We start from the raw sequence: 61,031 nt of genomic DNA, 5'->3' as shown, positions 1-61,031 counted from the left end.
GGGGGACAAGGGAGAGGAGTCAACGAAAATCTTGGGGTTTTTGAGCCAGTGTGACTGGAAGTTGGCTGGTGCCATCAGTGGAAAGTGGGAAGTCAGGAGGAGCAGCACCTTAAAACAAAGATAGTGCCCGTTTAGCAAGAATTCAACTTGAGGAGCTGACAGGATAGCCTCTTGGAGACACTGTGCAAGTGGCTGGGAACAAGACTCGCTGGGATTGGAGAGCTGGAGTCACAGACCGGAACTATCCGCACTGGAGTAACCGCACAAAACACTGCAGGAGATGCCGCGGGCTAACGGAAAAGGGGAAACCTGGGCGGAAGGAGAGAACATATTGGAGAAGTGGAAGAGGGACCACCTAGGGCAGTGGTTCTCAACCTTCCTAACGCCGCGACCCTTTAATACAGTTTCTCGTGTTGTGGTGACCCCCAACCATAAAATTATTTTCGTCACTACTTCATAACTGTAATTTTGCTACTGTTATGAATCGTAATGTAGATATCTGATATGCAGGATGCATTTTCATTGTTACAAATTGAACATAATTAAAGCATAGTGATTAATCACAAAAACAATATGTAATTATATATGTGTTTTCTGATGGTCTTAGGCGACCCCTGTGAAAGGGTCGTTTGACCCCAAAAGGGGTCGCGACTCACAGGTTGAGAACCGCTGACCTAGAGAATTAGTGGGACCCAGAGAAGCCAAGAGGGGAAAGTTTTAAGAGTTAATGGTCAATCTTATCGGATGGGGATGGGGAGGGGGCAGATTAGATAAACAGATTATTGATAGATAAATAGATAAATAGATAGGTAATCAGGACAAAATTATTACGTTTTGGAGAATAAGAAGTCCTTGGTGGATGAGAGTTGGCCAGAGGTGGAGAAAAGTGGGAAAACAAGGGGCTAAATGAATGAATGAGTTAGTTGTGAGAAAATAAAGACAAGAGTTTTTTGTAAGATGGGAAAGAGCATGATGCGGGGGATGGAATTGGACAGTGATGTTCATTTTAGGATGGGGTTTGACGGCAGGGCCGGGGTGGATCCTGGGTACTGTGCAGACGGGGAAGGGAAAGTAGTGACAGGGAAGGATGACGAACAAAGTGGGGAGATCAGGGCACAAAGGAAGAACATCAACCAAGCTCACACTGTTTGGCTTCATTCTGTAGGATGGACACAGCAGTGCGTGACTTTGAGGCCCTCCCCTCTCAAGTGACTTGGAAACTACCACATGAAAGCCAGGGCAGGATTATGGTTTCCAGTCCCACTTCCAGATCCAGTCCCCCACATGGCCTACTATTCTTGCATACAACCAGAAAAGCACTATTTATCATTCCAAATATCGCTGTCATCCATGCTACTTGGCTCATTCCAAATTACACTCAGGACGAAATAGAGCTGTTTTCTTAGAACTGACTCTGTGTACCATATCTGAATACCCTTGACACTGGAATTAGCCTTTATTCACTCTTCATATAACCAAAGCATAGGCATACACATACATTTATGATTCTTCCTATCTAGATGTCTTTGCTCAGTAGTCTCTATGTATCTACATACTTCTTACCCTTCCAGACTCCTTCTTGGGGCCTCCCCCAGCCCCCAGAGAGCTCTTATCTTTGGGGGTTCTCCTTGCAGCCCAGTAGGCCAGGAAGCATGTTTTACACCTGCTGGAGCCACTTTTTCTTTCCCCAGATGTGACCTGCCCAGTGTTGGGCTTAGAGTGCCCATTTAAAAAACAGACCACCAAACATAAACCAATCTCATTAAAAATAGTGGAACTTCTCTCCAGGTCCATCCATGCTGTTGCAGATGGTATGAGTTCTTCCTTTTTTATAGCTGCATACTATTCCGTTGTGTAAATGTACCACAGCTTTTTTAATACATTCATCTGCTGATGGGCACTTGCATATGCATATATGCATAACCCATGGACACAGACAATAAGGGGTGAAGGCCTGGGGGGGGTGTGGAAGTGGGCTAGAAAAGGGGGTGGGGGGGAAGTGGACATATGTAATACTTTCAACAATAAAGATTTTAAGAAATAATAAAATAGAACTTCTTTCTAGAAGGGCAGCTCTGCTTTGTATGCTAAAACAGAAAGAGGAATCCCCTACCCTCCTTCACAGGCCACCAGGACAATGACACACTACAGGCTTCTACCACAGCCTCCTAACGCCCTGCCTCCCTCTCTCTCCCTACATCCCAGTCTCCGCATACTATCTAAAATACAAATCAAGCCCTGCATTTTGGTACCCCAAACCTTCCTAAGCCCCCAAAGGAAATTCAGTGGAAACCCTTAACATGGGAGTACCAGCCCTTCGAAGTTTGGCCCCTGGAGCTTCTCAAAATTCATCTCCCCGAATTTTAGCCTCTGGCTTCTGTCATTTGGAAGAGCTCTCATCCAATACTGATCCCTTCCCTCATAACACTTTCTCCCCTACCCCACCCCCTCCATATTTTCACCAAAGCCAACTCCTACCCATCCTTTCTTTCTGAGATTTAGTTGTCCCTAGAAAGTCCTCCGTAAGCCACACAGAGATGTGATCCTCCTATATGCTTCCATTGTGCCCAGGATTTACCCTCCACTAAAAGGAATCATTTTGTATGGATGGTTATTGCCTGTTCACTGCTGAAATGAATGTGTGTTTATGAGGAAAGGAACTATTCTATTTTCTTTGCCTCTGTACCCAGCAAATGCCTGGCAGGGTAGGTTGTTGTTGAATATTTATTGAATAACTAACTGATTGAATAAGTAAATGAATGCTTTTTCTTTTGGAGTCCAATGTATTTCTGAACCTCACCCAATATTTGAACCTCTAGACGAGTGATGGCGAACCTTTTGAGCTCGGGGTGTCAGCATTTTGAAAAACCCTAACTTAACTCTGGTGCCGTGTCACATAGAGAAATTGTTTGATCTTTGAAACCATAGTAAAACAAAGACATATTTTAATATTTATTTTATATATTTAAATGCCATTTAACAAAGAAAAATCAACCAAAAAAAATGAGTCCACGTGTCACCTCTGACACGCGTGTCATAGGTTCGCCATCACTGCTCTAGACAAAGCAACCAGACTTAAGCGAAAAGGGAGTTATCTTCCCTTCTTATCTGACCTTGGTAGCGTGAAGAGAAGCCAAGATGTGTGACACATTCCCCCAAGTCCAGATTGTGGGCAATTCAGACCACAGAACAATGCCCACAGTGACCATCCATGGACAATACCAGCAACTGTGCCCAGAGACCGTATAAGGAACCGCCTTGCACAAAGACAGGGCAGGATGAGGGTAAGAGGACACTGCCTGGCTTCAGGGTCTCAGCCCAAGGAGAAGCCTGGGGGAAGGGAATGTTTTTACGGGGAATCTGGCCCAAAGAAGGCCTGGCAGGCTTCCTGGAGGAAGTAACCAATGGAGTAAGAGCTGAGGGGTGAACAGGAGGACATGAGACACCCAGGGGGGTTGGAGTGCAGGAGAAGAAACAGCCTTCCCATCTTCACTCAGTTCAAGAACCACTTCAACCAAGTTCAGTTCCATAGGTCCCATCGGCCACTCCTCAACTCACATCTATATTCTATTTAAAGAAAAATGAGGCTGTCCTGTGGACTTTTGTGGGGGGACTGCCCATAGGGAGTGTAGATTGCAGTGAGGGGCTGGGGGACCCGCCCCACGCCTAGTCAGCCAAGCTCTGACCACCCACCATCCTCATTTGAAGAGCTGCAAGGCATGAAGGGACAAGTTCCTCTCCAACTGGGATCCAGTGCGTCAGGCAGAAGGAAGGGCCAGCGAGAGGCCAAGTGCCCAGACCGAGTGAACTGACCCCTATTTCAGGAAGAGCATGGCGCAGCAACTATATTTGAAAATCGAGGTAAACAAGAGCTCGGATCAAGTGGATGGGGCACAACAGCTGTGGGAGATTAATCACATGGGGCTGTAAGTCACCAGGTCGCCAGAGGCCCCAGGCTTCCCTCTCGGTGCCCCAGCAGTAGGCCAGCTGAGCTCCTCTCACCCACCCCCAACTCCCTCCTCTTGGGTGTTTCCTGACCACCCAGGAGCCCCACGCCTTGCTCCCAGCTGCGGCCTGCGTTTCTGGAAGAAAAGAACAAAAAAAACGGTCACTAATTTCAATCCTTCTGCCCAGGAGACAGACCACCAAACCTTCTGGGTTTGCTTTTTAATCGCCAGAGGGGAGAGAAATAGGGGGAGGGAGGAACCAGGCGGGTAGCGAACGGTAAATTTATGGCACTGCATTAAAGGCGTCTGTTCTACTTAACCACACTCAAGCCCTCCACAGTTAAAAATAAAACACGGTGAATAAAGACGAAAAGCTTCTTTTCCCCCCTGGATTAAATGGCTTTCTTTATGTCCTCCAATGGCTCCGGTACTCAAGGCAGGTCAGGCAGGGTCTGCAGGAGCAGCTCTAGCTTCTGAATGACGGCCTGTGGCTGTGTGTGCGTGTGTGTGTGTGTGTGTGTGTGTGTGTGTGTGTAATGTAGGGAGGGGGTGTTGGAGGGGTAGTTACATACTTCGCTTCTCTCCACCTGGCCCGGGACCGGCCCGACCACCGCTGCCTGGAGAGCACAGAACCGGAGACCCTCCTTCTCCCCGCCCCTAGGCCGCCGCGGGCGGGTGCGCTGGGGTTGCAGTTCCCGACCCGCTGCCGTGGAGTCCGGACGTTGGGGTGCGCGCGTGCCGGGGTGCACGCGAGCGCGCGCCGAGTGGATCAACGCGCTCCCCTCCAAGCCCCCACGCCCGTGGGCACTCGGAGCCCCGGGAGCACCGCGCGCCTGGCACAGCCCGCACACACGCATCCAGCACGCAGCACAGCAGTCTGCCTCCCAATGCGCACCCGCCACCAGCCCGCCTGCACACACATGGCCAGGCATCTCTTGCTCCGCCGCCCCCCACCCCCCTCACCCCTGCTAGACACTCTGCCAGACGCCCCCCCCCCCCAGCACCGCATAACAACGTACACTTTCCGGGGCACCCTCCCCCCACCTCTTCAGGCACTAAGGCCTCAGGAAGGCAGCTCATATGAATGCTCTTGAGAAATAACTTAATTAACACCATTCTTCACAAGCTGGAATCCTCTCGGGGACACCCTCAAGCCCCCCAACCTCTGCCTCCCCTGCCTCGGCCGCCCGCTGCGGGGGAAGGGCAAGAGGCTCACCCATTACTCACCGTTTCTTCCCGGTCTCCCGAGCGGAGTGGACAAACGCAGGGGCGAGGAAGGCGTGCGAAGCCCCCTCCGCCGGGCTCCTCACCGGCCGCCGCCGCTCATCGCCCCCGCGGGCTGCCCGCCGGCCGCAGCCGCGTCCGGGGCATGTCAGTCCGCCGCCCGCTGGCCGCGGCTCGTGGGCTCGCAGCTTTCAGGGGGCTGCGGGGCAGCGCATCTGGAGCGCGAGGGCCGGGGCCGGGGCGGGGTCCGTGGGGAGGGGGCCCTCGGCGCCGATTTCAGGAGCAGGGGAAACCGCCCAGGACCCCCGGGAACCCCCGACCCCGGGCTCCGGATTCAGCCCGGGAGAGGCCCGGAGTCCCGGCCGCCGGCTGCGGGGGATCCCTGCCGGGAGGGGCAGGAAGGCGGGCAGCCGGCGCGGACCGGTGGCTCCGAGGGACCCCGGCTTGCAGTCGCGTCGCCGGGGTTTCCCGGGGCTGGGAGAGCGCCGGCTCCCCTCCTCGCACGCCGTCACCGCGAGCGACGTCTCGGCCTCGCCGCGCACGGAGGGGACGCGCGGAGGGGCTGGTTTCTGGGAGAGCCGAGAGCTTTGCCCACTGAGCTGCAGCAAGAAGCCAAATCAAAAAGCCAATCTCTGCGCCTCCACGCCGAACGTCACCCTATCAGCTGGGAGAGGGCGCGCTGCGCCGAATGACAAGCCGCGCGTATTTATCCTCGCCCGCCCGTGGGGGGAATTTTCAGATCGCTTCCCGGCCGGCAGTGTGCAAGTCGAGCCCGCACCTCGTTGAGTCCGGAGAGACCCGAGGACGAATGCAGACACAACCCCTCGCCCGCGGCCACCCACCCCACCGTCGGAGCCTGGCGCCCCGCTCCTCCGGGCCAGCGGTACCTCCAAGACGGCGGCGCGTCCTGACCTGGATTCCGCCGAGTCCGGAGCTCCGGGCAGCAGGCAGGGCGGGCGGGCCACGGGCGCGCGGCACCGGCTTTCCCCTTGTCCTTAGGAGACGCCGTCTGCAATTCCGAAATTGAGTTTCCACCAAACATTTGTGGTTTTTAAATATAGCAGGGGGACGACTACCCAGGCAGGGTCCACCCAGGCCTAGGGGAGGAGTTGAGGACGATGGAGGTTGGCAGTGGAGGGAAAATAAAACTCCTTCTCAACCACCCCCCTTTTTTTCCTGCTGCTCTTGGTGCAGAACTCAGTCTGTCATTTTCTCAACCCAAATCAAACAACAGCTTGTGAGAGACGCTTGGGTGAGCGCTGGTATGTTTTGGTTTTGGGTTTTTAAGGCTAAAAATAAGAGGGGGCTGTCTCCCAAATTGCTGCTTACTCTGAGCCTGGAGCCTGGAAGAGACATGGTCCTTTGATGCAGCAGCAGAACTAGGGTTTGGGGCTTGGCTCGGGCGAAGTGTACACATGTAGCCTTAAATCAGATGCCTGTAATTTCTGCTATATTTGTCAGGCTTGGTCCTGGAGGCATGAGGGGCGGGCAGGCCTCTCCTAAGAATGGGGTTTCACATCCCTAGTGTATCTGACGGCGTTGCACAGATCTAAAATGGTCATGGTGGCTGGCCTTTTGTAGAAACATCAATGCAGAATCTGGGACAGAATATAAGAGTGGGATGTTGTTTCTCTCAGGCCTCTGCTACCCAAAGCCAAGTGTGCGGGGCCAACAAATAACCAATTATCAGCACCTCTTTAGGGCCAGGTGCTTTGCTACTGAATTTATTCAACTACGGCTAAAGGCAGAGTGACTTGTGCGTGTTCTTTGAGTTCTAGGTAGACTGAAATAACAAAACCCAGCTCAACATTCTGAGCCTCTGTGTCCTCACCAGTAAAATGCAAGTAATAATATCCACCTCGAGGAGTTGTGAAGATTCGGTGAGATTACAGTCTGGTATAGAGTAATTCCCAAATATGTTAATTCTCTTTCTCCTCCCAACCCTGCTTCTCTCCCACTGGAAGTTCTACAGCCGACTTTCTCCTGTGAACACTACGTGGAGGTTCGCATTTATTTCCTCCTCCCTACGACATGCATGCAGGGTTGATCACAGTTGGCCTTCAATTTCTGCCATTATTCATTCCCTTATTTCTGGTTGTGCTAGAACTCAAGAGGATTTTCACGGAAAGGCAGCAAGCAAAGTATTGATGGTCAGCATTCGAAGCAAGAGCCACAAACTTCATTTTAAGCTGGGAGGACACTGACGCGCAAAGAAGGGAGGGGATTCGATCCAATCACAGAACCCTACAAGGGATAGAATCTGTTATGGGCTGAACTGTGCTGCCCATCCCCACCCCCCACCCCAAATGTGTATGTTGAAGTGGTAACCTCCAGTACCTCAAGAAAGTGACTGCAAAGAGGTAATTAAGTTAAAGTGGGGTAGTTATGGTGAGCCCTAACTGAATGACTGGTGTCCACACAGACGGACGACCATGTGAAAATAAAGCAGGAAGTCAGCATCTGCAAGCTGAGGAGAGAGGCTTCAGAAGAAACCAAACCTGCTGGTTCCTTGAGCTCAGACTTCTAGACTCCAGAGTGTGAGAGAATAAGTTTCTGTTTTTAAGCCACCCAGTCAGTGGTAATTTCTTATGGCAGCCCTAGCAGGCTAATACAGAATCCAAGTATTCTGGCTGAGTCTATGAGTCCTTATTAGATTCCGACTTCAAGGAGTTACCTAGGGTTATTTGGAATCTTGAAACATGCTGGATTTTATAATTTGACAAAAAGGAAGCAAGGAAACCAGCTTTTGTAAATGCCTTCTGACCCTGTACTATGTGTTGTTGTTGTTTTAATACATTTTTATTGATTTCAAAGAGGAATGGAAAGGCAGAGAGAGACAGAAACATCAATGATGAGAGAGAATCATTGATCGGCTGCCTCCTGCATGCCCCTTACTGGGGATCGAGCCCACAATCAGGCATATGCCCTTGCCTGGAATCAAACCTGGGACCCTTCAGTCTGCAGGCCAGCACTCTATCCACTGAGCCAAATCAGCTAGGGCTGTACTATGTTTTTATGTGTGTTATTTCACTCAACAAATACATATTTGTGGAACACTTTCTATGTGCCAAATACTATTCTAGTGTGGGGATAAAACTGAATAATGAAGATAAAAATCCCTGCCCTCATGGAACCTATATTTTTAAATCTTTTTAAAATTCTAGGGCTCTTACCATTTGCAACAGCATAAATGGACCTGAAGAGTATTATGCAAAGCAATATAAGCCAGTCAGAGAAAGATAAGTATCACATGATCTCACTCATATGTGAAATCTAATGAACAAAACAAACTGATGAACAAAATAGATCCAAAGACATAGAAGCATGGAACAGACTGACGAATTTCAGAGGGAAGGTGGGGGTGGGGCAGTGGGTTGGGAGTGATTAACAGGAAACTTATCCTATATAATAAAAGCCTAATATGCTAAGTGTCCAGTCATCTGTTCAACCAATCAAAGCATAATATGCTAATGATATGCTAAGGCCACTCAACCTCTCACTGTGACTGTGCACTGACCACCAGGGGACAGACAGTTGACCGGTCACTATGATGTGCACTGACCACTCTCCGACCAGTAGGTTAGCTTGCTGCTGAGGTCAGGCCAGTTAGGACTGAGCGAGAAGGGCCAGACACGCCCTGGAGTCCTCCTAAGGCCCCTCCCCCCAGCCGGCCCCGCCCCCTATGTGCCCCCATCAGGGTGGGCCAGTCAGACCCCACCCATGCACGAATTCATGCACCGGGCCTCTAGTATGCATATATGAACACAGATAATAGAGGCCTGAGAGGGGCAGGTGTCAGGCAGAGGGGGGAGGTCAATGGGGGGAAAAAAAGGGGGACATCTGCAATACTTTCAATAATAAAGAAAAAAATAAATGCAAAAAATATATGTATTTTTAAAATTCTATTTATTAAAATGAATTTTTTTAAAAAGTATTTTACTTTTGTATCCAGTTACCTTATTCATCTATTTAAATAATAGCCTAACATTTATGGAAAACTAACAAAGGGCTAGACATTGTCCTAAGTATTTTATGTGTATAGCTCATTTAATTCTCATAATATCCCTATAAAATAGATACTATTATATAAGTTCTATAGATGAGAAAAGTGAAACAAAGTAGAATTTCTTAGATTCTTTTGCTAGAAAAACAATCTTCTAATCTGAAAATAAAAATTTTACTATTTACCAATATTTATAGTAATTTTTCATTTTATTTTTTATATTGGCTAAAACTTATAAACCAATATTGAATAACAGAAAAAATTGGCATCTTTGTCTATAAAATATAAAAGGACTTAATGTGCAAGTACATTCCATTTGTGCAAGTATCTTCCATCCTTAAAGAAATCCTTACTCCATACCCTAACCAGTTTGGCTCAGTGGATAGAGCGTCAGCCTGCGGGCTGAAGGGTCCCAGGTTCGATTCCGGTCAAGAGCATGTACCTTGGTTGCGGGCACATTCCCAGTAGAGGGTGTGCAGGAGGCAGCTGATCGATGTTTCTCTCTCATTGATGTTTCTAACTCTCTCTCTCCCTTCCTCTCTGTAAAAAATCAATTAAAAAAATATTTTTTTAAAAGAAATCCTTACTCTAGCCCACAACCCCGTCAGGATTTCTTCCCTCTATAAGTAATGGGGTATTCAACAACAGTAGTTTAAAACCGTAAGAAGTCCAAAGGAAAGTGATCTCAGGGTAATTCAGCAATTCAGTAGAGTCATCCAGGATGTACGATATTTCTATTCAACTGTTCCTGGCATGTTGACGTTTCCCCTCATGCTTGTACTAGTAAGCTCGAGTTGGTAAGAGGTTATAATGCAGGACGGACTACCTGTTCCATTTTGTTGAGGGAGAAAAACTTTTCACACACCTGAATTAAGTATCGTGGGTGAATTAGGCCCCACAGGAGGTTCTGCCATTGTGGGCTTCTCCGGGTCACTGACCTTGGACACTAGTTATAGTCTCTGAGGTTCAGAGGTGAGGTCCAAATGGGAAGAGCGGGTTTCAGTTATGATGAAGTACACAAAGGAAGAAACCCCTGCCACCTGCAACAACATGGATGAACCTGGAGGCCATGCTAAATGAAATAAGCCACACACAGAAAGACAAATACTGTATCTTATATAGAGAATCTAAAAAAGTCAAACTCATAGGACCAGAAAGTAGAATAGTGGTTGCCAGGGGGTGTGGGGTGGAGGAAATGGGGAGATGTTGGTCAAGGGGTGCTTTCAGTTGTAAGATTACTAAGTTCTGGGAGTCCAATGCATGGAATGATGACTACAGTTAATATTGTATACTTAAAATTTGCTCAGAGAGTAGATATTAAGTGTTCTCACCGCAAAAATATATACATATATTAAGTCATCACATTGTACACCTTAAAAGAATAATGCTCTACAACCTAAATATATGCAAATTTTATTTGTCAATCAAACCTCAGTAAAGCTGGCAAAAAAAGAACACGGGGAAACACCCGGGAAAGGCTGAGGCTCTACGGGGATTCCCCAGGGGGAGGCTGAAGGAAATAAAGTAGACACGAATACAATTAAGTCTGGCAGTGATCACGATGAGGGAGGGGCACAAAAGGGAAAAACGGATTCAACATCAGATTCAGAGTTACTGCAACTTAGTGATGGGAGGTAAAGCGGCCGCGAACTCGCCTTCTCAAGTGAGTTGAGGGCGACGATTTGTTCCTTCATTGATGACACAATTATTCACTGAAAGGCGACTACACACGCCAGTGTCCGGGTGTGGAGATTCAGCAGTGAACACGACAAAGTTCCTGCTCTCGTGCTTCTGTGTCCAAGGGAGATAATCAACAAGTAAACTTAGGTGTATTTTTATAAAACTTGTGATGAGAATAAGTGACACAAAGAAAACTCAAGCCAGATGGAAGGCTGTGGTGGGCATGTTTTAGCAATCTAGATTGAATTCTCTGAGAAGGGCTCTCAGAAGAGGTTAACATTCGACATCAGTGGAGTGGAGTGAGCCATGTGCAGATGTGGGGGCAGAGGAGCAGTTGGAGGAATGAGAAGAGCCTAGAGAATGATGGGGGAGCGGAAGGAGACGAGGGAGAACCTGCTGCGCCGGCAGCTGGAGAAGCCAGGCCGCCTGGAGTCCTGGAGGCTTTTAGCTCCATTTCATCTTCTTTAAGTACCTTCTACCTCAGATACTGTATCATTCTTCCTCTTGGTGAAAGCAGTCCTCTTCCTAATGAAGGGCTGTTTCCTTGGGTAGGTGGATGGGTGGGTGGGGGGTGTTCTCTGTTGCCCACCAGCAAAGTACTTTGTATATTGTATATTTGTTTGCCTATAGTTTAGAAGTCAACAGAGCTATAAATAACAAGTCTGACCCTGGTCAGCTGGCTCAGTTGGAGCATCCTCCCATACGCCAAAAGGTTGCGGGTTCGATTCCCCATCAGGGCACATACCTAGATTGTGGGTTCGATGTCTGGTAGGGGCACATACAGGAACAACCAATCAATCTTTCTCTCTCACGTCGATGTTTTTTTCTCTCTCTCATCCTCCCCCTCTTTCTGAAAAATCAATAAAAACATAGCCTTGGTGAGAATGAAAAAATAAAAATAACAAAATCTCAGTGGAGCACCAAGATTAATCTGCAAAGTTCTACATTGAGCCAGGAGCAGCAGGGAGCCAGACAGAACAGCCCCAAACACCCTGGGCAGTCTCTTCCCTGAGAAGTCATCACAAAACTTATGATCTTGATCTATTGATTAATCTCTGTTTCACCAGTAGAAATGCACTTCTTGATGAAAAGAAGACAGCACTTGAAAGGTCTGCTCCTCTCAGGATGGTGAACAGTATGTGCCAGCTGTTGTAACTGCATCTTCTTCTGTGTCACTGATTTTTAAAAAAAAGAGGGGGAAAAGAACATTCACATAATTATGAAAGCAATATTTATTGTTGGGAAATTAGACATTCAGAAAAGTATAAAGAAAAATTATCCAAATATCATCACCTGGAAGTAACTATTATTAAGGTTCTAATTTTAAATAATTACACACCTAATATATATTTGTGTATACCTGGGGTCATTTTGTATCCTAATTTTAAATTAGCATTATTTAGTAATCACTTTCCCACTGACACTACCTTTTAATTCCACAAGCTGGACTGTAGGCTCTAATGACACCAAGGGAAACAGTGCAGAGAGGTATGGCTCGCGAAGTCCAAGCTTACCTCCCATGTGGTTGCTTTCTGAGGTAAACACCACCATGCTACAAGCTTGGCAGCTTCTTGGCTCTCCTCTCCAATTTATAAGAGGGTATCATACAAAGAGGATAGGGGAGACTCAGAGACCTAAAAAGAGCAGATTATTTTATGTGTTGTGTAGCAGTTGATCAGACTTGTTTCAATGCGTAACACATTGTTGAGGAACACACACGTACACTTCCACACAAATGGTATTTAAAAATTTTTTTTTGACTGCCCATATCATTGCACACACATCCTGACTTTTGCCCTAACAAGTGGGCCTTTCTAACTAGGGAAATTGGCTGATTCCTGCTCTTAAGAGATAAGGGGAGCTGTCTTCAGCAAAGATACTATCAGATTGTTCTCTGCCTGACTTAGAACTACAACTTCAGTTGCCTCCTTATATTCGGTCCAGCTCATCTTCCTAATGGTACTTGTAATGAGTTTAGCCAATGGAGGGTTTTAATTGGCTTTTGTATTCCTACAATTTGGTGTCTTTGTTATTTCTTTCATTCTCATCATAGCCAAGTCTAAAGAAGCCAATCATAGACCAAGGTCACTACTTGGCCAGCCGTAATCATAGCATATAGGTAACTTCATTGTTCGTTCTTACTTATCGGAGCACAGTATCATATGACATACCATATCACATGAGCTGCTTGTCCCACAGATATTTCTCCTTTTTTGGGCCTTGGCCACTGTAAGAGTGTAAGATAAAAAATAAAACAACCAAACAGCAAACTGTGTGGGGCAACCAGGCTGGCAGAGGGGGGCAGTGAGGGGTGACCAGGCCAGCATGGGGGTGGGGGGGGTACTGAGGGGCGACCAGGCCAGCAGGCAGAGGCGGTTAGGGATGATGAGGTCAGCAGGAGGGCAGTTAAGGTCGATCAAGCAGGCAGGCAGAGGCTGTTAGGGGTGATCAGGCAGGCAGGCAGGTGAGCGGTTAGGAGCCAGTGGTCCCGGATTGTGAGATGGATGTCCGACTTCTGGTTTAGGCCCAATCCCCTGAGGGGTCCCGGACTGGAGAGGGTGCAGGCTGGGCTGAGGGACCCCCCCCCCGCCCCCCCGCCATGCACGAATTTCATGTACCGGGCCTCTAGTACAGTATAGGAACAGAGAGTTACATTCATGAATAGAGACTTCTCAAAGAACTTGGGACCGGCACTGAGGAAAGAGCATGGAGTTTAGCTTGAGCATGCATCCATCTCAAAGCAGATGGTACAAATTGTGCATTTTCAGGATCAAAGAAAATTAGAAGTATCTCTTGATTTCAGCTACTTTATAACTAAACATTTTAATTTCCATCAATTTTTAGTGAATGATTACTCATTTTACAAATTCATTCACTAACAGTTTTAAATAGTCATCTTTCTTACTGCACCTAACATACATTTGGATCTATAAAAAATTGAATTATGTTATCTCTTCAGGAATATGGCATTAGAGAAAGTTCCTGAACTTTGAAGTCTGACCAGAAAAAATTTAAATTTTCTGCTCTTAACCATTTATGACCTTAACCATCTACTACTTTATTTCTTTGAGCCTCATTTCATAAACAAGGATAATAATACACCACAAATGGCTGTTGGGTGATTTAAGTAAAGAATGTAAAGTACAAGACACATAGTAGATATTATAAGTAATAGTCTTTGTGTCAATTAAGCTCTAACTGGAAATAAATGGAACATTTAAATTAGGATATTTTAAGATTTTCTTTCTTACAAATGGATTATTTCCAAAGGTGGGCAAGACTTAGAACTACATCTAAAAAAAAAAAAATCCCAAGGTAAACAAATAAACCTGCTCTCCAAATTTAATGTATAAGAGTGTTTATAACATCACTAGTGGCCCAGTGCATGAAATTCATGCATGGAGGGGGTGTTCCCTCAGCTGAGCCTGCACCTTCTCCAATTGGGGACCCCCTGTGGGATCGGACCTAAACCGGCAGTTGGACATCCCTCTCAAAATCTGGGACTGCTGGCTCCTAACTGCTCACCTGCCTGCCTGCCCGATTGCCCCTAACCCCTCTGCCTGCCTGCCTGATCGCCCCTAACTGCCCTCCCCTGCCAGCCTGATCTTGCCACCAACTGCCCTCCTCTGCAGGCCAATTTGGTTGATTGGTTGGTCTCTATGCCAGTCAGCATCTAAAGCTCCGCCTCCTAGGCAGCCACTGGCTCCTCACAGTTGACCCAGATTTGGTTCTGATTGGTCGGTTTCTATGCCAGTCAGTGTCTCTGGGCCTATCAACGGGGCCTGATCAGAAAGGCGGGGCTGATCAGCAGCCGGGTGGAGGCCTGGAGAGAAATGGAGGCATGGCTGCTGGCCAGACTGGGAGAGAAAGAGAGAGGCAGTGCTGATCAAAAGCTGCCACAGAGGCAACAGATCAGTCCCTGCTTCTCTCTTCAGGCCTCTCTCTGGCCCTGATTTGCAGCCCCCTCAGCAGTCAGGACTGCAGGACTGACTTCCAGTTGGTCGAGCCTCAGTCGTTACTGGTTGTTATGACCCAGGATTTTTAAATGGGATTATTGTCTTAGGGAGTCTTGGAAAACAATCCAGATGTCAAGTATAGGCAACTGTTACATTCATACAGCAAAATACAATAAACCAGTAAAAACAATATTGTAAAAGTATTGACATCAAATAGTAATACAGTGCTAAGTGAAAAGAGCTGATTTTAAGATATTATGGAGAGTAGACGCTCTTCTGCTAAAATTTTATGTACATTATATTTATAATCTAAATTTGTATCTAGATATGATTATTTAAAGCCAGGCTTTAGGATTCTTTTGAAATCTTTTATAAATTGCCAACTTTTTTCCAGTCCTGACTTAGAGTTGATTTTACCTTTTTGGGGGGGGGGGGGAGGGGAGCGGTGGAGTGGGGGGAATCACTCTTCACCTGATTCAGATGATTTAGATTGAGTGGCCAGCATTGTGTTTAGTGATGGGACTTCTCAAGTGTGTTTGAATCAGAAATATGTCTGAGATGCTGTAACTTCTTTGGAATGAGGTTCATGGTGCAGGTGGGAAAATGCTGTTGACTGCTTGTGTGAATTTAGAGAGCACTACCTTGCAAGTGTTGCTTGTTCCTTTTTGGTTAATTATGTGCAGGGTATCTGGAGCCAGGAAACTGAAAACTGCAGGAAGGATGTGAGGCAGGATCTTCCCTTTAGAATAGAGACTATAAAAAGTAATTGGACTGGCCACACTTTACCTCAACATGGGCTGGATGATTGATGTCCCTGTGCAGAATTGCTTAGGGCAGAATAACCCAGAAAGCACAGCTGCTCTCTTGTTATGATCTGATCTGATTGTCTGATTTAATCTATCTAATGGTGGAGGGATGGAGTTCTGTCTACAGCAAGGGATGCAAACTGAAGTGCTTACATTGTAGTAATAATTATAGTAGGAAGCACTTATATATGCCAAAGAGTGTTCTAAGGATTTACTTGGGTTATTACTTTAAATCCTCAAAAATCCCTCTGAAGAAGATAGTATTATTACTAACTCAATATTATAAACTAAAGAAACCTGTACACAGAGAGGTTAAGTAACTTGTCCAAGGTTACAGAGCCAGAAGTATCTAGGGAAAGACGTTGGAAAACAACACTTTACTAGTGAGTGTTGGTAACTGTTGATAGCCTTTGACCATTTCCTGAATTCAGAAAAGAATTTTTTTTAATATTTTTTTATTGATTAAGAGATTACATATGTGTACCCTCTACACTCCCCCCCCCCCCCCCCCCGGCTCATCCCCTCACCCCGCCGTTGTCCGTGTCCATTGGTTAGGCCTATATGCTTGCATATAAGTCCTTTGGTTGATCCTTCCCCCTTGCCCCCACCCTCCCCTACCTTCCCTCCAAGGCCGGACAGTCCAATCAAAGCCTCTCCGTCTCTGGATCAGTCCTTGTTCATCAGTTTATGTTGTTCATTATATTCCACAAATAAGTGAGATCTTGTGGTATTTATCCGCTCTCCAGTTCCATCGATGCTGTGGCAAATGGTAAGAGTTCCTTTTTCTTCTTCCTCTTCTTAAAGAATACCTTTCAGCATTTCATATAATGCTGGTTTGGTGGTGATGAACTCCTTTAGCTTTTTCTTATCCGTGAAGCTCTTTATCTGACCTTCTATTCTGAATGATAGCTTTGCTGGATAAAGTAATCTTGGTTGCAGGTTCTTGCTATTCATCTCTTTGAATATTTCTTGCCACTCTCTTCTGGCCTGCATGGTTTCTGTTGAGAAATCAGCTGACAGTCGGATGGGTACTCCCTTGTAGGTAACTGACTGTCTTTCTCTTGCTGCTTTTAAGATTCTCTCTTTATCTTTTGCTCTTGGCATTTTAATTATGATGTGTCTTGGTGTGGTCCTCTTTGGATTCCTTTTGTTTGGGGTTCTCTGCGCTTCCTGGACTTGTAAGTCCATTTCTTTCACCAGGTGGGGGAAGTTTTCTGTCATTATTTCTTCAAAAAGGTTTTCAATATCTTGCCCTCTCTCTCCTTCTGGTACCCCTATAATTCTGATGTTGGTACGCTTGAAGTTGTCCCAGAGGTTCCTTACACTATCTTCATATTTTTTGAATCTCTTTTCTTTTTTCTTTTTCGGTTGGGTATTTTTTTGTTTCTTTGTATTTCAAATCTTTGACTTGATTCTTGGGATCCTCTTGTCTGCTGTTGGATCTCTGTAAATTATTCTTTATTTCAGTCAGTGTATGCTTAATTTCTAGTTGGTCCTTTTTCATGTCCTCCATGGTCTCACTATACTCCTTGAGGGATTCATTAAATTTATCGGCGGTTTCCATAAAATTCTTGACAAACCTTATAAACGTGGCCTTGAACTCTATATCCAGTCGTCTGCCCTCCTCCGTTTCTGCCAATTGTGACCTGTTTCTTTGTCTCCGCATTTTGGCTGCTTCCCTGTGTTGATAGAGTGGCCCTGCGTGCCAGGTGTCCTGTAGGGCCCAGTGGCTCAGCCTCCCCAGTTACCTGGGGTGGACACTCTTGGTGCACTCTTGGTGCCTTGGTTGTTGTAGGATCACTGGGAGGAATTGACCTCCAGGCCAATTGGCTGTGGGAAGCAGCTGTGTCTGAAGTGGGAGAATGGTCCCCCTCTGACCACTGGGTACAGTGGCTCCTGGATCTAAGGAGGTGCTAATTCAGCCCCTGCCTGAGGCCACACAGCCGGAGCCGCCACGAAGAGGCTCAGCTGTGAAGCAATGCAAGCCACTGCGGGGCCTTGGGCCTTCTCTTGGAAGCTCCGGGTCTGCTTGGCTGGGCTGTAGTTAGGTACATTCACATGCAAAAGCCTCTGCCGCCGCCTGGGTGGGGCGGGGTCTCAGGGAGTCAAAAGGGCGGAGAAAGAAGCTATGGCTGATTCTCCGCGCCCGGAGTCGCGCGTCTCAGTGTCCCGGTAATGGCTGCAAGCACCTCTGAGGGAAATCCGCCCTCAAGTTCGCCCGCTGCCGCCTGACAGAGCAGCCTCTCCCCGTATGAGTCCTGGGTCCCCAGAGACTTCCCAGAACCGGAGTTCAGAGCAGTCGGGAGCTTGTGATTCAAAAGGACAGCCGCGTCCTCAGGTGCCACCCCCTTTCCGCGCGCGCGAGCCGCCGCCGTACCTCTGCACTCAGCCTCCGCAGCTCCTCTGGCTCTCAGCGTGCTTTTCTTTTCTTCTAGTTGTAGAAATTACACTCAGCCAGCCTTCCTGTTGTTCTGGACGATGTTTGCTCCGTCCTTTGGGATATTTCTCAATTGTTGTGGGAGGCGACTATTTCCCGGTGTTTATCTATGCCGCCATCTTAGTTTCTCCTCAGAAAAGAATTTGTATGTTGCAAACAGGAATAAAGACAATAGAAAATATAAAAATCCATGGACTTTCAGAGATGAAAAAAAAATCCACCACTACCTTACCACCCCAAAATGTAAAAATTAAGTGTAATAAAATCTTTGGGTAACAAAAGCTAATTATAACACAATTTGGAGGCAGAGGTCAAATTAAAGGTGTGCCCATTATAACTTTGTGAAAACCATTAGACGGATTAAGGACTTCGGGGCAAAAAGCCAATTAGGGTGTGGTACCAAAAAATTGCTTATTCGGATAAAACAACTTATGTATCTTCCCCAGTGACCTCTAATAGACCCAAGTTACTAGGTATTAAAGGGAGTGGAATGTGGAATATATGTATGTGAGAAAAGAGAAATATAACACCCTAAGAAAGTACATCTTATAAAAACTATGGATATGGATCTGGCACATACAGCTGATTGGAACAAAATAGATAGGAAGTCTATTGAGTTTGGGGTAGTTTTATTATCAGAGGAAGTAGGGCAAGAAAAGCACTAAGAAAACCACATGATCCAAAAAGAGGTTCTGTTGCCCTCTATTTCAGATGTGGCCAAGGAGGACAAAGGAAAAGGAAAATATTTCCAGAAGGTAGAGTCAGGGCCACAAAGAACAATGGAAAAAGAAATCCCTCAACTCTCTGTAGAGTAGGCTGAATCAAGGAACATTCCTCATCTCAAATATGGAGGGCTTTAACAATATTTGCCCACTAAAATTTCGAAATTGCTATGGAACAAATGCAGGATAGCCTTACAGAATCTAAGATTTACTTCTCACTCACATTGCATGCCAGTCTTCAATCTGGGACCGAGACCCAAGGAATTGCTTCAGTCTGAACCACCACATTACTGTAGCAGAGAGCAACTCAGAACAACAACGTAACTCAGAAGTAGCACATTTAATTATACTCACTTTTAATTGCTAAAAAAGAAATCAATCAATTACGTGGCCAAGCCTATTAATGGACTTAGATATTAATGAGGTCAGAAGTATAATACTTTAACAGGAACAGGCCTAGAAGAGAGGGGCCTTGTAAGGAGGAGCTATTAGGAAAGGTCAGTGAATATTTTTATAATAAAATAATTACCATATCAAATGTAAAACTGATCCTAATAAATGGAATTTGTCTAAACTATCTAATTAGAAGTCAAAGATTGTCAGACTGGATTAAAAATAATCCAACTCTAGGCTCTTTGTAAGTGCCTCACCCAAAACATTTGAACAGAGAAAGTCTAAAAGTCAAGGCATGGGGAAAATAGACTAAGAAAATACTAAACTAAGGAAATCTTTTATAACTATACTGTCATACAAAATATGAGATTTTAAAGCAAAAAAGTATTTCTAGCAATAAAGATGGCCACTACATAAAAATAAAAACTTCAATTCATCAGGAAAACATAGCAGTTCTAAACTGATGCTCTTAATAACATAGTCTCATAATATATGAACAAAGTTACCATCTTAAAAGGAGATTTTAACTTAATTTCCTCACAGTAAATTTTAAAAAACCCAAAAATAAGGATATAAAAAAATCTACAGAACACAACTAACAAGCTTAATGAAAAAAATAAGTATAGAACACCACCCTCAACAGCGGCAGAATATACATTCTGTTCAAGCACAAAATATTTATGGTAGTTCATAAAACAAATCTCAATAAATTTCAAGGAATTCATATCATACAGAACACTTACTTGACAATCATAAAATTAAGTTAAAAAACAGTAACAACAGACAAGTAGAAATACCGCCATGTATTTGGAAATTTTATTTTATTTGTAGTTTGAAAAGATGTCATAATGAAAATCAGAAACTTCTTAGAGCTGAACGATAAAGTCAAATTCAGTACTTGTGAGATACTGCTAACGTCTTATTTTGAGGAAAATGAATAATTATATATTCCTAAGTAAGTACAAAAGAGGCTCAACATTAATGAAATAAGCATTCCATCTTTAGACATTAGGGGGAAAATAGAATAAACTTTACAAAAGCAGAAAAGATATAATCAAGTTTTGAAAGGGAGAAATAACATAATTACATGAGATATCTTGGGCCAAACACAATCATGGGCTGCATGTTTTGGATCAATCAGCATATCAACAGCATCTTTTACAGTCCACCCTCATAACTATACTTACAAAAAAGAAAATTGTAAGGGAATGAGGGGAAACCACAGAGGCCAAGGGAAGAAGCAAAGCAAGAGTGTGGTTTCAGCTCAGTGTAGCCCAAGCATGTCAAACCCAAAGGCTAACATGGGCCAAATAAACAAGGTTTAAGTTTATGTGGGCCACAAAAAAACAAAAGCTTCAATTTTCATAGAAACGTAGGTTTATTTTGATAAGACATGCTGAATACAAAGGGCTGAAATAAATGAGTAATCGTTAACATAAAATAATAGAACATTTTAAGAAAAATTAATATTTTTTCTTGAACATTAACTTACCAGACACTGAATAACTGCACAAATTAATAAGCATAACACAAATAAACCTATTTTTCCTGTTCTCTGAAAGTGAAATATTTCCTGTTGCGCACACCAAACAAGTCAGTCCAAGACTAATGATGTGGCAATCAGCTGCTAAAATATTCGCTGCTAGTATTAGTGGAAATGGTGCACCTGCACATAAAGCACATAAGGGAAATGAATGCAACACGATTATAGTAATCAGTCATTAGCAAACGTTGTAGTTCATTATTAATAATTATGTATAATAGGATATTGTAAAAATTATGAAATTTTTATTAAAATGTTTCTTACATACCGTGATATTGGCTAGGCCGCAAAAATATTCATTGTGGGCTGCATGCGGCCCACAGTCTGCAAGTTTGACATGCTTGGTGTAGCCTCAGCCTGAAATCTCCAGTAGCTCTAATGCATATACCACACCATAGTCTTGACACATTGCGACAAGTAAGTGAGGCTTTTGTACCTCCATATCAGGCATAAGGCAGTCACTGTTCACTGACTGTTACAGGGATGAGTGGTGCATAACTTCCAGACACCTCCTGGTGATGTTGCTCCAATCTACTAAGGGCAAGCCTCCAGAAATTGTTGCAGGTGTGAGCCATTAGTAGCAGCACGCGAGGCACCTGGAGAAGAGTGGGCACACAGAATCATTATAATGAGACCCAAGAGATCTGGACCGAGCATCAACATTGTCTGCTCTGCTCCACCCCTTCTACCACTCAGGTCCACTTGCTTTGCACATTAGGTTCACTCCATTCTTTTACAACTTCTCCAGGATTCTGGTTAATCACAATTTGAAGAAGCCATAGACAATATGTAGATGATGAGTGTGGTTACGTTCCAATAAAAAGTTTGTAAAATAGCAGCAAGCCAGGTTTGGCCTCTCAATCGAAGTTTGCTAACCTCTGCTTTAACCTACACACTGTATCTGGAAGGATAGTGCTCCATCTTTGTAGGATATCATCTCCAAGCTGTTGCTTCAGTTGTGTTTCTTAGAAGCCATTCCATTCCTCTATCAGGCTAGCAGCGTATGAATGATGTGGAATGTAGCAGCACCAGTGAATCACACAGGCATGTGCCCACTACTGAATCTTTTTTCATAAATTCAGTCCCTTGATCTGAAGTGACAGTATGTGGAAGATCACATGTCAGTGAATCAGATGCTCTGTGAGCCCCTAAGTAGAGGTGCTGACCACTTCAAAGCAGATATGAAAGGTAAACTCACACTTAGAAAATATGTCAATCTTATTCAAAATGAATTGCTGTCCTTTCCAGGGTGCAAGGGGTTCTATGTTATCAAGTGCCACTAAGTGGCTGGTTGATCTCAAGGATTCATGCCTGATCAAAGGCTTAGTATCAGACTCTGTTGTTGGCAGGTATGGTGGCAGTGGTAGCCACCATACCTGCTTTGGTGAGGGATCCCATGCTTTTGTGCTCATGTATAGCCTTTATCTCTGCCATCATGGCTCCTCAATTCATGAGCCATTAATCAGCACTATGGTAACCAGTGAGTGTGGCTGGTTGACATCTCCACTGCAACTCTCCTTCTGATGCTTTCTAGAGATCCCACAAGATGTCTTAACCACAGATATTTCTAGGATCACCACAGGATCACTTAAGTAAGTGTCTTCTAGTGAAGCAATTTCAATTGAAGAGGGGCGAGTCTCCCGAGAACCATGAGAGTATGACCTGTTAGCAACATCACTGGCAGCAGCTGGGGGGTGGGTATACCAAACTGACAAAAAGGACCCCAGGAGATCTGGGTGGGGCACCAACAGCGTCTGATCGCTCCTAACCACTCTGCCTGCCTGCCTGCCTGCCTGATCGACCCTAACCGCTCACCTGCCTGCCTGATTGCCCCTAACTGCCTCTGCCTTGGGCCCTGCTACCGTGGCTTTGTCCAGAAGGTCCAGAATGATGTCCAGAAGGTCGTTCGGCTGTCCAGTCTAATTAGTATATTACACTTTTATTATTATAGAAGAGTAGGAATGGCCTTTAGTGTAGGAAGTATAGGTAGCAAGCAATGGAATAGATGGCAGCAGTTCAGTGATTTGTTTGCCATGATCTCCTGCCCCTTTGTTATCCTAACATCCATGCAAACATCAGAGCAGCCTATATACAGGGAATAATCAGTCAGGACCTAGACACCAAGACGGCTAGGTTTAGAAACCAGTCAGTCAGATAATTATCATGAAACTTCAGCTGCTTTTTCTGATCATTTTTTTTAAACAGCCTCATTAAGATATAATTTACATACCATAACATTAATCTATTTTAAGTGTATAAATGAACTTTATATTTATAGTTGTACAAACACCCCCACACACACAACCCAATTTTAGAACATTTCCATCACCTAAAAAGAAACCTCATGTTCACTTACAGCCATTTTCCATTCCCATTCCCAACCCTAGATAACACTAACCTATTTGCCTTTTTTGGACATTTAACATAAATAGAATATTACAATGTGTTTTTTTGTGGCTGGCTTTTTTTCACTGAGTATAATAATAGTTTTGTAGTCATCCATGTTGTAGCATGTGTCAGTAATTCATTCTTTTTTATTGACAAATGGTATTCCACTGTATACCATATTTTGTTTATCCATTTACCAGGTGATAGACATTTCGGTTGTTTCCACATTTTGGCTATTGTGAAAAATGCCACCATGATCATTTGTGTTCAAGTCTTTGTATGGTCGTATGTTTTCATGTTTATTGATGATCTTAGGGAAATTGGACTCAGGCACCTTGAGGAAGGAGAAGAGTATCCAGTCCTGGAAAAGTTAGGCTCAGGCTTACTCTTCCAGCTGAAGTGGGGAGAGGAGGTGTCCCCAGTCCCAACTGTTTCATTGTCAGGCAACCAAAGGGCACTTCAGGATCACCATCAGTCAATGTAGAGTATCTACAAAAAGTCTGTATACTTACTTTATGGTAAAACCTTCTTTTACACCATCAGGAACAAGACATTTCTATACAGCATTGTACTGAAGGTTTTAGCCCGTTAAAGGCAAGAAAAAGAGTTAAAAGATACAAGGCCTGGAAAGGAAGAATCGAAACTGTTATTATTTAGAGCCCTGGCCAATGTGGCTCAGTTGGTTGGGCATCATCCCGTGAAGCAAAAGGCTGCCGGTTCGATTCTCGGTCAGGGTACATGCCCGGGTTGCGGCTCGACCCCCAAGAGGGGACATGCAGGAGGCAGCCAATCCATGTTTCTCATTCTCCCTCTCCCTTCCTCTCTCTCCCTAAAATCAATTATTTTAAATCTTAAAAAAATATTATTTAGAGATACAGAGAAAAATCAAAATAATTTATAAATTATTGGAATGAGTTTTATAAACTCTGAAGTTTTGTAAACTGAATTTGGAAACAAAACTAAGATATACAAGTCAGTTTATTTTATATAACCATCAAAATATAACTTTTAAAATGTAAAACCTAATTTAGGAAAATACTACATCTACAATAGCATATAAAAATGAAGTAGCTAGAAATAAATCTAACCAAAAATATGCAAGCCCTTCCTGGGGAAAACGATAAGACTTTCTTTAAGGACAATGAAGATGACTTCTACAAATGGGGAGTTATGCCATATTTATATATAGGTAGATTGAAGACTGCAAAAATATGTCAATTCTCCTCAAATTCTCCTCCTGAATTGACTTCTATATTCAATTCAATCCCATTAAAAGTGTAACAAGTTTTCGGTTGTTGTTTTGGTTTGTTGCAGTTTTTTTTGGTTAGTGGATCAATAAGCTGGTTCTAAAATTTCTATGGAAGAACAAAGAACCAAGAATAGTTAGGAAACTCCTGAAGAAAAATAATAAAGTGTGATCAAGGCTTATAACTAAGCCACATTCACAAGCCCAAATTGTACTTGTATAGAAAGAGACAAAAATAGACGAATAAATCGGTCAGAATAGAGAACTCTGAAAACAGACCACATCTACAGCAGCATAACTTACAAATTTTTGACTTTTCAATGGTGTGAAAGTGAGACACATTCAGTAGAAACTGACTGAGCCTAAACTATGATGTTCAGTGGGTTAGGTGAATTAAATGCATTTTCGACTTGTGACAATTTCAACTTATATTGGGTTTATTGGGACATAATCCTATGGTAAATCAAAGAACATCTGAATATGCAAACTTGACTTATGAGAGAGGCAATAATATGGATCAGTGCTAGAAAAATTGTTTATCCAAACAGTCAAATATAAAATTGGAATGTCACCCTGGCCAGTTTTACTCAGTGGTTAGAGCATTGGCCTGTGGACCGAAGGGTCTCGGTTTGATTCTCAGTAAAGGGAACGTTCCTCAGTTGCAGGCTCGATCCCGGCCCCCCTGCTCCTCTACACCCCCCACCTCCAGGAGTTGGGCATCTGTGGGAGGCAACCAATCGATGCGTCTCTTTCACATCAATGTTTCTCTCTCCTCTTCCTCCCTCCCTTCTACTCTCTCTAAAAATCAATGAAAAAGATATATTTGGGTGAGGATTAACAACAACTAAAAAACTGGAATGTCAATTTTTACAGCCACTTTGGAAATCAATTTATCACCATTAAATAAAATTAAAACTGTGGCTACTGTATAATCCAGAAATTCTACTCTTGGGCAAACATGCTGGAGAAACACTTGCACATTTTCATCAGAGCTTATGTGCTCTTGTTCATGGCAATATTACATATAAGATCAAAAGATAGAGAAAAAAATCAAATCTCTACTGAAAGAAAAATCCATAAGTTACTTCTAACATATTAATACAATGGACATACAACATAGTAGAGAAAACGAATGCATTCACCTACATGAATCAACATGAATAAAACTTTCAAAAGTAGTATTGAGAAGAAAAAGTACCCAAATAGTATGTACAGTGTGATTTCATCTATATTAGTTAATAAACATGCAAAACAAAACAATATGTAATGTAGGAATACTTACATCTGTGATTAAAATGTAAAAATAGCCGAAACCGGTTTGGCTCAGTGGATGGAGCGTCGGCTTGCGGACTGAAAGGTCCCAGGTTCGATTCCGGTCAAGGGCATGTACCTGGGTTGCGGGCACATCCCCGGTAGGGGATGTGCAGGAGGCAGCTGATCGATGTTTCTCTCTCATCGATGTTTCTAACTCTCTATCTCTCTCCCTTCCTCTCTGTAAAAAATCAATAAAATATATTTAAAAAAAAATTTAAAAAAAAAAAAATGTAAAAATAAAATAAGGGACTGATAATCAAATAACCAAATATCCAGGGTAATTAATACCCTGATTAACTGGGGGATTGTTTATGGAGGGTGAGGCATGCAACCAGGGAAAAGCACTTCAAATATAGAGATAATGTTCTCTTTCTTAGGTTTGGTGATAGGTCTAGTATTTTTAAAAATTGCTACTTTTACACTTTAATCATAAAATATTCTTTTGTATACACTAAATATTTAATAAAATCATTGCAGATACAGTGTAGAGATGGACCCTATTCAAGCCAAAGATCTCAAAATCTGGTTTCGATGTATACACACACACACACCAAGAATGTATGAAAAGTTGTATTACTCATATGAGAGTAGGATGGCTCCCAAACAGGCCCAAAAATGGCTTGAGAGAGCAGGAAAAGAAGATTAGCTTGGGGTTTTTATGGTGACTCGAACAAAGGTTCCCATGCATGGTTTAAACTTCCACAGACACAAAGATCACTTGGGCTTTCTTATCAGTGTGCCCATATGTGGGACAAAGTGGGGAAAGGGAAAGGTGAGGCTTAAAAGATGTCAGTCTAACATCAAAAAATAGAGTCACATTCTTTATTACAAAAATATTTTAAACAAAAATGTATAGGGAACAAAAGAATATCTGCCATTTAAAAATATATATATATTTTAATTGATTTCAGAAAGGAAAAGAGAGGGAGAGACAGATACATCAATGATGAGAGAGAATCATTGATTGGCTGCCTCCTGCATGCCTCCTACTGGGGAGTGAGCCCACAGCCCTGACATGTGCCCTGACCAGGAATCAAACTGTGACCTCCTGGTTCATAGTTCAGCACTCAACCACTGAGCCACACTTGCTGGGCTATCTGCCATTTTAGAAATAATATGTCTGAAGAGAAAAAAATGTCACCTCTCCCTCTTAGAAACCACTTCTCCCATTCTTCTCCCCAGGAATACTCCACTAGAATAACTATGGTCAAACTGTTAAATTTGGTAGAAATTTAAATTATTTAATATTCCACAGAAGAAACTGAATATCAAGAGGGATTATGACTATAACATAGTAAGTCAGCTACCGAGTCCTGTGGAGTGCAAAGAGTAAGAATTACTCATGAATGAAATTATTTATTCTGGGATTATGCAGTAGAAAAATATCATGTGGGTCTCTGGCAGTACATTCTTTACTATCATGGGAGTGAAGAAGTTCTCTAACTTTACACCCACTCACTTCCCAGAAGAAAGTAATTCATTCTTACTGAAAAGAGACAGACAATGAATGACAAGTGTACATCAATTTTTGAGCCACCTACTGGGTACTGCTGTGGCTATAAAGATGAATAAGATTTAATCTCTGCACCTTATGGGCTCTCAGTTCCTTATATTACTTTTATAGCTTGAAATGTGAAAATGTGGATTAACAGAAAACCTACAGCCAGACTGATAGCTCAAATGATAAAATAATCAGATTGCTTTCAACATACTTCAGTATTAAAGAATTCATGAGAACCACTAGGAACCGTATCTACTGCATGAGATATGCTTACAGAAGAGTAAATACCCATGCTTAAGATTTTTAACCAACAGGCTGGGGGGTGGATGACAAGACCCTGAAAGCATAGATCAGTAGAACTAAATGTGAAGAAATACTCTGCATTCATGAAGACTGGGATCATGGGATCAGTAAAGAATGAGAAGAGAGTAAGTTCAAACTGGAAATATTTGAGGAACTTTTAGAAAGAGAATTGTATACCTTGAAATTCTAAGCTGTTGGCACAAATGAAATGCAAATTCCTTTATCCCCCCAATCTTTAGTAGTCTTACACACGCATACCCTTTTGAGTAGGTCTGGAAAAAAAGAAGAGTCTGAGCTCAACATCTGGTTTGATATTTAATATCAGGTCAGCAAAATTATAATACTGTAAAAAAACTTATTATGTACCAAATGGTATTCTAAGCTTTTTACATATACTAATGTATTTAAGTGTTGAGAAGTGTCAAAGTCATATTTGAGAAGTCAAGATCATGCATCAGATCATGCAAGATCAAGATCAAGCAAGGTAATGATTAGCTGCTAAATAAGTTAAAATCCAAATTGAGCAAGACGTGAGGGATATATTGAGAATAAACAGTTCAGTACAGCAGCAGTGATCACAGTCATAGCAGAAAGCAAAAATGGCTTTTAAATGGCCTTGGCATGTGCTGCCAGAACAAGGACCTATTAAAACTGCTTTCTAGGAAACACAACAGTCTTCTAGTTGCTTCTCCCCCCCCCCCGCCCCCCCTTCCAGCGCTATCCTCTTCCTACCCATCCTCTAGTCCAGGGGTGGGCAAACTTTTTTACTTGAGGGCCACAATGGGTTCTTAAACTGGACCGGAGGGCCGGAACAAAAGCATGGATGGAGTGTTTGTGTGAACTAATATAAATTCAAAGTAAACATCATTACATAAAAGGGTACGGTCTTTTTTTTGAATAGTTTTATTCATTTCAAACGGGCCGGATCCGGCCCGCGGGCCGTAGTTTGCCCACGCCTGCTCTAGTCTATACTGTTGTCAAAATCATCTTAATAAAATGCAAGCTTGAGTTTTTCTGCTTGCATCTCTGCTTGATGCCTTTTAATCCTCACTACCTCCACAAAGTCAGCTTTAAACCTGTAAACATGATATACCCTGTCACTTGTTGTCAAGGTCCCAGCTGCCTCATCAGCCTCATTTCCTAGCATTCTTCCCGTGCTACCTTACTGAACCATATCTGTTCTCCAAAACATACTCTCTTCTCTCACACCTCCTGCTGGCATACATGCTGATACCTGTGCGGCTAATGTACTTCCCTATTTCAGGCACCTGGGACAATCCTGTTCATGCTTCCAGACTCAGCTTTACAATCACTTCCTCTGGGACTCCTTCTCATACTTTTTTTTTTTTTTTTTAAAGAAACACAATTTCTTTTTTTAATTGAGAGGAAGAAAGAGAGATAGGAACATCAATTATAAGATAGAATCATTGATCTTCCTGCACACCCCCTACTGAGGATCAAGCCCTGACAGGGAATCAAACCATGACTTCCTGGTTCATAGGTCAATGCTCAACCATTGAGCAACCTGGGCCAGACCTCCTCATTCTTTTACACTTAAAGCCTGCTGAGGCTTTGTTGTGCTTCCATAGTGATTTGAAAATGTTTGCATTAGAACACCTACTGCATTCCACTGCTTTTTAATTCTTAAAATATTGTAATATATAAAATACAAACAAAAAAGTGTATGTCGGAACTGTAAGGCTCAATGAATGATCACAAAGCACACTCCTGTAACCATCACCCAGAGCAAAGGTTGGCACACTTTTTCTGTAAAGGGCCAGATGTAAATGTTTTAGGCTTTGCAGATACATGAACTGTGTCACTACTGCTTAATTCTGTTGTAGCCAAAGCAGTGACAGACAATAGTAAAGAAAAGGATGTGGATGTGTTTCAATAAGGGATTTTATTGACAAAAACAGAAGGCCAGATTTGGCCTGACCTAGTTCAATTCCCATATAACCCTTCATGAATGCCTATCCCAAAAGATAAACATGATTGTGACATATATAGTAATTGCTATTTTTCTTCATAATTTTATCATGAATCCCTAAACATAGTTTATTTTTGATATTTCTATAAATGGAACTGTAAATCATATATTCTTTCATATTTGACTTTTTCACTCCCAATTACACTTGTGAAATTCATCTATGTTATTTCATATAGCCATAGTTCTTTTATTTTCATTGTTGTAGAGTATCCCATTATATAAATTTATTTTTTTCATTCTGCTGATAATGGATATTTGGTTGATTTTGGTTTTTTAATGATATGAATTATTATTATGCAGCTATGAACAATCTTATTATGTATCTTGATACATAGGCTCATATTTCAGTTTCCAAATTAATGGTACCAATTTATATTCCATTAGCAGTGTGTGAAAGTTCTAGTTGTTTCACATCCTTGCTTATTCCTGCTTTTTCTCCTTTTTAAATTTTAGCCATTCTGTCAGCTGTGTAGTGGTATCTCAATGTGGTTTTAATTTGCATTTCTTTCTCTGATTAATGAGGCTGAACTGTTTTCACATTTGTTTTGGCCATTTGGATATCCCCCTTTGTGAAACTTTGTCCTTTCACTTATTGATTTATAAGTTCATTTTACTTTCTGGACACAAGCCCTTTATTGATTGCATATGTGGCAAATATCTTCTCCCAATACAAAGTTTGTCTTTTCTCTTTCTTTTTTTTTTTTTTAAATATATTTTATTGATTTTTTACAGAGAGGAAGGGAGAGAGATAGAGAGTTAGAAACATCGATGAGAGAGAAACATCCATCAGCTGCCTCCTGCACATCTCCTATCGGGGATGTGCCCGCAACCCAGGTACATGCCCTTGACCGGAATCGAACCTGGGACCTTTCAGTCCGCAGGCTGACGCTCTATCCACTGAGCCAAACCGGTCTTGGCCTTTTCTCTTTCTTTATGCTATCTTTTGGTAAGCATCAGTTCTTAATTTTAGGTGTACACTTATCAATATTTCCTTTTACAATGACTTTATGTTTTATGATTTATTGACTGCAGAAACATCTAAAAATTATGTTTCTGCAGTGAATAAATTATCTATTATTATTTAAAAACTACAGGCCCAGTGCACAAATTTGTGCACCTTGAAAGGACCTGTGGGCCACGAGGCTGCAGTGGGCACAGGTGTGGGTTTCGGCCCATCCTCCACACCCCTACCCAGCCCTTCCTGCCACGGCCTCCAGTCCTCTGTCTGCCAGCAGCCCAGCTCCCACCACAGCTGCTCCCATAGGCTGAGGTCGCTGGTCCCACTTGCACCCACTGATTGCACGGAGAGATTGGGGTGGTGCCAGCAGTGGTTACAAGCGGGGCTGGCGCTGGCAGTGGGTGCGAGTGGCGACTGCCAGCCCCAATCGCCCCTCAGGAACAGGGGGAGGTGGAGAAGCCCTGAGGGGTGATCAGGGCTGGCAGCCGTCGCTCACACCCACTGACTGCGCTGAGCAATCCATCTGGGCTGGTGCCAGGTGCCAGCAGCGGGTGCGAACGCCTGGCGAGACCACAGCGGGCAAGAGCAAAGAATTTTCAGTAACCACCAGAGGCTTGCCCCAATGACAGCAACCGGCATCCTGCCCTGGTCTGGCGCCCCTGCTCACCTGCTCCACCATCCCAACACAGCCGACGCCCACCATGTTCCCAGCGCACCCCCTGGTGGTCAGCGCAAGTCATAGCGACTGGTTGTTCAGTTCCACCAATCTGTCTATTTGCATATTAGGGTTTTATATAGAGAGATTTTTTAACCATTTACAAGTGATATATAACTAATGGAATATTGATTTTATATGGTGTGGGATAGAAGCAAAGATTCTATTTTTTGCCATGTGAATATTTTATCTCAACCCTAGGTATTTAAAAGATCTTCCTTTACATAGTACTTTATAATGCCTTAATTTTTTTCTCATAAATCAGGTATTGACATATATGGGTCTTTTAGATCCTGGAATTTCTGTTATTTTTAATCATATCTATTTGTATATCCTTGCTCATATACCTTAATTACTGTCTTGGACAAATCATGGTCCTTTGACTTTTCATCTAAAAAATACAGATTACTGGACAGACCTCCCTCCCCCCCCCCTTCCCAAAAAAAAGGAAAATGAGAAAGAGTGTCAAGTTAGCAAAAAAATAAAAGCACAGCAGATTTATGTAAGACAACAGGGTTTTTAAAAAGCAGGAAGTCAGCATTGGTAGCATATACAATAGAACAGTCAGAGTAGATAAAAATGAGAAAGTATGAAATTTAGAAAGTGGTAGGTCACTGATGATACCATTCAGGAAAACTTAGGGAATGGGTAGAGAAGAAGCTCAAGCAGCAAATTCATTATTGGGGGTGAGGGGAGAATGTTAACAGAAAAGAAAAGGAGAAAACTATTAGTGTATACCTGGTACTGTAAGACACTCTTCTGTATGTTATTCCATAAAAATTACTAATATTTATCAGAAGAAATAATCCACCTTGAAGATGTTACAGTAATTATGAAACATCTACACTAATAAAAGACAAAGATGCTAATCGACTGTACCTTCGCTACACCCACTAGCCAATCAGAGCAACTATATGCAAATTAACCTAACCAAGATGGCGGTTAATTTGCATATACCGGCTGGGAGCAAAGACTGAAGACAAGGTAGAACGAAGCCAACTGCTGCAGAAGGGAGCAAAGTAGAGGCCGCGGAGACAGGAACGGAGCCAAGGCGACAGAGGCGGGAGGCGGGAGGCGGGCGGCGATGGGGAGGCAGAATAGGCCCTTGACATCAGGGAGGGGCGGGACCTGAGCACTTGGCCAGAGGGATAGGACAGGCCCCATGGGAGGGAACAGAGCGGAGCTGCGCTCACACTCAGCCTCGGACTTCAGTTTCCTGGTGTGTCAGGTGGCCCTCCCCGCCTTCACTGGGTTGCAAGGTTCAGCTCTAAAGACTGAGAGCCTCCAGGGTGGTTGGGAAGGCAGTTGGGGGAGGGGGTGAGGCTGGTGGGCGAGCGGATTGGCTGGAGGTGGGGTAGCAGGGCTCCCAGATTGGCTGGATTCAAAAGGGCGGGGATAACCTTTGAGAGGCGTGAGGGGGAGTGTAAGGGAGTGTGCACTCGCGTGTGCCACCAGCCTGCCAGCTTTACTCTTGCACGGCGACTGTGCTGGCAGCAGCGGTTACTACCCGAGCCCAGACAGAGCAGAGGCCGGTGGAGCAGAAGGACATCTCGGCTTCCCGATACCAGATGGCGCAGCCCGCAGGTCATGGCCAAAGGGGAGGGCGCCGAGAGCGGCTCCACAATGGGCTGCTGCCTACAGGCATCCTCCAAGTGGGTGAACGCCGGGCCCAGGGAAGGTGAGAACCTGGCATCCGGTGGAGCGCAAGGGGCGGCAGCGTCAGCAGAGCATGCAGGTGGCAGCATCCACGGAGCATGCGAGGTGTCAGGGGTGGTGGACATGGCCCTGATGGCAGACTAGGCCTAGGGGACCCCACACACACAATTTAATCGTGCACTGGGCCCATAGTAAATAAATAATATGATGTTCTATTCTAGTACTTTTGTTGGGGTAAGAGCATTGAATCCAATACTTTTATCTGCCTGACTCCAACTGTGCTCATAAGCCGATTAGTATATTTGACAAGCCATCAAAGATAAGGCTTACAACCCTTCCTCTGAACAGACTATTTTATATTGAAAATGAAGTGACCATGTCCTTGGCCCTGCTGGTATAATTGGACTCCATTCTGACTGAAAGGCCTACCTCCTGTTTCAAACCTTTATCCAAATCATGCTGTTGTAAGGACTGCAATAGCAAACAACTTGCCCCAAATCACACAGCAAATAAAGCGAGCTGTCTGGATTCCAGCTCGGTCTGACTGACTTCGAGGCCTAATCCTTCCACGGTTACACCCGTGTCCACATGTGCTCCCTGAGCAATGGGAACAGTCCCCCTTCTCGGGGCGCTGCGGGAAGATGGGACACGAACACATGAAGATCACCATCCAACATCCTGGGCGGCACTGTGCTCAGGGTAAGCAGAGCTACAGAAGCAAGAAGGAGAACACGGCTACCCCTGCGGAGTCTCTCCCGCTTAGCAGACGCTGCGCTAGACCCTATAACTATCCTTACAACTGTGTGAAATACGAATTCAGCCCATTTCGCAAACTAGGAAACTGGTGCACGGAGATGCCCCAAACTGTACAATTATTAAGTAACCGCGCTGGGCCCCAGCGACCCTGACACGCTGCACGCTGTAGGAACTGGAAAATGCAGACTGGTAATCACCAGACCCGGGTTAAAACTCGGCTCTGGTGTATGTTGTTACCGCCTGCCAGTCTCTCGGCCTCAGGGAGGGCGCCAAAAACCCCCCATCCCTCCACCACGCAGCGGGGCCGGTGGGCTCCCAGGGCTCAGCCTCCCACGTGGATTCCGCGCAATCCGGTCCCACCCACGGAGCCCGCCCCTTCCGGAATCCCCGCGCGCCGCCTCCTCAGCCGCTGGCTCTCACCTCCCCCAGCTCCGTCACCGGCATCCGGACACCGTAGCCAAGACTCTTGTTCTTGCGCCGGGCGCACTCTCCGACCCACTAGGACAACCTGCCCAACAGGCCCAGCGCGGGTGCCCCGATATCTGCGGCTCCAGCTCCTTCGAGGACCAGGACTGAGTCTCAGCCTCTCAGCTCGCGGTCCTCTCCGGAGGGACCTCCGCCGGAGGCGAGCTGGCGCTCCATTGTAACATACTCAGGCATCCGCCCGGAAATGGCAGCACGAACGGTTTGGTTCCGGCCCGCCGGCGTGTAATTGGAATTTCGAGACTTGAATTCCTAATCGCCTTTACCATCAAACTGATAGAGAAACCAGTACTTCCCGTGTTCCAGTTCTTGACTACCGTTTTCTTAAAACACTCCCTGTTAGCCACTCAATAAAACCAGCCAAGGAAAAAAAGTTACTGTAAAGCTAGCACTCCAGCCTCTGGCTATTTGTGGGATGGGGAGTTTACAAGCTTAATTTTTATTTTTATTTTTAAGTGCTACGAAAGGTTCGGTTGATCGGTAGCAAACAGCCTACTGTCTTGATATCATTGAATCGTTAATGCTAGTGCTTTTGCTGCCAATTAGTCTTCAAACTTTAGTCATTTATGAATAAGTATTTACCACTCATTCAACAACCATCCAACACACCTGCTTGCAGGTCATTAGAAGGCTTGCAAAAGTCAGAGATTAAAAGATATATGATCCCTGCCCTAAAGAAGCCAGCAAGCTGATGGGCACATAAATGATGTGTGCCTAAAGTGCAGCAGTAGCTTAGGAAACCACATGGGTGGCTGGCCAGGGGGAATCAGAGAAAGCCTCACCTATCAAGTATTATTTGAGATAACAATAGTATAACAGTGCAGATGATAGAGTAACATTTCCCGTGGTATCCCTGAAATCTTTCCATTTGCCTTTGCCTCTCTTTTGCCACTGAAACATATCTAGTTTATTTTCTTACCATCTTTCCATCTATTAAAGTAGTCCTTAAGTGGTCTCCACAGGAGAAATTCCTAATCTCCAATAACACACATGTCTACAGGACTATGGAGTCAAATATGGAAAGAAAAAAAAAAAAAGGAAAGAAACCATTGTAATTTGTAATTTTCAAGTCTTATCTTAGGCACGATTGTAAGTTACCTAAAAGATATAAATGAGCCAAACCGGTTTGGCTCAGTGGATAGAGCATCGGCCTGCAGACTGAAGGGTCCCAAGTTCGATTCCGGACAAGGGCATGTACCTTGGTTGCGGGCACATCCCCAGTAGGAGGTGTGCAGGAGGCAGCTGGTCGATGTTTCTCTCTCATCGATGTTTCTAACTCTCTATCCCTCTCCCTCCCTCTGTGTAAAAAATCAATAAAACATATGTTTTTAAGAAAAGATATAAATGATAATGGGAATCTCTGGCTTTTACAAACAATATTCATTCTGATTTTCTTAGCAAGGAATTTCAGGCCTTTTGTAATATAACAGACCTGATTCCTGCTACTATGCCCTTTTCACTACAAACTCCATCCCAGAGGAGACACATTCCCTGAGTGTTCTGACTAGCCTCAGAGTATAAATGTTCCCAGTATTCTTTCTTCAAAGGACTTATTTCCCTACTGTAACCCTTGTGCCTATCAGGAACCTAATCCCTAGCGTCCAGGTGTGTTTTTGTGCATTTTAGCATACGAGGCTGAAACCTGAATTTAAATCTAATATTTGTTAGTTGATTAAATCAAAGAGAGCTTACGTAAGCCCATTTCCAGCACAAAAATCAGTGCAAATCATGGTGAATCAGGATATCTAACCCTTTAATTTATCTTTGTTCATTTTACAGAAATAGGAGTTAAGCTTGGGTTAATTCCCATTCCCAGAAAAACACAATATAATTTGGCTCAGCCATGGTAATATAACTCCTCACTTCAGGGATCACAGACTGAGCTGGAGCAGCCAAGTCTGCTCTCTGCTCACAGATATTGGGAGCAGGCAGCAAAATCCTCCCTGTGAACCTTCAGACTCACTCTCCTTTAACTGACTCATCAAGTGCCAGGAATCTAGTCTCCAAAAGAGAAGAGCCCTTCCGTGCTGGTGCTCCTCTTCCTGTCCCCTCCCCCTGCCTCACTGTCTACCTGCTGCAGCAGCTCTGGGCTTTGGAAGAGACCTATACATAGAGATGGTAGGTGGTCTGGGGATGGCAATGCGAAATTAAACCAACACCTTTGAGGGTTTGGGGGGAACATTTGTCGTAACAGGTAAGAAAAGAATAAGTGGTTTCAGGACTTTGGTCTCTCTGGATACAGATTGGAATATGAAATGAAATATAGGTCCATCTAGGTACTAAAAATTTTAATGAGTTATTTCAAGATTATTTCACCAGCTACAAGCAGTTCAAAACTGATCCCCCTCTTTCCCAAGTTCTCATTCCTCATGAACAGAGGAGAGGAAGAAATGGGGCTTGGGATTTGGGAGTGGAGGCAGATGTGTTGGAAGGCAAAAGGTGGAAATGCTGGTTTTCTACCTATTGCATGTTCCAGGAAGAGCGCGCACACATGGGCGCACACACACACAGCAGTGTCACAAGACAAGATGGCCTTCCTATGAAATCCATTCCCTCCTTGGGATCTGTGGTCTGACATAAATCTGGGACAGTCCCTAAGACAGTGATGGCAAACCTTTTGAGCTCAGCGTGTCAGCATTTTGAAAAACCCTAACTTAACTCTGGTGCCGTGTCACATATAGAAGTTTTTTTGATATTTGCAACAATAGTAAAACAAAGACTTATATTTTTGATATTTATTTTATATATTTAAATGCCACTTAACAAAGAAAAATCAACCAAAAAAATGAGTTCGCGTGTCACCTCTGACACGTGTGTCATAGGTTCGCCATCACTGCCCTAAGATCTCCTCTAGGTCCCAAACTCAGTGTTGTATGGCCTTAGCTCGCCCTCTGGTGGTGTCAAGCAGTGACTCCAAGGCTTTCTCACACCAAGATAATTTCTAATGGGAGCACCACAGACGAATGTCTCTTAACCTTTCAGTCCTCAAAGTCTAGTCTCCATTTATGATCTAGAGGAAATCAGAAATCCCATCTCAGAAACCTTTGTCCACTTTAATTCTATCATTTTGTAATGCTTCCAGCAGGTTAAACATTATTTAAGGGTCAAAAGGCAGAAAACCAACCAGAGAAAACTGTTTCACTGAATTATTTGAAGCAATGACTTAAGACAATATTTACCATCTGTAAACCGATTATTTTCCATCTACTAGTCAATAATAATAATAGTTACCACTTTATCACCTATCTTTTCTTTGCCTAATTGACACAGACAACTACAAAATTCCAATTCACAGATGAGGTGACTGAAACTCAAGCAGGTTATGTAATTTGTGTAAAATTACACAGTTTGCAATCTGACAAACGGACAGAGCCAAGATTCCAATTCAGGCCTGTTAGTTTGCATGGTTTCCTACTGCACTTTGCTGTTCACAGGAGGGATATATGAGATCACTTAGAGACATCTTTCCACACGGGATTAATTGCTATCGATTTAATAAATGGCTGGGCAATATTATTAAAGTACTATTTTAGATGTGACGTTTTGATAAGAACTTTTGTTGTCACTAATAATCTTTTTCTATTTAATAATGATAGCTATGCCAGTTACTGAGTGCTTTCTCTATGCCAGATATTATTCTAAGAGCCTTCCATAACTAAATCACATTAACTCTACTATTATTATCTTTCCCATTTTCCACATGAGGAAACTGAGGCAGGAAGCAGCTAAATAATTTCCCCAAGATAATGCATACATAGGCACTAAATATATGTATATTTAATTCACACAATGTAATGTTCCTCACTATGGCTGCTGTGATGGAAAGGAACTTATGTGCAGAGGATCTGGAGAGAGGCGCCGAGCTTTGCAGGAGCTGGGGAAAGCTGACTTGCTGTGCATATGAAAGTAATGAGTTAGGGGGAGAAAAGCATGCATTGGGAGTATATTGGTTAAGAGCAAGAGAAGATGAAGAAACAGAAAAATCAGGATCCATCAAGGCTGAGTCCTACATAGGAAAATGGCCAAGTGAGAAGAGGATGGGGTGCCCATGATGAACTTTGTAGGAAACAGTAAGAGGATTTCCTAAGTTATTCATTATATGGTGTGCAGTGTAAACTGTGTCTTCTTTATGGAACTCTCAGTAAATTTTACATTGATTATTAATACTTTGTGTCAGGAAGCTGAATTTTCTTTAGGGTGGGGAAGTCAAAAACAATGATAACACTACCGATCAACTGCATTATAAACTGAAATGCTCCTATGAATTCTCAAAGACAAAAGGTATCAATGCATTAAATCAGCATATTAATTTCTCACCAGGAGCTTGGAAAGACCTTCCACAACAGGTCAGCTCAGAAAGCACTTTTCTGAGAAAGAAATGACAGAAAAGATTGGGCAGGGTAATTAAAAGAAACATTCTCTGCCCTTGAGGTTGAGTCTTATCAAATCCTATTGCCACCCTTGTAAGTGAATACACCTCTAAGTGCTGAACTCATTTATTAGTTATAATAGTTTTTAGTGGATTCCTTAGAATGTTCTACACATACAGGATCATGGCATCTACAAATAGAGGTCATTTTACTTGTTTCCAGTCTAGATGCTTATTTCCTTTCCCCTCCTAATGGACCTGGCTACAACCTCCAGTTCAACGTTGACTAGCAGACATTCTTGTCTTACTCTGTATTCTTAGAGGAGAGCGCTCATTTTTTTGCCTATGAAGTCGTTGTGAGCTAAGTTTTTTGTTACTGTTGTTGCACATGCCTTTAATCAGGTTGAAGATGTTTCTTTCTACTGGTTTATTGTTTTTATCGTGAAGAGATGTCAAATTTAGTGATATTTTCCTGCATCTGGATATGATCATGTGGGGGGTTTTTTGTTGTTGTCATTTGGTCCTTAAGTCTATTGATATAGTGTATTACATAATTTTTGAATATTAAATCAATCTTGCATTCCTGAAATAAGTCTCACTTGATCATGCTGTATAATCCTTTCTATAAGTTACTGCATTTGATTTGCAAGTATTTTGTTGAGCATTTTTGTATTTACATTATTAAAAGATAGTGGTCACCTTAGCTGGTTTTGCTCAGCTGGTTTTGCTCAGTGGATAGAGTGTTGGCCTGCGTATTGAAGGGTCCCGGGTTTGATCCCGGCCAAGGGCACATGCCTGGATTATGGGCTCGATCCCCAGTGTGGGTGTATAGGAGGAAGCCAATCAATGATTCTCTATCATCATTGATGTTTCTATCTCTCTCTCTCCCTCTCCCTTACTCTCTGAAATCAATAAAAATTAAACAAAACAAACTGAAAAAAATATTTTAAAAATTAGGATATTGCTCAGTAACTCTGTGATGTCTTTACCTTGTGATGTTTTTGTATTAGAATAATACTAGCCTCATAGAATGAGCTGGGAAGTGTTCCATTCTCTTCTATTTTGGGGGGAAAGTTTGTGAAAAATTAGTACTAATTCTTCTTTTGAATATTTGGTAGAATTTGCCAACCAAGCCATCTGGGTCTGGGCTTTTCTTGTAGGTATGTTTTTTCTAAAATATTTTATTTCAGCCCTGACTGGTTTGGCTCAGTGGATAGAGCATAGGCCTAGGGCAGGGGTGGGCAAACTTTTTGACTCGAGGGCCACAATGGGTTCTTAAACTGGACCAGAGGGCCGGAACAAAAGCATGGATGGAGTGTTTGTGTGAACTAATATAAATTCAAAGTAAACATCATTAAATAAAAGGGTACGGTCTTTTATTTCAATAGTTTTATTCATTTCAAACGGGCCGGATCCGGCCTGTGGGCCGTAGTTTGCCCATGGCTGGCCTAGGGACTAAAGGATCCCAGGTTTGATTCTGGTCAAGGGCATGTACCTTGGTTGCCGGCATATCCCCAGTGGGGGATGTGCAGGAAGCAGCTGATCAATGTTTCTCTCTCATTGATGTTTCTAACTCTCTATCCCTCTCCCTTCCTCTCTGTAAAAAATCAATAAAATATATTTTAAAAATAAATAAATAAATATTTTATTTCAGAGAGGAAGGGAGAGGGAGTACAAGAAATATCAATGATGAGAGAGAAGCATTGACTGGCTGCCTCCTGCACGACCCCTCCTGTGGATCAAGCCCGTAACCCAGGTATGTGCCCTGACCCGAGACCGGGAATCAAACAGTAACCTCCTGTTTCATAGGTTGATGCTCAAACCCTGAGCCACACTGGTCAGCTCTTGTGGGTATTTTAAAAATACTAATTCAATTCTCTACCTGTTATAGGTCTATTCAGATTTATATTCCTTATTTTTAATATATATATTTTTTTATTTTAGAGAGGAAGGGAGAGGGAGAGATAGAAACATCAAGGATGAGAGAAAATCATTGATCGGCTGCCTCCTGCATGCCTCCGCCACTGGAGATCGAGCCAGCAACCAGGCATATACCCTGACCCGAGACCGGGAATCAAACGGTGAACTTCTGGTTCATAGATTGATCTCAATCACTAAGCCATGCCAGCAGGGCTTATATTCTTTCTTAAGTCAGTTTTGGTAGTTTGTGTCTTTCCAGAAATTTATATAATCAAAATTATCTAATTTATTGGCCTATAATCGTTCAGAGCATTCCCTCATAGTTCTTTATTTCTCTAAGGTTGCTAGTAATGTCCCTCTTTCATTCCTGATTTTAATAAGGAGTATTCTTTTTTTATTTTGGTAAAACTAAAGGCTTGCCAATTTTATCAATTTTGTTTTGTTTTTTAAAAAAATAAAAACTTTTGCCAAAACCGGTTTGGCTCAGTGGATAGAGCGTCGGCCTGTGGACTGAAAGGTCCCAGGTTCGATTCCCGTCAAGGCCATGTACCTGGGTTGCGGGCACATCCCCAGTGGGAGATGTGGAAGCGGCTGATCGATGTTTCTCTCTCATCGATGTTTCTAACTCTCTATCTCTCTCCCTTCCTCTCTGTAAAAAATCAATAAAATATATTTAAAAAAAAAACTTTTGGTTTTATTGCTTCAAGTATTTTGCTCTTGTGTCATTTAGGTGCAAGTATATTAAATATTGCTCCCGTGGAGAATTGACTTCTTTTTTTTTTTTAAATTAAATCTTTATTGTTCAGATTATTACATTTGTTCCTCTTTTTTTTCCCCCCATAACTCCCCTCCTTCCAGTTCCCGCCCCACCCTCCGCCCTCACTCCCCACCCACTGTCCTCATCCATAGGTGCACGATTTTTGTCCAGTCTCTTCCCTCATCTCCCACACCCCTTTCCCCCCCAAGAATAGTCAGTCCATTCCCTTTCTATGTCCCTGATTCTATTATAATCAACAGTTCATTCTGTTCATCAGATTATTTATTCACTTGATTCTTAGATTCACTTGTTGATAGATGCATATTTGTTGTTCATAATTTGTATCTTTACCTTTTTCTTCCTCTTCTTCTTCTTAAAGGATACCTTTCAGCATTTCATATAATACTGGTTTGGTGGTGATGAACTCCTTTAGCTTTTCCTTATCTGTGAAGCTCTTTATCTGACCTTCAAGTCTGAATGATAGCTTTGCTGGATAAAGTAATCTTGGTTGTAGGTTCTTGGCATTCATCACTTTGAATATTTCTTGCCACTCCCTTCTGGCCTGCAAAGTTTCTGTTGAGAAATCAGCTGACAGTCGTATGGGTATTCCCTTGTAGGTAACTGAGTTTCTTTCTCTTGCTGCTTTTAAGATTCTCTCTTTATCTTTTGCTCTTGGCATTTTAATTATGATGTGTCTTGGTGTGGTCCTCTTTGGATTCCTTTTGTTTGGGGTTCTCCACGCTTCTTGGACCTGTAAGTCCATTTCTTTCACCAGGTGGGGGAAGTTTTCTGTCATTATTTCTTCAAATAGGTTTTCAATATCTTGCTCTCTCTCATCTTCTGGCACCCCTATAATTCTGATGTTGGTACGCCTGAAGCTGTCCCAGAGGCTCCTTACACTATCCTCGCATTTTTGGATTCTTTTTTCATTTTGCTTTTCCGGTTGGGTGTTTTTTGCTTCCTCGCATTTCAAATCATTGACTTGATTCTTGCGCTCCTCTGGTCTGCTGTCGGGAGACTGTATATTATTCTTTATTTCAGTCAGTGTATGCTTAATTTCTAGTTGGTTCCCCAATATAAGATCGAGGGTCTCATTAGTTTTCTTGTAGATCTCATTAAGTTTATCGGTGGCTTCTAAACAGTTCTTAAGAGACCTTAAAAGTGTGGTTCTGAACTCTATATCTTCCATTGACAATTTTGTCCTGTTTCTTTGTCTCCGCATTTTGTTATGCTTTCTTGGTGCACCCCCTAGTGGTCTTTGTTCGCAGTCTTATAGTTAAATCTTGATTGTTGTAGCTAATTCCAGGGAGGGTTTGACCTCCAGGCCAAGTGGCTATGAGAATCAGCTGTGTCAGCAGTGAGAGAACTTCTGTCCTCTAGGGAGGTGCTAATCTAGCCTTTGCCTGAGGCTATCCGGCAAATGCCTCTGTGCAGGGCTTGGGCGGGGCGGGTCGCACAGGATCAATAGGGTGGGCCGGAGAGAGCAGTTATGGCGGCTCTCAGTCCTGTCCCCAGGGGCTCTGCCTCTCTGAGTCCCAGCACCCGCTGCAGACCTCGGAGAGAAAGCTGCACTCGCTCTGACCGAAGCCAGACAGTCCCGCTTCTCCCGTTTGAGTCAGGGTCCCTAAAGACTAGCCTGTATCTGGAGCTCAGAGTCTGCGACTCCCTCCCGATTGAAAACGCCAACCGCACCCTCCGCCGCCAGCCCGCTCCGCGCACTCCGCACCTCAGAATTTGACTTCAGCACTGCGCCTCCTCTGAGTGTCCGTATGCGTTTCTCTTTCCTCCTAGTTGTAGGACTTCCACTCAGCCAGCGTTCCTGTGGTTCTGGGTGATGTCCCTTCCGTTTTTTGGTTTCACTTTTGAAGTAGTTGTTCAAAGCAGCAAACTCCGGCGTTAACCTATGCCGCCATCTTGGTTCTCTGACTTCTTTATCCCTGACAGTTTCCTTGCTCTGAAGCCTGCTTTGACTGAAATTAAATATTTATTGCTCCCTTACCCTCCCTTTTTTCTCCCTTCCTTCCTTCTCTTCCTTCTTTTCTTTCTTCAGTCATGTCTGCTCTATTGATGACCCCATCAAAGGCATTCTTCATTTCTGATAGCGTTTTTAATTTCTAGAATTTCCTTTTTATTCTCAAAACTTCCATCTCTCTGCTTATATTTCCCAACTGTTGTTGCATAGTGCGTACTTTTTCCATTAGAGCTCTAAGCTCTATTCATCAGTGATTTTAAATTCTCAGTCTGGTAATTCCAACATCCCTGCCATCTATGAATGATTCTAATGCTTGCTTTGTTTCAACAGTGCTTCTTCTTTTAGCATGCCTTGTCGTTTTTGTCGCTGAGTTGGACATGCTGGACTTGAATGGATACCTGCTGGACTTGAATGACACAGCACTAATGTGGAGGGAGAGGGGAACATTCTATGGTCTTATGATTAGGTCCCAGTCTTTTAGTCATCATGGGCCCCTGAGATGGACCTTTACAACTGCTTCTCAGTCCCCACTCCATTTAGGTGAGACAGGAAGGCTAGAGGGGGCTGGAGTTGGGTGTTTCCCTTACCCCATTTGGTTAGGTTCTGGTAAAACCCAGTGTGATTTGGCTCTAGCGAAACAGTTTCCTTTGAGGCCAGGCTTTTGTTCAAGAGAACAGAATTCGGGGAGTGGGCATATTTCTGAAGACTACTTTCCCCTTCCAGCTGAAAACACAAGGACACTTTTCTCTGATTGTCACTGTGAGAAGCTGGTGGGTTCCAGGAAGCAAAACTCACAAAAGTGTACCCCCAGCCTGGTCCCTCGTAATGAGTTAATTACTCTTTAAATTATTCCCAGTGGTGGTTTCCCTTCCAGTAAAGTGTGATTTTCTGTATTTGCCTCAAGTGTTCAGAGTGGGGTTTTTTGTCTTGTGACCTCAGTTATTTCACGGACTAAAGAATAGTCATGGATTTTGTTTTTCAGCTTTTTTTCTCTGTTAGGACTGGAGTTATGATTTCCAAGGTTCCTATAATGTAGAACTGGAAACCAGAAATCTCCTATTTTGTTTTTTAAGAAACTGCCAAAACATTTTCCAGACTGGTTATACCATTTATCATACCAGCAATGTGTGAGATCTAGTTTCCCCACATCCTTGTCAGCATTTGGTATTGTTGGTTTTTGTAATCTTAGCTGTTCTAACAGATGTGTAGCTATTTATCACTGGAAGCTAAATTTGTATTTCCCCAATGGCTAGCAATGTCAAACATTCTTTTCATGAGTTTATTTGCCATCCATATATCTTCTTCAGTAAAATGTCTCTGTCTTTTGCCCATTTTCTAATTGGATTGTTTGCTTTCTTTTCAACTGTTTCATTTTCAGAGTTCTTTATATATATCCTAGATATGCATCTTTTGCCAGATATGTGGCTTACAATATTTCCTCATTCTGAATATTGGCTTTTCATCCTTCCAGCAGGGTTTCTGGAAAGCAAAAGTTTTTAATTTGATGAAGTGTCCAATTTTTCAAGTTTTTCTTTTATGAACTAAAATAATAACTTTATTTTTCCTAAAAGTTTTATGTTTAAAATAGAGGCACAGTGCACGAACTCGTGCACAGGTGGGGTCCCTCGGCCTGGCAGGCAATCGGGGCTGATCAGGGCCATCTGGCCAGGGAGGGACCGAGGGAGGGCTCCAGGGCATGTCTGACCCTCTCGCCCAGTCCTGATCAGCCAGACCCTAGCAGCAAGCTAACCTACCAGTTGGAGCATCTGCCCCCTGGTGGTCAGTGTGTGTCATAGCAACTGGTCTAGCGGTCGATCAAATGGTTGACCAATCGGTCAGACACTTAGCAAATTACACTTTTATTATACTCAAGGCCCAGTGCATGAATTCGGGTGGGGTCCAGCCGGTCTGCTCTGATTGGGGCCAATTGGGCTGGGCCAGCCAGGGGGAGGGGATGCCGAAGGTTGGCCGACCAGCCCCGCCCCCAATCAGGGTGAGGGGAGCAAACTGAAAGTGGGGCTGGCCAGGGGGAGGGGCTGCGAGCAGTTGGCTAGCCGGCCCTGCCCCCTGGTCAAACTCCCAGTCAAACTCCCGGTCAAGGAGACAATTTGCATATTAGCCTTGATTATATAGAATAGGATTTAAATCTGATGCATTTGGAGTTAGTTTTTGTACAAGAAGTGAAGCTTAAGTAGAGGTTTAGTTTTGTTTTGTTTTTGCCTATGAAACTCAATTACTCCCTCAGATAATTAAGTGTTATAAGTCATCTCTACCACAAATTATTCACTAGGTAATCAGCTTGCTTTGCTTTTTGCTAGCACTAATCCACTGAAAACAGGGATTTTTGTTGTTATTATTAATCCTCACCTGAGGATATTTTTCCATTGCTTTTTAGAGAGACTGGAAGGGAGAGAAGGAGAGTGGAGAGAAACATCGATGTGAGGGGGACACATTGATTGGTTGCCTCCTGCACACACCCCATCCAGGGCTGGGGATCGAACCTGCAACCCAGGTACATACCCTTGACCAGTAATTGAACCCACAACCCTTCAGTGTGCAGGCTGACACTAACCATTGAGCCACATCGACCAAGGCAGAAATGGGGATTTTTATTGGGGAAGAGGTGGGTGGATTTGAAATTTTTTTGGCAATTATGTAGGGAAACAAGGCTAACAAAAAGAAAACTGAGTACAAAAAAAAAACCTAACTTTCCTCAATTCTACCCTTTGCCTAGTGTTTAGATCATAGCAAATGCTGACCCTGGCCAGGTAGCTCAGTTAGTTAGAGCATTTTCCCAACATGCCAAGGTTGTGGGTACAATCCCCATTCAGGGCACATACCAGAAGCAACTAATGAATGCATAAATAATTGGAACAACAAATCCATGTTTTTCTGTCTTTCTCCCTCTCTCCTGTCCCGCCCCCCCCAATCAATAAAAAATAAAATTAAAATAAAGTAGATCATAGCAAACACCAAGTTAAAAAAAAACTATAATAATTTGCATGTAATCATGTTAAGGCATACCTTATATTAGTGTTTCTCAAACTATAGTCATCTGTGGATTATCTAAACAAATTTGCCATACTGCATATAATATGCAATACTTCATGACTTCTGCTTTAACCAGTAACAACATAATTGTATTAACACGTATTGATGGTATCAATACAATCATTAAGTGATGCTTGGGAGACTGATTAAGCACACCATGTAAGGTACTAGAAATAAAAACAAGATTCTTATCAATATTACTTTCCTACATAGGTTTAACATATGGTATTACTATGAGAATTTAGATCCAGACCTACTGTTCTCATAAGGAATAAAATTGAAGTATCAAAATATTGCCCCAGTGACTGGTAGAAAAGAAATATGGGTATGTATTAGGTAGTGGAAAAAAATGAGAGTTTTTAAGTAGCAATGTTCACATTTTTATTGAGTGCTATAAAATATACGTTTGCAAATGGCAGAGTTGGGAAGCAAAAACTTGAACCTGATTTTTTAATCATAATTATCTGTCACTGAATTACTCACAACCAGGCTTCTGCAGATCTGGAATTTTCTTTCCACCAGATAGGAGTAGGTAGTGCAAATTCAGTTGATAACATTAAAAAAAAAAAAGAAAAAGACTCAGCATAGTCAAGCTGTCTTAGTCTTCAGGATTTCTGGATTTCGTCCTTGGAGGAGGTCAGGATCTTCCCAAGGCCTGGGTCCTCGAATATTCTTCCAGTCATCAAAAGCAGAATCCTTTATTTTCTACGGAGCCACAAAAATTAAAGTATATAAGAGTCCTATGGCTTTGATTAGGACATCACTGAATGAATGAATGAATGAATGAATGAATGAATGAAGAATGATGAGTGAATAAATAAGTGAATGGAAAGAATCCAATAGGCCCTCAATTATAATGTTAGCAACAATAACAAAAAATCATTGCATATCAAGCATAATAACTAAAGAAGTAACATATTTCTTAGGAGTTGGAATTTTTCTTACTTGCTATTTACGTAAATGCCTATCCTTTCCTCCATCAGAATAAATTATTCTATTAAATTGAAAAAGAAAGAATGCACATGCTTTATTTTTGAAAGCACAGAGAAAGGGAAGAAGCTAGGAAAACAAAAGTCTGACTGTGAAGGCTGGTCCAGCATAGTAATGACTAGCATGGGTTAGCCTGAGTGATAGCAGTAATGAGAGAAAAAGAACAAAGGTGGAGAACCTGAAGTCTGCTGGAAGGAAAAAAAACAGACCAAGGTGATTTGTCCGGCACCTGAGAAATGAGCGTGGGTTTAAGAATGAAAAGACATTCCTTATAGCTGCCATGAGCAAAGCTCTTTCAGGTAATAAAAACTAGTCAACTACAGTTGGATCACTGTACCTTCAGTTACTGTGAAGTGTCTCCCAGGAATAAAGGTAGGATAAAAGGGAAGAACATGAGTGTTTTTTTCACCTTCCTGCAGTAACTTTCATTCATCTGCTTTCATTGTTCTGGAATAATTTAGTGAATTAAATAGAAAAAGAGGCTCAAAGAACACAGACCACCTTATGTCCAGAGACAAGGAATAATATGCATTTACCTTGACAATTGAATTCTAAGCTTTATTCTTTTACTAATGAGCTGTATAACCTTGGGCTATCTAGACACTAATTCCCTCATAAGTAATAATAAAAAGGTTGGACCAAATGATCTACATGGTTTCTTCAATTATCAAATTCTACAGTTTCTAAAAGAACTAAAATCTACTCCGAGACAAACCCTCCACAGCATCACTACTGACTTAGTGCTTATATATTGAGAAGTAGCAAGTTAGAGGTTTTAACAAAATAAGAGGGAAGTAGTGAATGAAATCATTCTCTAAATTTCACTTACGGTTTCATCAGGAGTTTATATTAAATATAGATAGATAGATAGATAGATAGATAGATAGATAGATAGATGATAGATAAGCAAACTTTTATTAATTTAATGTGCAAGAAAAAAGTAAATTTTCAAGTATAGTTATGAAATGATCCATTTATAAAAAGGTTTTAAGAAAGGATAATGGTTTTCACCCAGATAACATGAAACACACATGCTCAAGATAATTTAAGAATAATTCTTACATGGGATGCAAAGTTGACAGAACAACTTCATGTAAAAGTGCTCTAGTCTTCAGAGATCTTTGGAGAATAAAAGATTTCCGATAGGATTCTGCAATACCACAGCATTACTGACTCTGCAAAACACGCAGGCACTGAAGTCTAGGCTGTACATGTCTGAGCAAGATCACCCAGGCTCACTAGTTAACAGCCACGTGCTATAGAACTGACTGGGGACCAGAGTCAAGAAGTGCTGAGGAAACGCTGTGTCAATATTGGATTTTCAGCCCTGTCCAAGTGGACTTAATACCTAGTTGCTACCTTGACATCCAGTTGAGACCCCCAAAAGGCTGCTCTTTAGGAGTAAGAATTATGCCAAGAGGAAAACCTACTTTGGACTCACCCAACAAAGCCTAAAACTAAGTAAGCTCTGACCTTCGGGGAGACAATTTGGAGAATGAGACCTACAAAGACGAGTTTAGGAAACACCAAAGCTTTTCCACAGTTTCTCCCTTACAAAGCATAAACTAAGTTCAAAATGATCAGCCAATAATTAAACTACCTGCTACAAATTTCTTCAATGTATTATTCACAATGTCCACCTTTCAATAAACAATGTCCAAACACACAAAGAAATGGAAAAATACAGGGGTGGACAAAAGTAGGTTTATATAGTACAGATAAATAGTACAATAATACATAAATAATATTAGAAGAATAAACTGTTTCACATACTTGCAACTGCAAACCTACTTCTGCCTACCCTTGTATAATCCAGCCAAAAAATGAACAAACTAAAAGAGATAGAGAACATCCTCCCTCACATTCTATAATACAATGTGTTACTTATTAAATTCTTTGATTTTGCTAATAAAATGGGTAGAAAGTGATGCCTCATTATAATTTTAACTAACATTCCTATTATAAGTTGAGCACCTCTTCATATATTTAAGAAATATATTTATTTCCCTTCCTCTGAATCTATTTTTTTATATATTTTTGTTGATTTCAGAAAGGAAAGGAGAGGGATAAAGACAGAAATATCAATGATTACAGAGAATCCTTGATCGGCTGCCTCCTGCACACCCCCTACTGGGGAGCAAGCCCACAAGCCAGGCACATGTCCTGACCGGGAACAGAACCGCTGACCTCCTGGTTCATAGGCTGACACTCAGCCACTGAGCAGCACCGGCCAGGCTCCTCTGAACTCTTCACATGCTTTGCCCATGTTCCCACTGACCAACTGAATGGCTGAACTTTTCCACATTGACCTGCAGATGTTCTTCATATTTCAATAAGTTAATTCATCATAGGATAAATAATATTTTTAGGATTTCTCACTTAACTAGTGACTTTATATACATTATTTGTTTTTAGGCTGAAGTTTTAAATTTTTAAGTATGAACTAACTCATCATCTTTGCTTTTAAAGCTTCTGGGTTTGGTATCACATTATTTTTTTTTTTTATATTTTAATTGATTTTTCACAGAGAGGAAGGGAGAGAGATAGAGAGTTAGAAACATCGATGAGAGAGGACATCGATCAGCTGCCTCCTGCACATCTCCCACTGGGGGATGTGCCCGCAACCCAGGTACATAGCCTTAACCGGGAATCAAACCCATGACCTTCAGTGCTTGGCCAAAACTCTAACCACTGAGTAACACCACCCAGGGCTTATTTTTAAATACTTGATCCATCTAAAATTTATTCATTTATAGTATATGAAATATAGATCCATCTTTGTTTTCTTTTCAAATGACTACACAGTTGTCCCAATACCATATACTTAAGATAAAAAATTTTCTCCTGGCTGATTGGCTCAGTGGTTGAGCATCGGCCTATGAACCAGGAGGTCACAGTTGGATTGCCGTCAGGGCACATCCCTGGCTTGTGAGCTTGATCCCCAGTGGGGGGCATGCAGGAGCAACCTATCAATGATTCTGTCTCATGACTAATGTTTCTATCTCTCTCTCCCTCTCCTTTCCTCTCTGAAATCAATAAAAATAAATTTTTTTAAAAAGATAAACAATTTTTTCTGCACTGCTAATAATTTAAGTTTACCTTAAGGCAGACAGAACCAGTCACTAACAAAGAAGATTATTAAAGAAAGACTATATTAACACTGTACCTCATACTCTGATTCCAGTGACACTTGATTCATTTTCAGTTTTTTTTCTAATTCAGGATCAATCTGTAAAAAAGAAAGACGAGCCATATGTTAAGTCTGTAGAATTAATTTTTAATTTGAAGTTATATAAGGGACGTCTAGGATGGCATGGCAGATTACAAACACATGGCAAAATCTCCACCATCCATCCATCCAGTCGCATAACAATAACGATTTAGTAGTACCACTACCACTACTAACAGCAGCTAATACTTACTGAGTACTTATGTGCCAAGCATTTTGGCACATACAATATTATCTCTTTTAATCCTCACAAAAACCTTAGATAAGTATTATTGTTATGATCACAAGTAAGGATAATAGGACACAGGGAGTTTGAATAATTTGTCAGAGGCAGAACTTGACTCTGAACCTTGGCCCTCTGCCTCCAGAGGTCCATGCTATTAACCACCACCCTAAATTATTACTTAGAAATGTCATAAAAATACTAATAAATAGAATGCTGCTCTTAAAAACAAAACAGAACACCTTACATATGCTGTAAACAAATAAGTATCTGTGAAAAAATTAGACAGGATTCCACAGTAGTAAATAGGAGTTGATGCCATATTACCTGTGTATGGCAAAATCTTTGGGATAGCTGAATGTTACTGAACACAGCTTAAGATCAATTAGTACTAGAAATACAACCTGAGGATTACACTAGACTTCGAAGAATTTAATTATTTCCCCATCACAGCAGGATCGAAATCAGCCATTCAAAGCAATTTAAACACAGAACCAGGAAGAAACTTTAGTAGTTTGGGGGGCCCATGGGTTTACCACTTCTTCAATGGCAAGACTCAAATGGCTTGTCTGTTGACTAAAATATTCCATCCTGTGAGGACAGGCTTGGTAGGATGAGGGTTTCTGGAAGCATACAGAGGTTTAGTCTAGTCATCAAGGGTTGTGTTCCCATATGTTTTTTAAAATATATTTTTATTATTCATTTCAGAGAGGAAGGGAGAGGGAGCGATAGAAGCATCAGTGATGAGAGAGAATCATTGAGCGGTTGCCTCCTGGGGATCAAATCAGCAACCCAGGCATGTGCCCTGACCAAGAATCGAACTGTGACCTCCTGGTTCATAGGTCAACGCTCAACCATTGAGCCATGCTAGCCCAGCTAGCTTTCTTTTTCAGTGATGTCTGGATCATACTGGCATTGGTTATTATTATTTTTCTCATTTCCATTATCTGAATCTTAGAAAACCTGGTCACAGTATTTATAATGTTAAAAATTAAACTAGCACTTTTTTCTTACAAAGTACAACAAACAAAGCCAAAAAAAAAAAAAGAAAAAAAGACTGGTAATGCTCAGGATTACAACACACTTAGCTGCACACTTATATCATATTACTAGGCGTGATGCAACAATGGATGATCTATTATTGTGAATCCATGCTTGTCAGCATTAGGAGTCAGGAGATAAAAGAGCAATGGCCACTAAGGAAGGCAGATAAACTATGTCATATCTATTTCACAATAAAAACTGACAGCTATTGCTTTCAGCTTATTTTCTTAGCCCATCTCACGGTTTATATTTTTTCTTTTCCAATTAACCATTTGCCTGCCATAAGCGTCTATAGACCAACTTTAAAACCATTTTTTGTGAAAATTTTCAACTGAAAATATTCAAGACCACCCAAATTGTAATATATTTATTTTTATAATATTCATTGCAAATTGATTTTTTTTAATTAAATTCAAAATATCATGGTGTGTGGGAATGGTTTCCGTTTTGGACATGTCACAGTTAACTGGTTAAAACCATTTATTTTTAATTATAGTTTACACACCTATTGGTTTCTGCTTTACAACACAGTGATTCCAACATTATATACCTTTCAAAGTGATCACCGCAATAAGTCTAGTAACTATCTGTCACCATACATAGTTACTACGATGTTATGATCTCATGGCTAGATGGGCCAAGACATTCTGAAGTTGTAGAAAACCCTGTTCCCTGTGCTGTACATCACATCTGGGTGTCCTCTCATTGCTTCTTTTCTTCCCTTTCAACTTTCTATACACACATCACTGAAAAGCAGGAACTTTTATGTCCTGGGATGCTGGACTTTCAATCCTAAAATCAGGACAGTTCCAGGCAAACTAACATGGCTGATTACCCTGAAGTAATACCATCTTTATCTATCCATCCCCAACTTCTCTACTGAACTTATCCTCTCTTGCTTCATCTCAACCACATATGTCCTCTCAACCCTTTTTACCCCCCTTGGCTTTAACCTCAGCAAACTCGCCCTCTTGACTCCCCCTTGATCTCAAACCTTGTAGCACCTGTCAATCTCAACCAATCTTATCCTCTCAAATTTAGTCCACCTCATCCTCTCTACCCTGTTTGAACACAACCTCACCCAAACTATGACTCTTGACTTCACCTCAGTTTAACTTCTCAACATCAACCTCTCAATCTCAGTAGGTCTTGCCCTCTGATCCTTCTCACCTGAACTCTGTCCCCTCCCTCTCCTTCCAGACCTGACCAACCGTACTTCCCATCCTGTACTCTTGTTGTTCTCTTAACTTCAACCAACCTTGTCTCTCACTTCAATCAACCTTTTTCTCTCAACTGTGCCTAACTTTGTTCTCTTTACTTTAACCTTATCTTCTAGACCCCATTATCCCAATCTCCCTCATTCTCTTTCCTTAACTAAGTGATTACCACCACCATTTATCCAATCCTCATAACCAAAACCTCAAGTCATCTGAGATTTATTGATATTTTTATATTATGTACATCAATCACATCAGTCACTAAATACTATCAATTTGTTGCTAAACTTTTTTCTGGAACCCGTTTATATCTCTCTATCTTCATTGCACATGTTTTATTTCAGGTTCCATTACTGTTCATCTATACTACTGCCAAAGCAACTTCACCTCCGGTTGAAATAATCTCTTCCCTCCATCTTGCTCCCCCAAACACCATCATGCATCCTGTCCTCTTCTTACAGGAGAGATATTTCTAAGATGAAAATCTGACCATATGCCTAATACTCCCTCCCCTCTGTGTTATAGAACAATAATCATTTCCACCATTTAGCTCTTACTCATTCTCAAAACTTTAATTCAAAGGTTGATACCTCTAGGAAACCTTCTTGAATACCCTTCACAAGTCTAAACTGAAGTTCTAGTAATGTTTTATGAAAAATTCTAATATAGCATTTTTCAGTAGGTTAGATTGCTGCTGGGGTCCGGCTGATCGGGATTGGGCGAGACAGGCCGGACATGCCCTGGAGTCCTCCCGCAGTCCCTCCCTGGCCGACCAACTGCCTGCATTCCCTCCCCAGCTGCCCGGCCCAATCACCCTGATCAAGACTGGGCGAGACAGGCTGAACACACCCTGGAGCCCCCCCACGGTCCCTCCCTGGCCCCGATCATGGACCAGTGGGGTCCCTCAGCCTGGCCTGCACCCTCTTGCAATCTGGGACCCCTTGGGGGATGTCGGTTTCAGCCTGATCCCCGCAGGCCAGGCCGAGGGACCCCACTGGTGTACAAACCCACGCACCAGGCCTCTAGTTGTTATATGTTTGGGTACATATTTATATTTAGATGTCTTCCAATTTTGATTATGCTATAAGCTTTGTAAGAACCAGTTTCTTAAATCTTTATCTATAGGATCTAACACATAATAATATGACAAATATTCAATTATTTTTCAAATATGTACATGACTGCCCTGGCCAATGTTGCTAAGTGTTTATAGCGTCGGCCCAAGCACAGAAGGGCTATGGATTCAATCCCCAGCCCTGGTCAGGGCGTGTTCAGGAGGCAACCACTGGATATGTCTCTCTCATATTGATGTTTCTCTCTCTCTCTCTCTTTCTCTCTCCCCTCTCTCTCCCTCCTTCCTCTCTCTCTAAAAAATCAATGGGGGAAAAATATATATATATCCTCGGGTGAGAATTAACAACAACAAAAAATGTACATGTCATTCCACTTCCAAAAGTCAGATTATTATAACTTTCATCTTAAAGCAAAAGGGGGAAAAAATTCCTCAATAAAATAATGGGGAATGCTAATAGAAACTTTTTAATTTAGTTGATGATAATCGCTCTATTCCCTTACAGAAACCATTGTACCATATTCTTTTAAAATGAATGTAATATTTATTCAAAACCAATTGTCTTTAAGATTAGCTAGAGTTGGTGTTTCTCTTAAACCATAAAATTAACTGAGAACATTGAATACTCTTTATTTTTGCACCCCTATTACTGAGGTCTACTAATGAAATATATATATTACTTGGAAAAAAACTTCCAATATCAGATGTGTGTCACGAACAAAAACTACGTACTTATCAATCAACCAGAGTTCTTATGTAACACTTGGCTTAAATTTGACAGTAACTGTGTAATCACAGAGGGTGAGAATACTAGCTCTACCCCCAACAGCCACATGACCTTAAACAAGTTACTTAAGCTCTCTGAGCTTCAGTGTCCTCACCTGTAAAATAAAAACCATATACATATGAACCAATACAGTCCTTTCACAAAGGCCTACCTATAAAAAGATAGGTATAACTAACTATTTATTATGAAAAATACTTTTTTTAGTATTAGTTACTAATGATGCATAACAATATAATATATAAAATTACTGGTATTAATATGAAATATCTAATTTATAACTAAAGTAATAAAATGGAGTGAAATTGTTGTTCCATGTTCTTTAGTCCCTTCTAAATCCTTAAAACAACTATATCAGAGCACATTGTGGCAGAAAGCTAACAACATTGCAAATTTTCTAGTGAATGAGGAGAAAAATTAGTATATTCTTCACATTTCACGATTCATTTCCAAGTGATTATTAATGTTATTTTAAAGAATAAGCAAGAGCCCAGTCATTATATATCAGTCTTGAACAGCTAGATAAAACTCAGACTGCTTAGTATACTGAGTATACACATCTCCTAAACAAGTACATACATATACACAGACACATGTCAATCCCAAATACAGTTCTTACTTTAATCTTCACAGCATCATAACGGATTTGTGAAAACTCACGAAGACCAAAAGAACCTCCAACAACCAACAACTGAAACAAAGAAAGGAAACAATTAAACAAAATAGATGGGCAGAATTCAGTCTACCCCTATAGATTATTTTTCCAGATGCTTTATGTACTGTCACTGGGAAACATTTTAGCACATTACCAAATACCAAAATCAGTACCCCATACCTGTACAGTACTTAACCTTATGGTTTAAATAATATCATCATAAGCACTATTAGTTGATCCTTACAAAAGACCTATGAACTAAAGAAAAAAATCCATGTAATAAATGACTTGTTCATTATCATAATGGATAACGCCAGGAATAAAATTCTGGCCTCGTTTCTTCAGGACCAATGGGAGAGCATTTTCTCCATCACCTTACCAAGTGACAAGAGTCCCATGAAATATGCCATACTTCTCAGTATGTGGTCAATCTCAAAAGAGCCCTCAAATTGTCCTTGCTGCTTTATCATCTCCTCCAATAACCTAATGAGCTTTAATTCCTCATCTTAAAGCTGCAAAAGTATAACAATCTGGAAAAATATTAAATTTAATCTCTACCTTTCTTTTTATATCAATACTAGTGTCCTGGTACACGGATTCGTGCACATTGAAAGAAAATTAATTAAAAGAAATATTTTGATATCACTGTTCAGCCTTTCTCTATAATAGAAGTGTCAACCAAATTCACAATCGACAATGACAGATTGAAACACACATGAGTGATTGGCGCCAGTGAGAGTTTTATATGTATTGCACATGCAGAAGTCAACTTAGCCTTTCATATATAGAGAATAAACTTGCTTAATTAGACCTGCTTTCTGATTTAGCTAAACTTTTTCCAGCCCAGTGAAGCACCCCAACTTCTCTTCAGGTAACTGTCAGCAACACAGCAGTAAATATCAACACGAAGCACATTATTATCGTAGATCACGCAGGGAGAACAAAGGGTAAATATTTAACTGCAGCAGTGTTTGACTCTATTCTGTGCAGTGAGAAAACCTGAAGTCATTTTCAAGGTCCACCATTTCTTACTTCTTTTCGGTCGGGTCAAGTTTCTGAACTTTCTAAATCTCCATTTTCCGGCTAATGAAAAGAAAATAGGATTCCATCGAGTCTCCTATCTACCTACTCCAGGATTTCTGTGAGGATCAAATGAGATGAGGCAGGGGAAAACGCTTCACAGACATTTGGTTATAATGTAAAATGTTTGCACCTGGCCATAAAGCAAGTCCTGTTCCTGGGCTGAAGAAACTCTGAGGCTAGTCACTAGGGACAGGAAGCTGGGTGCTGCTATGTGATGTCATTACCCGGCGCCCACAGCAACCATTTCGGACCGGGCTGGGCTGGGCTGGGCTGGGCTGTGGGCCACATTTTGCACCATGGGGTCTTGTCAGCATTGGCTGCGATTTGGTGGGGTGTCGCTCTGGGGTGGTGGCAGAGCCTGTGTCCTACTTGGGGGAAGCTGAGAGTTGATTTGTTGGTGCCAGGTCTGGTGTGCTGTTTATTTTTAAATGGCCAGTGCAGCCCTAACTGGTTTGGCTCAGAGGATAGAGTCAGCCTGCAGACTGAAAGGTCCCATGTTTGATTCCAGCCAAGGGCATGTACCTTGGTTGCCGGCACATCCCCAGTAGGACGTGTGCAGGAGGCAGCTAATTGATGTTTCTCTCTCATTGATGTTTCGAACTCTCTATCCCTCTCCCTTCCTCTCTGTAAGAAATCAATAAAATATATTTAAAAAATAAATGGCCAATGTGCATCATGGCAGCTCCTGTGTTGAGCATCTGCCCCCTAGTGGTCAGTATACATCACAGTTACTGGTCAGAGGGAAGGATGGACACTTAGCCTTTTATATATATAGATATTATTACCAACTACAGAAATACAGAAAGATATGAAACATCATGACATATAAAAAGTTATAATTTTGAAACTGGAATACCAACAAAACCCTGAGACCATGAGTTTCAAAACCCAATAAATCTGGCCACATAAAAATTTAAAACATCTATCCCGACAAATACATGAAATTAAAACAACACAGCCCTAGCCAGTTTGGCTCAGGGGATAGAGCGTCAGCCCGAGGACTGAAGGGTCCTGAGGACGGAAGGGTCCCGGGTTTGGTTCGGGTTCAGTTCTGGTTCAGTTCTGGTCAAGGGCACGTACCTGGGTTGCAGGCTCGATCCCCAGCCCTGGTCAGGGCACATGCAGGAGGCAACCAATAGGTGTGACTCTCTCGCATCGATGTTTCTCTCTCTCTGTTTCTACCCTCCCACCCTAAAAATCAATGGAAATATATCCTCGGGCGAGGATGAACAAAAATAAAACAACGTAAGTCAAAAGACAACAAATCAGCTATACATCTGTTCAATATAACCAGTTAATATTGGCAGTGTCAATATGTGAGAATTTTTTGTAAAGCGAAACACTTTCTATCTCTTCGTTTCAGTGTAAAGACACACGCCTGGTTTCCCTACCCCCCCCCCCCCCCCCCCCCCCGCTTCCTCCTGTTCGCTCCTCACCTTCACCATCTTCACACCTTCCACCAGCCCAGGGCCAACGCCAAGACCCTATGATGTCTCCCGGGCCCACGGGTTCAAACAGCCTCTGACCTAACCACCTGCAGATGTCCATTTTCAGTGGGAAATACCCCCTGAACGGAAGACCTGCCTTCCTATCGGCCATCTCCACTTCCCACTCTACCGGGTATAGGCACATCAACGTGTTCTTTTAGGCCTCTTGATTTTTACCCCAACACTCTCCCTGCCCCAACCTGCCCCTGACCAACCTTTCCTGTCCCGGAAAAGGGCAACTGCTTTCATCCAATACTCAAGCCAACTTCTTCGGAGCCACCCTTCGCTCCTCTCATTCCTTCCTCAAATCAATCCATCCTGCGCTGTCACCTCCACTTTCCAGAGTATGTCTCGGATCTGACCATTTCTGACGACACCATCCCCTCCCTCCTGGACCACGGGAGTCACCGGACCAGGTGCCGGGCTGCCTTCGTCCCGGGGTCCGGGCGGGAGCTAGAAACTCGGACTTTGCTGAGTTCGTTATAAACACACGGCGCCCAGTGCGGGCTGCGGCGATGCGGCCGGCGCCAACCTGGGAGGCGTAAACCCCGGGCCGCCGGGACACGGGGGGGCCCGGAACTGGGCGGTACCTGCAGTCAACCCTCCAGTTCCGGCGACCCGGTGCACCGCCGAGCTGCAGAGGCGGGGGGGGGGGCGGTTCGGCAATCGTCCAGATTTGGATTAAAATCCGGTCCTCACGTCGCTCTCTGACGCACCAGGGAAGGAAGGGGGACGCGGGGGGCCGAGGTGCCATTACCAGTCGGAGAGGACGAGCACCGGGCTGCCTAAAGGCTCCAGCCCACCGCCAGCCCTGCCCCAGCCCAGGTCCAGGCCCCCGCCGCTCCCATCAGACTTCCCGCTGCCTCCATCCAAACTTGAGGCCCCTCCCCTTCCACCATCCCGCCCCACTTTCTCCTTCGGGACTCACCAACATGGGCACCCCGTAGCGAAGAGTCTTGTTCTTGCGCAAGGCGCGCGTTACCGCGTGTGTGAACATGACGGGACTCTCCGACCCGCGTGGACACCCGGCCAAGCAGGCCCGGCGCGGCCCCGCGGCCTCGCGAATCTCAGGGGCTCAGCCTCCCTCCCTCAATCCCTCCCAGACCAGGCTCCCCAGGCGTCCCAGGCTCATCACCTTCCCTCGCCCTCGGGGCTGGGTCCGCCCCCGTGGGGCTTCCGCCAGACCAAAGCAATCGACTCATCGTAACAGACTCGCGGGTCCGCCAGGAAACTCGAGTGTCAGAGCTTTGGTTCCGCCCTCTGGCTTGGTATAAGCCCTATAGCAGTGGTTCTCAACCTGTGGGTCGTGACCCCTTTGGGGGTCCAACGACCCTTTCACAGGGGTCGCCTAAGACCTTTGGAAAACACATATATAATTACATATTGTTTTTGTGATTAATCACTATGCTTTAATTATGTTCAATTTGTAACCATGAAAATACATCCTGCATATCAGATATTTACATTATGATTCATAACAGTAGCAAAATTACAGTTATGAAAATAATTTTATGGTTGGGGGGTCACCACAACATGAGGAACTGTATTAAAGGGTCGCGGCATTAGGAAGGTTGAGAACCACTGCCCTATAGGGACTTAAGGATTTAAATGTTGTTTGTACTAGTGGTCAAGTGATATGGTCACCGGCACCTCGCACGTTCTGGGTCTTGACCAACGTCTTCTCAGAACACTCCCTGGGACATAGCCGCTCGATAAAATCAGCTAAAGAAAAAAAGTTGGAGATCGTTTCTAGGGCTATTTGTGGGACGAGGAGTTTACCAGCTTAATATCGATTTTTAGAAATACATAAATCGCCACAAAAGGTTAGGTTGAATGGTAATCAATATAGTGTCATGCTATCACTGAACCTTTAATGCTTTTACGGTGAAGTAGCCTGTAATCTTCATTCATGCATGACAATTCTGCAGTCATTCAAACTAGCACACCTTTTTGCAGGTCATTTGAAGGCTCCAGGAACATAAAGATGAAAATATAGGATCCCTGCCTTAAAAAAGATAGCGATCTAATGGGCACTCAAATGAACATGTGTCTAACTACTGTGATCGTTTAGGAAACCGCCCCCATGTGCCATTTGCTGGGGTGAGTCAGAGAAAGCCTCACCTACCAAGTACGACATAGTCACTCCAATTTTCTTAGCAAGGAATCTAAGGCCCTCTGTGGTATGACTAACTTTGGCCTGTCTTTTCTGCCACTTTTCCTCTTCACTCCATACTCCAGCCTGGAGGAGCTATTATTCCCTGAGTATTCCATGAACTTCCACATCTTCAAAATGCAGCTTCAGGAACTCCAGGTTCTTGAATCCTCCCTTACTCCACAGGCAATGTAAATTATTCCTCCTTTTAACTAACATATAAAGCAGTAGCTTTTAACTAACATATATCACAGAGCTATCACTCTATGGTTTTAGTATATAAAGTCATTGTTGCTCTGGATAACATATAAGTGAATGAAAATAGCACAGTGGGAAGAATACTTCAGTTTTAATGTGAAACTTGGGGTTTTCTTTTGGTTTCTGGGCTAAGGAAATGAGTCAAACCTGCCCACTTCATAAGCATCACCTACACTGAGCCAAGGGAGATTTTGAAATGATCAGGACAAGGCTTATAAAAGTAAGACTGCTGATTCCTTTCCCTATCCCTGTTTCTCCCATCTTCCCTCACGCCAATCTCGCCAAGGAAGAGACACGTTGCAAACCTGGGGACTGGAGCAGTAAGAAAGGTGAGAGGACTTAACCTGAGAAGTTTGAGAGTGCTGAGAGAAAATTATGTAAATTTATAGGAGAGTCAGGAGCATTTGTAGAATAAATGGGAAATTCAGATTGAAGGGATGGGTTATAAACAGGATTGCTATGGTTTATAAACAGGGTCTCCTTTAATGCTGTGATTCTTTTGCACTTTATTTTGGATTGTTTGACTTATGCCTTTTGTTGTGTGTTTGTTTAATTAATCTATGTGCAGAAAAAAAACCACATAGGGCCATAGCACTTATTAGAAGATGTATTGTGATGTATGCTAAATTTGTATTAGGCATTGCTTCTCTCTTCATTCATTTCCTTTTGACATTTCAGAACTCATAAAGCATCCAAGTTAGTTATGTGTATTATTTATCCCCTTTCCCTCAGATAATAGATGCCAAG

At 42.7% G+C, this 61,031-nt stretch overlaps 1 protein-coding gene and 1 long non-coding RNA gene across 6 annotated transcripts; both read right to left on the bottom strand.

Annotated features, from left to right (window-relative positions):
• Positions 1–10,575: 10,575 nt before the first annotated feature.
• On the bottom strand, positions 10,576–12,999 carry LOC308516654. Its single transcript, XR_013995772.1, has 2 exons — positions 12,369–12,999; positions 10,576–12,029 (listed from the first exon to the last, which is right to left on the bottom strand). It is a non-coding gene; the product is annotated as an uncharacterized lncRNA (long non-coding RNA).
• Positions 13,000–19,963: 6,964 nt separating this feature from the next.
• LOC308516632 (cytochrome c oxidase assembly protein COX16 homolog, mitochondrial) lies at positions 19,964–59,052 on the bottom strand. Of its 5 annotated transcripts, XR_013995768.1 has the most exons (6): positions 58,803–59,052; positions 55,269–55,340; positions 50,247–50,309; positions 46,574–46,795; positions 20,980–21,307; positions 19,964–20,834 (listed from the first exon to the last, which is right to left on the bottom strand). XR_013995768.1 is itself a non-coding variant. In XM_081087675.1 (4 exons), exons 1-4 carry the CDS (start codon positions 58,869–58,871, stop codon positions 46,679–46,681), a joined length of 321 nt encoding a protein of 106 aa, XP_080943801.1. In that variant the 5' UTR covers positions 58,872–59,052; the 3' UTR covers positions 46,447–46,678. The 5 variants fall into 5 exon arrangements, 2 of the variants coding, with proteins under 2 accessions (XP_080943801.1, XP_080943802.1); XR_013995769.1 differs by having other exon boundaries at positions 19,978–21,307; XR_013995770.1 differs by lacking the exon at positions 55,269–55,340 and having other exon boundaries at positions 19,978–21,307; positions 58,803–58,991.
• Between the last annotated feature and the right edge of the window lie 1,979 nt (positions 59,053–61,031).

Source organism: Myotis nattereri (assembly GCF_964212035.1).
Source record: "Myotis nattereri genome assembly, chromosome: 1".
Lineage (NCBI taxonomy): Eukaryota > Metazoa > Chordata > Mammalia > Chiroptera > Vespertilionidae > Myotis > Myotis nattereri.
Note: the sequence above shows the minus strand (reverse complement) of the source record. Positions and strands in the feature narration are given on the sequence as shown.

What these genes read in the sequence shown, in the direction of transcription:
- LOC308516632 (XM_081087675.1), bottom strand. Translation starts at nt 58,871, where the DNA reads ATGTTCACACACGCGGTAACGCGCGCCTTGCGCAAGAACAAGACTCTT. An exon ending in GCTACGGGGTGCCCATGTTG is followed by an intron (nt 55,341 to 58,802) that starts GTGAGTCCCGAA and finishes TCTTTGTTTCAG; the next exon opens with TTGTTGGTTGTTGGAGGTTC. An exon ending in CACTGGAATCAGAGTATGAG is followed by an intron (nt 46,796 to 50,246) that starts GTACAGTGTTAA and finishes GTGGCTCCGTAG; the next exon opens with AAAATAAAGGATTCTGCTTT.